Source organism: Haliotis cracherodii, unplaced genomic scaffold (assembly GCF_022045235.1).
Source record: "Haliotis cracherodii isolate W230 unplaced genomic scaffold, xgHalCrac1.p SCAF_21, whole genome shotgun sequence".
NCBI classification, from domain to species: domain Eukaryota; kingdom Metazoa; phylum Mollusca; class Gastropoda; order Lepetellida; family Haliotidae; genus Haliotis; species Haliotis cracherodii.
In genome coordinates, this window is record NW_027266277.1 from 14,808,263 (window position 1) to 14,880,351 (window position 72,089).

At 42.3% G+C, this 72,089-nt stretch overlaps 4 protein-coding genes across 4 annotated transcripts; 3 read left to right on the forward strand and 1 right to left on the reverse strand.

The window, feature by feature from the left end:
- Nucleotides 1-20,728: 20,728 nt before the first annotated feature.
- Nucleotides 20,729-21,364, forward strand: LOC139470791 (ras-related protein Rap-2a-like). Its single transcript, XM_071253082.1, has one exon. The coding sequence runs from the start codon at nucleotides 20,729-20,731 to the stop codon at nucleotides 21,362-21,364; it is 636 nt and encodes a 211-aa protein (XP_071109183.1).
- Nucleotides 21,365-33,188: 11,824 nt separating this feature from the next.
- LOC139470792 (ras-related protein Rap-2a-like) lies at nucleotides 33,189-34,281 on the forward strand. The gene is made up of 2 exons (XM_071253083.1): nucleotides 33,189-33,548; nucleotides 33,982-34,281. Exons 1-2 carry the CDS (start codon nucleotides 33,189-33,191, stop codon nucleotides 34,279-34,281), a joined length of 660 nt encoding a protein of 219 aa, XP_071109184.1.
- A 26,122-nt stretch (nucleotides 34,282-60,403) lies between these two features.
- LOC139470793 (ras-related protein Rap-2a-like) lies at nucleotides 60,404-61,039 on the forward strand. Its single transcript, XM_071253084.1, has one exon. The coding sequence runs from the start codon at nucleotides 60,404-60,406 to the stop codon at nucleotides 61,037-61,039; it is 636 nt and encodes a 211-aa protein (XP_071109185.1).
- A 5,293-nt stretch (nucleotides 61,040-66,332) lies between these two features.
- On the reverse strand, nucleotides 66,333-67,208 carry LOC139470795 (uncharacterized protein F54H12.2-like). The gene has a single exon (XM_071253085.1). The coding sequence runs from the start codon at nucleotides 67,206-67,208 to the stop codon at nucleotides 66,333-66,335; it is 876 nt and encodes a 291-aa protein (XP_071109186.1).
- Nucleotides 67,209-72,089: the final 4,881 nt, after the last annotated feature.

A 72,089-nucleotide genomic window follows, 5' to 3' on the forward strand; every position in this document is an offset into this window, starting at 1 on the left:
CACCCACTCACTCATTCCACTTTTGTATAAACTGACCCTGAAATCTCTGCTCGACCTTTGAGACCAGCCAATTTGTAGAGCATTTTTATGGTTTATGAAATATTTTAGTTAGTCTAACATCATTTAGTATCTTTTGAACTCTCACATTCCATGGTAACTTATTTTTATATTCCGCTGGCTTTGAGAAAATGTTGCGGTGCAAAAAATGTGATATTAGTTATTTATGCTATTTGGGCAGTTTAGTTTGTGCCGGTACGTTTAAACAGTTTGATATAAATTGGTCCCCTGTCAAGTCCCCATATACCATATAATTTGGCGTTGATTTTCTTAAACCGGCTGAACGAGTCAATGATCGTAAGTGTATTGTTACTATTACGTCTAACTTTTCAAACCCCCATACATCTAAACTATATAAAATGATCGGAGCAACCATAATATCAAATTCAGTTAGATGACAATTGAGTGTTAGGTTTACATTTCTAGCTCTTTTTAATAAACAGTACATCGCTTTCGTTTCACTTCCATCAGAGCTTCTGTTTGGAATTGTATTCGTAGATATGTATGTCATCTACTATTTCCAGGGGCCTTTTTTTTAAAGAAAATACATTTTTGGATGATTTATGTGGTCCACCTCCAAAAACTAAAACTTTTTATGTTAAGATATAGTTACGTTTTGCTTTCACCTTAAACAAAATGTTGGAAACACATCGAGTGAGTTTTGTAGACCTTGGGGACAGCACTTAGGAGTAATATCAAATGTATCCAAACCCGGGTCTCATTCTCCGTTAAGCAGTCGATATTTAATCCTTCACATTCGTTGTCGATTAAAAAGGTTCCAGATCATTAAGAAAGATAGAAAACAAATAGAGTGACAGATTTTTTCCCTGGTTGTACAGACCCATGAAGATCCGGGGTAGAATAGGTCCTCCGATCAGCAACCACTTCTTTCCGTAAAAGGCGACTATGCTTGTCGTAAAAGGCCACCAACGGGATCAGGTGGTCAGGTTCGCTGACTTGGTTGATGCATGTCATCAATTTCAAGTGCGTGGATCGATGCTCATGATGTCAATCACTGGATTGTCTGGTCCAGACTCGATTATTTACGGACAGCCGTCATACGTCAAACAACCATCCAACCATCCAACCTGGTTGTACACCTGATTCACGTGGGAAATACTCAGATAATGTATTATTTGATTTTACCAATGAAAGATTTTGTTATTCATATGTACATATTTTTAACCCAATTAAAAAATCTTCCCTTTATACCTGTTTTTAACATTTTGGTCTAAAGACCAGTTCTACAGTTTTTTCTTTTGAGTTTAAAAAATTGTGTTAACATATGAATAACAAATACATTATCTGTCGATGAAAAGTTGTTTCTAAAGCCAGCTTGCGCTGATATAGTTGGGTAGGAAGAAGGGGGTATTGTGCACCCCCCGGAAATCAATTTCTAATTGGTGTTTCCAAACTGGAAAAATGTCATAGAAAACGATTTGCTATGTTAAAAAGTTGTCAAAATGTGCCACGTACCATTTTTATGCAAATTAGTCGCCATTACTGGAAAATGCATATTTCGTCATATCTCAGCCCATAGTGCAGATAGCTCAATACTTAAGGTATCTAAACCCATGTTTTGAGGGTCTAAGAGCGTTATAAAACTATTCTTGAAATGATCAGATGTGTTATTATGCAAATTATTGCAGCCATTAGTGAAAACTCTATTTTTCGCCATATCTTGGCCAATATCAATGATAACTGCAGACATAGAGCGTATGGACCTATGTTCTGAAGGTCAAGGAATATAAAAACATAAATACATGTATATATATTTTAAAACAAATTTATTTTCTGATGGTTCAAGAACACAATAACACTATAACACAATAACACTATAAGTGTCCTAGTACATGTAGAATGTATGCTAGCATGTCCAAGCATGCTAAGTATGCAACAGAACAGCTAGGACTGGGCCATACAATTCTGTAAGTTACAGTCAAATTCTTTACTCATCACTCATCATCACTTTCATCTAAACTGTCAAACTCATCATTTTCATCGTCATCTTCATCAACAACATGTTCATCTCCTTCCCGATCACCAGCATCCAGGAGATCAACCAGCGAGGTTGGTAGGACAGGACCATTTGACCACATTGGTTCCAGGACTCCTTGGTCAGTTCTCATCCACCCCTGCTGCTCCTCGTAAGGCTTGGGTTTCTCCACAAAAGGTTGGTCAGCTCGCTTGTACAAAGCAACCCGATGGTTCACACGCTGAATGTGTGGCTCCAAAGCAGGTTGGCATGGGGGAAGGCGAGCTAGGTCGACCTTAGACTTGGAAGTGAGTTTCTTGTCCTCTCCCACCATTTTGCGGAGCAGCTTGACACGGACGGCGTTCACAGAAGACTCACGACACTGTCCGTACATCAGACATGTGAACTGCTCTAGCTGCTTCATCACCTGAGGCTTGACGTTCCAGTCGTCACCCAGTTGCCTGAAGGCCTTGTGGAACCTAGGATTCTTTTCCAGCTTTTTCAGTGGCCCAACCTTTCCCTTGCCTTTAAAGGAACTTGTGCAATCCTCTCCACTGAAGACATAGTAGGCAAGGAGAGTTGCACAGTAGTCTTCTCCTAGAGACTCAGCAAGGTCAGATACGTTGACAAGCTGTCTGTGCTTCCCCGATCCTGTGTCCAGGTACACAGTCAACTTGATTGAATGGGCATGATGCAGTAGAATCACAAAGATGTCTGTATCTGGGGTTCTGACCACAGCGTCTTTGTATCCTAGTGCAGCGGCATGATGAAGGTACAATACCACCCTTGTATCGGTCTCTTCCTGGTTGCTGTAGATTGAGGGGAGGTCCCGCACCTCCACCTGGAACAAAGAGGCACTGTATTTAATTATTTTGATAGGAACACTTAAATTGACTTGACGTTTACAAAATATTACGGAAGTAGACTAGTAATTGAATACCATCTTACCTCGCCATCCGTTATAACAAGTTGATGGGCTCTACCTTCCACAATGAGGACTGCCATCTTTGTTCTCTCCAGTCTAGAAGCGGCCTGTTTATCACTCCATACGCGCAACAAGAGCTGACATAGTTGCTTCTTCTTGTCGTCGTTTGCAAGGAAGCTCTTGAAGTCGTATGGCTTTCTGGTCGCTGGTCCAGCTAGAATGATCTTTTCTGAGCTGCCGCGCCTCAGCCTCTCTTGGGCTTTGATAGATCCGGGATGATAACTGTCAGTCGAGAAAAAAAAGTGCTTCTTGGCTACCATCTGATCGAGGATTTGTAGGCATATCTCACCACAGGTTGGGGGAAGGTTGGTAATGGTATGGAGCAGTGCCATGCCATCCTGTATGAACAGAGCGTCCTTGGGGTAGGGCAGATCTTCTGGGATGGCGCCTTCAACTTGTTATAACGGATGGCGAGGTAAGATGGTATTCAATTACTAGTCTACTTCCGTAATATTTTGTAAACGTCAAGTCAATTTAAGTGTTCCTTTCCGGGGGGTGCACAATACCCCCTTCTTCCTACCCAACTAATATTGAAGATCATTTTCTTCTAAAACGAATTTCAATCGGTCATTTAGGACACTTGCAAATAACCTACCGAAGCAATGTTATCTGTCTATATGAATATGGGTCAGATGGATCACATCTATGTTTGTGAATTGGTTTTATTTTTCCGATTTACCATGATTGAGGGATAATACCAGAGGCGAATACCAATAACTATTTAAAGGAGCTAATAAATCGACACTGTCAATGATATAGTCGTTTTCTACATTACCGAGACAAGCTGCTTTGTTCCGTTTAAGATCCTTTGCTGTCTCTATTATTTCGGTAGTGATATCATCATTCAAAATACTGCAAAGATGTACATTTCATTTAAAATGTAATCATTGAAATCATCTTAGTCTTGTTTGGGGTTCTTGTTTATTTTTTTTAACAGTCAAAGAAGCGTGCAATGTCATAAGCAAATGTTATATGTTGTTTGTTTCATATTCTCCACAATATTTTTTGCGAAACGCTTCGGTCAGTTGGTTATTATATTTTCATATGCTGTCTGTAGACACTTTAATTTCTTTCTGTATTATTTTTCTTAAAACTACGTTTGGCTTTGTTACACATAATTTGTCTTGCCTTTTTACATTCATTTCCGAACCATGGTTTATCTGTTTTACTACTTTACACAGCTTTGCCACTGCAGCTTCTAAAATGCTGCATGCGCAGCGCCAGTTAGCACGTGCGCTATGCTGTCTCCAAGTGCGTATCTAAAAATAGACAAGCGAGTTAACTGACTTTAAAAGTCCAGTTTCCACCCTTGCCAAACTTGGCTGGAATTCCTGGACTCGATCGTAGCCCCACCAGTGGTTATTCCGAGTTGTGTCCCTTCTAAGCCTCTCCTGTGGACCAATCAGATTCCATCACTTGCATTTGTTTCAAACAAAACGGTGGCGCCCAGTCAAGACGATCTGATTGATAATCAAGATTTATGTTGTGATAAATCGGGTCTTACATCAAATCACGCGAGCACCTTTATTAAAAACACAAAAATGTTTGGAAAATATCTGTTGACAACGAGTTGGCGGTGCACATGCTTTGCAAATCCTGCAATCGACCGAAATCTGCGTGACAGTTTACGAACCGGATTTCGATTTCGGTGCCCGATTTTGATTGGACAATACATAGACTCGTTAGTCCAGCCAAAATGTTACTCCATAATACCATCCTAGTTCGGCAAGGGTGGAAACTGGACTTTTATGGTCAGTTAACTCTCTTGCCTCAGGAAGATGAAATGCTGCATGCGCAGCGCCAGTTGGCACGTGCACTATGCTGTCTCCAAGATTGTTGACGGAAAATGGGCCAGATTATTGGAAACGCGCCGCGTGGGCTGACTGGGACAGTATTTATTTGTTCGACATCAATACTTTGGCGGAATAAGTCAGTTTTGTTGCTTTCACTTCTTCATTTCCTCATGTATGCTGGTTGGTTGGGTGGGGTCCGGGTTTTCTAAGTTAGGTTTTGTCACAGTGAACGTGTGTGGAAATGTACATCTAAGAATGTCGGGGAGAACTCCTATTTATCAAATGTTATGAAAAGGGGTAGGCACATAGGAGATGCAATGACATAATCAATTACAGGTTGGTCCTTTCATGTTGTTTTTCCACTTAGTCTATCTAGTCAATTTAGTCACTGGCCACTGGCGTTCCCATTTTGCTGATTCTTAGCGAGCTTTGAATAGTATATTTGTCTTTATCACCTCCCCAATGACGTTAATCACACGTTGAGGCCCATCCTATTCGACATTCGAGACCCGTGAAGATCCAGGCTCGCTGACGTAGTTGATGGAGGTCATCGTATCCCAATTGCGTAGATCGATGCTCATAACACTCACTGGGTTGTCTGGTCAGACTCGATTCTTTACAGACCGCCGCCATAGAGCTGGAATATTGCTGAGTGCGGCGTCAAACATCAAAGAACAACCGCCTTAAGAGAACCTAAACGATATTGAAGGAACCGTATTTGTCCAAAAACTGTAAACATACTTTGAGACATTAAAAGGATGAAACTTGGCAAAACTGATCATCAAGGTTGAAATTAAAGTGTCAAATGTTCTTAAAATGAAACACAACACCAGTCTCTGAGAAAATGGCAGAGTCCGCATGTGCATTGATGACTGCCGTGCAACGTCGATACATGGAATGGATGAGGCGGTTGATGAACGAATAGGCACATGAGCCTACACTCTGAGGAACGGCTGACGCAGTTCACCTGCAGTTGTCGGCCTTGGTCGGACGCCATTAAGTCGTCTTTGAATCTCTTCCCACAGGTGCTCAATGGGATTTCAATCGGGACTGAGGGTAGGCCACTGCATGATTCTGATGCCATTCTGCTGGAGGAAGTCTCTTGTTGCTCTCGCAGTGTGGGCACGGGCGTTATCATGCTGAAACTCGTGGTTGCGACGACGTGCCAAATGAGGTATGGCGTGTGATATCAAGATTTGCTCAATGTATCGAGCGAGACTCTCTCTCTCTGTCATCTGCTTTTGAGATACAGTAACGGCTCATACGGTAAGAGGACTCATTTCCACTGCTGGTGACGCCAATGCTGGTGCTGTGTTGCCCACTGAAGACGGTCCCGGCGATGACGTGGTGTCAAAATGGGTCCTTGGTGTGGCCTGTGACAGTGGAAGCGATCTTGAAGATGATGTCGCACAATCTGACGATCCTGACGTCAGGTGGCGACCTTGTTCTTCCACTACGTGGTCGGCCATTTGTAGTGTTGGTGGTCTGGAGCCGGTATATGGTCCTTACGTGGACTTGAAATACATTGGCTTCTTGTCAGGCGGTTTGTCTAGCTTGCAATCGTCCAAGGGCTTGGTGTCGCTGATTTCGTGTCAATTTTGGCATGTGGTAGCAATTTAATAACGAATGAATGTTATCTGATCCGGGGGGATTTGTAAAGGGTGAGAAATGGAGGAACGCATGCGCATTTCAATTTGCACGGAACTCACGTGCATCAGGTAAACCATGGCCGTTGCCGTGATGCGTTTGGGCGATCAGTTTTATTGTCATTTGCTTTGTTTTTTTATCATCAAATTTCATTTTCCTGGACAATGTAATGTTAAATTTTAGAAACCGATCAACATTACCCAGATATTTAACTGACAACTTTTCATGCAATGTTACTTGGGGTGACGTTTCTTTTGCGGTTCAGTAGATTTTAAACCACAGATAGTTAGAACAATAGCAACAGTCTGTAAAAATGTTTGTCCTTTTTTTAAACGGGCAAAAAGCATTTTTTCTAGCATTTCTGTATATATTTTCGACATGGGGGTCCTCATTCAAAGTTCCCCCATGGCTTCTTGTTGTTTAGGAATTGGGGGCGGTCGGGTAGCCTAGTGGTTAAAGTGTTCGCTCGTCACGCCATAGACCCGGGTTCGATTCCTGACATGGGTACAATGTGTGAATCCCATTTCTGGGTTCGGGTGGCCCAGTCGTCTAAGGCGCCGCAATTACCTGGGCAGAGTTGCAGACCTTAGGCACGCAAGAAACTTTTGATTGTGGGTTCGAATCCCGGTTCACCCCAATTATGTTTCAAGTTTTTATCAGCACCATACCGTGGTCGTGGGTTTCACCGAAGTGGTAAACACCTTAGACCTGCATCACTTCCATTCTTGCTCCAATGATGTTGTGCTCGTGATATGCTGGATCATCTTCCCGAGACAAGGGAGTTAACAGGCTATATTAGTCCAGTTACACTCTACTACTATACTATGACACACAACCTCAATTCTCAACTCTATGGCAATTCCTTAGACACCACAAAGGCTAATCCAAGAATCTTGACATTCGTTCATAATTATATGAAATAGGCAAAACTATTGATAATTGATTAGTAAACAAGATTTATAATGTATTACTCGGACCAACACATATTCGTCATATCTACAAGTTATTGCTACCTTGAACGTATACCCAACTGCTAAAGAAACGCATAACTGAAAGAGATGCAAAATTAATGTTTAATACTTTAGCATGATCAATTTTGATGGTTACTAATAGATTTGTTATATTCAACAATTTAGCTTCAATCACCAACAAACAATATCTTTCTAGCTCATATAGTCTCCAAGATATAACCCTTCCAACTTATCCGGCACGTGCGTTTCTTTTTTAGTTGAGTATATTTGCATTTGTGATGTAGCGGTATTTATAATCGTACGGCTTGTTAACCAATCTAAACCAGCATAATTGACTGAAATCAAAATATGTTTAACCATATCTGTCCTTGTTTGTTGATGTGAAAACTTAATTAGGGCCTTTGCACAAGCAATGAATGAGGCAGGATGGCCTCAGGTTTTCGCGAACACCCGGTATTTGACAGTTATTTCATTAACAAGTGATTATGATACAGTGGGAATCATACAATGGAGATCTGATTTCTTCTGATTGATGCGACTGTAGTGTACATATATAAAAAGGGTATATACAATTTGTTAATACTCTTCATGAAAGGGGCATAGGCGGCCATCTTGTTGAATCTGAAACGCGTAACCTGTATATCTTTTCGATCTGGAGTCCCCATTCAAAGCTCACTTTGGATGAAATAAAGTTTTAGATTTGCTTGTTGGGGGACTCTTTGTTATGATCCCTTGATGTTGTTTACAAATTTATTTGAACTCTGTAGGAGGGTGACTGAAGAGATGCTAAAAACACGCAATGCCCAAGATGGAACTTCATCGGGAAAGGTTGTAACAAACACCAACATCTCCTGCGTGTATTGGTATCGATGGTAGCTGGTAGCTATGGGATAAGCTAGAGTGATGACAAGATATTTCATCTTGACAGAAACAAACAACTCCATAAAAATTGAAAAAGAGCCCCGGTGAGATGGGAGATTCATTACCTGTGGAAAATCTGGGATATTCCTTAAGCTGATTTACTTTGTTTAAGCTACAGCTTTAAGTAAGGTCTGGGTTGAATGGAAAATAATATGGTTCAGGGACTGTAAGACTGACTATGATTTGCCACTGTGCCGGCATTAAACAGAATAGGTGCCGGGCCTCCAATACAATGAGTGAATGAGTTGGGTTTAACGCCGCTTTTAACATTATTCCAGTTATATTGAGGCGTTTCAGCTTAATGTGGGAGGAAAGCCCAATATGGTGCAGGTCTTAGACGTTTACTACTTTGGTGAAGCCCACGAGCACGGGTATGCTGCTGACAAACCTTGAAACATTATTGGGGTGAACCAGGATTCGAACCAACAACATTGGTTTCTGGCGTGCCCAAGGGATGCAACTCTGCACAGCGAATAGTGGCGCCTTTGACTACTTGGCCACCCGTGCCCCCTGGCCCCAGAAGAATAAACATGACAATAAAAATATGTTTTAATACCCGACTGAACAACTGTTCACAGTCAAACACCGTTGTGTCGAAGTAAAAGCTTGGTCCCTGCGTATTTCTTCTTTATTCATCATTAGTGGTTGTGTGGAACCTCGGATAGATAGATATATAAGGAACCTTATTTGTCCAAACACTGCAAACATACTTTGAGACATATTAAAAAGATGAAACTTGGCAAAACTGATCATCAAGGTTAAAATTAAAGTGTCAAATGTTCTTAAAATGAAACACCACACCAGTCTCTGAGAAAATGGCATCACAAGTCAGTATCTCGTGTGTCTGCCATGTGCATTGATGACTGCCGTGCAACGTCGATACATGGAATGGATGAGGCGGTTGGTGAAGGCCATGGGCACTTGAGCCCACACTCTGAGGAACGGCTGACGCAATTCAGCTTTAGTGTCGGCCTTGGTCGGACGCCATTCAGCCGTCTTTGAATCTCTTCCCACAGGTGCTCAATGGGATTTCAATCGGGACTGAGGGCAGGCCACTGCATGGTTCTGATGCCATTCTGCTGGAGGAAGTCTCTTGTTGCTCTCGCAGTGTGGGCACGGGCGTTATCATGCTGAAATTCTTGGTTGCGGCGACGTGCCAAATGAGGTACGGCGTGTGCTCTCAAGACTTGACCGGTTCTGGAAGACCACAGGGCCGACCCTCTGTGCAAGACCAATTCCACCGCACACCATGATGCTCGGACAACCCTAGTCCCGCACCATGACCGTGAAATGTATTTATTTTATGGAAAACAAATTTTAGGAGTCAAGTAGGATATTGTGTAATATAAGATTCCACTAAATGTTAGTGTGGGACCACCCCACCTTTCAACAACACAAGCATCCGAATGACGTTCCCCACGACGTCGCCAGACTCTCTCTCTGCCATCTGCTTGTGAGATACAGTAACGGCTCTCGTCTGAGAAGAGGACTCTTCTCCACTGCTGGTGACGCAAATGCTGGTGCTGTGTTGCCCACTGAAGACGGTCCCGGCGATGACGTGGTGTCAGAATGGGTCCTCGGTTTTGGCCTGTGACAGTGGAGATGTCTGCTCGTCAATCGTTGACGCACGGTGTCCGCACTAATGTGTCCCCATGGTCTGTCGAGCAGTTTCTGCAGCAGTAACAAAGCGATCTTGAAGATGCTGTCGGCCAATCTGACGATCCTGACGTCAGGTGGTGACCTTGTTCTTCTACTACGTGGTCGGCCATCTGTAGTGTTGGTGGTCTGGAGCCTGCATATGGTCCTTACGTGGACTTGAAATGCATTGGCTACTTGCCTGGTGGTTAGTCCAGCTTGCAATCGTCCAAGTGCTGATTTCGTGTCAATCTTGGCATGTGGTAGCAATTTAATAACGAATGAATGTTATCCGATCTGGCTGGATTTGTATAGGGCGAGAAATGGAGGAACGCATCCGCATTTGAATTTGCTCGGAATCACGTGCATAGGGTTACCATGGCCGTTGCCGTGATGCGTTTAGGCGATCAGTTTTATTGTCATTTGCTTTGTTTTTTTATCATCAAATTTCATTCCCCCGGACAATGTAATGTTGAATTTTAGAAACTTTGATAAAAGTACCCAGATATTTAACTGACAACTTTTCATATAGTGTTACTTGGGATGACGTTTCTTTTGCGGTTCAGTGTATTTTATACCACAAATAGTTAGATCAATAGCAACAGTCTGCAAAAATGTTTGTCCTTTTCCTTTAACGGGCAAAACGCAATTTTCCTAGCATTTCTGTTTTTATTTTCGACATAGGGTCCTCATTCAAAGTTCACCCATGGCTCCTTGTTATTTAGGAATTCGTTTGAACTCTGTTGGATGGTAATTGAAGAGGTGCTGAAACTTGCAATGCACAAAATGGAAATTTTTCGGGATCGGTTGAAGTAAACATCACCTCCCCCTTCGTTTGTTTGTATCGATGGTAGCTGGTTGCCATGCCACACGTGGAGAAAATTAGAAGGGAGTGACCAACTGGTTGCGCACGGACTGTCTCAAGCGTTGCCCATTGGTGGAGAAAGAACGTCAGCACAGTGGGAGGTGTGAAAAATACACAATTTTATAAACGTTCTATTTCAATCCTCTACGACGTCTTTAACGCTTAAAATATTTATTAGGCATTACGAACAGTGGGGTTTGCCCAAAATAGATATGAAACAGTCTCCCACTGTCAAAGCTCCCTATAAAAGCCCAGACACTCTGATAAAAGAATCACGGGGCAAACTGGTGCTGAACTTTTTGCTAAGAAAGAATGGAAAACCAAGTACGTTGAGGCTTGTGGCAAGGACCACAGCAGTGTCACACGGGTGTTTCAGAAGCTGCTCAAACTGGCAAAGATTAAGGTGGAACTAAGCTCCCATGAAGAAGGGGAAACGCGAAGGTTTACCTTCCCTGGACGCGTGAAACGAAAACTTAGGGCCATTGGTGAGAGACGAAGTTCTGTTGCATAGTTATTTCATATGTTTAATAAATTGCTATTTTGGTGCATAATTAAATAATTAATGCTGTAAGACCTGATAATCAACTTAATAAATCTCTTACTATCATTTCTTTGTCTCTTTTCAGTACATGCGATATCGTGTGACTGGATTTCTATTCCATCACCTGATTATCTGATTATTTTATATTCAGCTGTCGCTTAGGAGGAGATGGGCTGTGTGACGTGAGGCAGCAAACGCATACATTATTTCTGCAATTGTGGTGGGTGCTACTGATAGGTCAGGACATGCTTACCATATTCCCGAAAACCGCCTCCGTGGTCTAGTGGTAGAGCGGAAGGTCCGGGGTTCGATCCCCGGCCGCGTCATACGAAAAAGAGTTATAAGAAGGTACTTGTTGTGATCCTGTCTGGCGCTCGGCATTAAGGGGCTAAAACAAGGACTGGTCGGCTCTGAGTCAGTATACTGTGTCTGAGTGGGGTATTCATGTTAATCTGCGGCATGGTATTTCAGTGAGCTTGCACTATACATCGGCATACAAGCAGCCACACACATACACACACATGCATGCACGTCGCTATATAAGTGCAACAATCTTGGACGCGACGTTAAACCCAATGTCACCTCACCTCACCGTATTCCCGAAAACTTTGTGTCATCACTGATTTTTCAGTACGCCTTTTAAGATAAATGGAATCTGTTTTAGCGGATAGTCGCGATCCGTTCATCTCTAGATCGATGTGTCTGCTGATGGACTGAAGTCCCTGAGTTTCAGCTTGAGCTTCACATCACATCAAATCACTCCACCTTCGCCATCCCTATGTTTTTTTATGTTTAGCAGCACAATACCCATGTTCACGGATTTTGCCCAGGTGGTTAAGGCATAAACTTGCATCACCTTCCTGATGTTTTATGAATACTCGATCGCTTGTTTAACGCCGCACTCAGCAATATTCAAGCTATATGACAGCGGTCTGTAAATAATCGAGTCTGGACCAGACAATCCAGTGATTGACATCATGAGCATCGATCAACGCAGTAGGGATACGATGACATGCATCAACCAAGAAATTGACCAAGAAAACCACCCGATCCCATTAGTCACCTCTTACGACAAGCATGGTCAACGTGGTAGTGAGTGAGTATTGTTTTACGCCGCTTTTAGCAATATTCAAGCAATATCACGGCAGGGGACACAAGAAATGGGCTTTACACATTGAACTCATGTCGGGAATCGAACCAGGCTAACACTTCAACCACTAGGCTACCCGACCACTCCTCCACCCTGGGAAAAAAACATGTAACAACAGAGATGTTATTTACTGAACACATTTATCAAAGAGTCTGTATACGCGATTCGTGCTTCGTACACGGAAACCGTTTCGGTACATATTCAGATAGAATCAAACAACCCAACGGCAGCATACTTGGAATAAGGTAAATATACGTACAAGCTTCGCCCTGCTATACCTTTGTATTGTAGTGTATACAGCGTCTGCCTGGGGAGCTAAACGTTGGTGGATCGATGCCCGACCGTGTCGAATCAAAAGACGTTAAAAGATGATACTTGTTGTTTCCCTGCTTGGCACTCAACATTAAAGGGATATGATAATGACTCGTCGTATCCGAACCAGTACCCTGTGTCTGAGTGGGGTATCCATTTTTAACTGCGACATGGTATCTCAATAGGCTAACGCTATAAAATCATCACTAGTCCTGACTAGTACAAGCATGCGTGCATGGACGGGTGCAGGGTGAGGTGAGGTGACATGGGGTTTAACGTCGCGTCCAAGATTATTGCACTTATAAAGCGGCGTGCATGCACGTGTATGTGTGTGTGTGGCTGCTTGTACTAGTCCGGACTGATGCCGATTTATAGTGCTAGCACACTGAGATACCATGCCGCAGTTTAACATGAATACCCCACTCAGACACAGTATACTGACTCCGAGCCGACCAGTCCTTGTTTTAGCCCCTTAATGCCGAGTGCCAGACAGGGTAACAACAAGTACCATCTTTTAACGTCTTTTGGTATGACGCGGCTGGGGACTGAACCCCATATCATCGACGAATAATAGGAGAAACAGTTGTACTCTATCAGGATGTAATTGTATACCAGGTGCAGATGCCGACTCAACTTCGTAGGCTATTTATCAATAAAAAGTGAAAATAGTAAAGGGCTAAGCACACATCCTTGCCTTAGGACAAGTGGGCTGTTGAATAAGTCTGAGTCAATTATTGTCTCTAACACGACGTTGGATTTGAGTGCATTCAACATTATGGGGGAAATGTCCTTACGCTTTAACATAAACCATAATAGACTGATCCAGTCCGATAAGCCCCGCCCACATGCTGCCGTCCTCGTTTTAGGCGTTAGGGGGGGACAACCACTGGCTGTTCACTTGAATGGGCGGGCGATGAATTTGGCTCAGGATGCTTTGTTACCAGTCGTGTGTCAAAAATATCTAAAGAGAGTTATACATGATCTGTTTTGGGTTCTATTTTAGTTGTCAAATGGGAAGTGAGAATGAGTCATATGTCCGATGTAATGGTGTATCGGTCAATGAGGAAGTCACCAAGGCTGAAAGGTAGAAGCGTGTGCTACTTCGAAGCACTAATGTCAGGCAGAGCATACTATATTGTCAATTTACAGCATGTCAATAATATATTATTCATCCAAGGACGGATTAACTAGAGTTTGTTTTCACTTTCCATCGTAAGTGTATGGAAAGTACTTGAAACCGTAAACACAAGCACAAGTTACAAATCATGTGGACATCTATAAATAGATTGTCAACAGTTACATTGCCCACGTTTTTTGTCTGGTGCTCTAAGTAAAACCATTATAACCTGAAAGGCACAGAGTTAGCGGGTCCTTTTAATGAATAAACATAACATAATAGTTGATAAAATTAAAACAGTACATTATTTCCCCCCACTGCTACATTGGTTTTATTATGTAATAAATGAATCATAACATATATTTTATTTGGGCATCTGGAACATGGGGTCGGGCATGTCGCCAGGGATAAATCTAGACCTGCTCAGGGGCTGATATTCAGCCCCAAATTTGCAGCAGATGTCAGTAAACTGTCCCTCTTTAAAAGTTTTAACATATCTATGCCATCCTAAAAAATGCAGAATGTAAGGAAATTATACCTTATTAGTTTTTACCCCAATCTTTTTGCATAGGGCACTTAGTTTGGACTTCTAAATTTAGATAAAAATGCCTGGTCAAACTTCCAGAATACTGGACTTAATAAACAGCCAGTAATTAGGTACATGTATGTGAGAACAGTGGAAAACATTGATAGGATCCAAGATAAAATGAGCACCTGTAACTGCCATGGTTATGGCAAATCATCCATGTTCCAGAAAAGGGAAAGCTGCGATGGCAGAACCTTCCATCAATTAACTTTCATTGATAAAATATACAACAAATTAAAATTCATATATGATCTTTTATTCTAAAGACTTGTCATGAATCCAAGAATGATTACTGTTAACAACTAAACATGTAAATTAAGTACAACAAATATCTCATAAGGAAGAAAATTTATGGATGTCAACTGTAATTATGAGCAACACCACCATCTTTAATTTCTCTTCCTTATGCGTATCTCTTCTAAATGCCATCCAAAGACTAAAATATGTCATAAGTTCAAACCTTTAATTCAGACCATTCCTTTTCTAGCATACTGACTGATTGTCATCCATAATGTCCTAAAGTTGTTCTAAAATTTTGTAAATTCATATCAAAAGATAAAAACCCAACTTGAAAATATCCTGAAGCCAGCAAAATCACTGTGAAGTAAATATGAAGCTCATTCTCAACATAATCATAACAAAAAAATTAAAAATATGTAAATAACCATCATCCTTAATAAACACTAGTTCTTGCTCAATTCTCAAATATTGACAATCTCCTCAAATCATGGTAAAGAATTACATTTTGGGTTAAATACATTTCAATATTCATCACAGTTATATATGAAATGTATTAAGAATTATATAATATATTCTGTATCAGAATTGATCAGACATTCTGGATAATGCCTGATCAGGGCGTGACAAAGCGATAGTGTCTTTGTTTTTACAAATTCTGTGTATCTTGAAATAAGTATCATGCATTATAATACTGGTAATCACTTTCAACACTATCTTTTTTAACAATATATTATTTAAAAAGAAATTATTATGTCCTATACAAAGAGCCAACAAGCTAAGTTTTATACCAGGTGGATGTTGTACCATCAAACATTTAGTGTTTGTTAGTAAGTGCAATAACATCATATTAATCTGACTTTTAAACGGCATCAATTAAATAACTGGTTGGAATAATTATTAATTATTTGATATGATTATAATCTATATCATTACTTGACCATGTTACTCTGAGTTCATAAACAATCTTACTATTATTTCCAGTAAATTAATTAAAATGACTTGACACTTATAACCTTTTTTAACAGTTATATTGTTTCACTAAAACGTATATCAGTAATTTAAGCTTCCACTACCAGTGAATCATATGTGTTGCAAACAATTCTATACCAATAATTTTCTTATATCAACTAAGATGGTTTGCTTTATTTAAAAATATTTATGGCAAACTATTTCAGTAATTCACTTCCTTCTCATGAAATTTTCCTCTCCTTTCTAACCTTGAAGGGATGATTCCATTTCACTTTACTGCATGGGTCCTGTCTCTTCATAGAAATGCTGAAATAGTGAAAGAATTATTTAATGGGAACTTATATGAAATAAATTGAAAGACTTTATGGAACGAAAACCATTGACAATGATTATATTTCTATGTTTAAAGAATTATTACTGCTGGAGTAATTGGCAATATTATGTTCGAGTAATTTGCAATATTAACAGATAGGCTTATTGTGTTATTTTGTGATTTTGAAACTAAATCATGTCTTAAAATCTGTAACAAAATAAATCATATCTAAGAGAAAGGAATACAAGTTCCACCAGATCGTACTTCAATGTAAATAATAGTAGAATTAATTCTGCACTAACCGAGATCAGATCACTTTCATATTTGTTTACAGTGTGTCACGGCCGTCTCGCGTGTCACATTTCAGCAATATGACCTGCTAACTCAATGCCCGATGTTGCCAAAATACATATTTCGAAAACGATTTTGTAGTTACAAGCATTATCCTTGTTTATAACATGCGTAAAATCATAACTTGCTACGGGTTGTCATTTACCCGATTTGAGTTTGCATATGTGGAAAAGTGCGGAAATTCGTGCAAATACTCACCTTCGAGCAGACGGAGGTCCCGTGGAGGATGGTGGCGACGATGGTGAGGACAACCGCACATCTTGATCAGCCTCAAACATTTTTCTCCCGACCCTGTGGGTGTGGGTAAAGGTATACATCTAATCCCAGCGATACGTAATGGATACCGCGAGTGAAAATAGCACAAACCGTAGCCATGTCGCTTCTCAGGTGTCGTTTGACTCCGGAAGTAAGTCTGACAAATCCGCGAGGCGCGCCCGGCCTGATTCCGAATGACGCATGCGCCAATTTTGATCGACAGACTGGATCATATTTCAGGCACATATTTCATACAGTTTATCCCACTTCTTGACAGGAAGCATTGAATTAGAGACTTTATCATCCAAAACTGGCTCCCACGGGAGATATCGCTTGAGTGAGATCAAGCGATATCTACATTGGAGATATCGCTGCAATGAAATTGGATCAGAATGCTTTGCAGACCATTGTGACGTCATTGGTTACCACGACGTCACAATCAAATGATATTATTAATGGCTCTGCTACTGAAGCTGTTAGCAGTACATTTTAAACTTAAGACAATGCTGAAAAGGTTGGAAGAATAATATCGGATGATAAATAAAATCTCATCCTCGTGTTTTTTTATATCAAACATTTAAACACTCGTCGATAAATGCTGAAAAAAACTCATCGGCAAGTATCGGAGTTTTTCCACTTTTATCGACTGGTGATATATTTGATATCACTTGACACTCGGGAGAGATTCTCTATATAATATAAACATGTTATCGATTGTGCTACAACCGTTCCTTAAACTAGGGGGGGGCGGTTGGGTAGCCTAGTGGATAAATCGTTCGATCGTCACGCCGAATACTCGGGTTCGATTCCTGACATGGCTACTATGTATAAAGCCCATTTCATGTGCCCCCCCGTCGTGATATTGCTGGTATATTGCTAAAAGCGGCGTAACACCATACTCACTAACTCCTAAAACAAATAGGGGACGTGTGGCCCAGTGGTCTAAGGCGCCGCGATTCGCTGTCCAGAGTTGCGTCCCTTGGGCACGCCAGAAACCTATGATTGTTGGTTGAATCCCGGTTCGCCCCGATTATGTTTCTAGGTTTGTCAGCACCATACCCGTGCTGGTGAGTTGTAAACGTCTGAGACCTGCATCCCTTCTGGCTTTCCTACCACATTAAGCTGTCACGCTGCGAATTAACTGGAATACTGTACTGTTAAAAGCGGCGTAAAACCCAACCCACTCACTCACTCAAAACATAATTTTCAGCCTATCTCTGGTGTAATTCTAGCAAAGCCTGCGTTGATCAACCCTTTGACATGTGTGAATTTGAATGATGCTTTATGTCTTTGCCATGAACCCTTCACAGTTAGGATAAATAGGGTTGAGCCCACATCGTCCGACTGGCGTACGTAAGACAACTTGACCGCGTTGTGCCCCAAGGACAACTGACTTATACTTTACTGGTTTCTTATTCAGGCGAATTTTCTCCATGAGTTGAACTTTCGTTTCAGATGGTCTGAAGTGGACATTGCAAGACGTCAGATATTCCTGCATGGTCTTCAGACTACTCATGGTTGGCACGACAGTATCTGGTTGTCGGAGGTTATGATCACTGGGGGTATCCATGACAGTGACACCGGGGTTGTTTGGACTGGGCAGTAGGTGGTGTTCCAACCAGTCTATGAACACTATTCATTTCCATATGATAATAAAGTCCCGGGTGTGTCTTTGGACAACCCCTACATTTTTTGTTATATTTATCAAACAGTAGACTTGTTGGTATGAAAGTCCAACCATGGCCATGGCTATGTCTATGCAAGTGTAATGCAAAATGCATTCATGGGAAATTATGATGATGATGATGATGATGATGGTCGTGATGATGATGATGATGTACAGATTAAAATACAGAAATGCAGCAAGGAGGGTTTGGGTGAACAGTAACCAGGTCAGGCTGGTTAGGCTCATCAACTAAGGGCCTTTGCCCCCCTCTACACGCAGCCAAGACTTCTTCCAGGAAGCGCTGCCTGGTCAAACCCACCCAGACCTTTTCGGAGAATGTGAATACTCCCCAAGACTGCAGCCTGCTGCATTACCCAGATTGTCAGAATGGATGTGTGCCTGGTAGCAAAGCCGGGGACTCTCCCAATACCAGTCAACAGACTGGGAGGTACTAAAACTAAGGTACCGAGAACAATGAGTATTATTATTATGGAGTCACATGCGCATATTTCTATAGTCCGTTTCAAACTTCCCTCACTGTTCTAAATCTGAACTTTCGTTCGATTTTTTCTAATGTAAATTTGTCGATTGGACTTCCTGTGACTAGAATATTCTGAACCGCAAAAGAAACGTCACCATGGATAGATATATAAGAAACCTTATTTGTCCAAACACTGTAAACATACTTTGAGACATATTAAAAAGATGAAACTTGGCAAAACTGATCATCAAGGTTAAAATTAAAGTGTCAAATGTTCTTAAAATGAAACACAACACAAGTCTCTGAGAAAATGGCAGAATCTCTTGAGTCCTCATGTGCATCGATGCCTGCTGTGCAACGTCGATACATGGAATAGATGAGGCGATTGATGGAGGCCATGGGCACTTGTGCCCACACTCTGAGGAACGCCTGACGCAGTCCACCTGCATTTGGCGGCCTTGGTCGGACGCCATTCAGTCGTCTTTGAATCTCTTTTGAGACAAGTAACGGCTCTCGTCTGAGAAGGGGACTCTTCTCCAATGCTGGCGACGCCAATGCTGGTGCTGTGTTGCCCACTGAAGACGGTCCCGGCGATGACGTGGTGTCAGAATGGGTCCTCGGTGAGGCCTGTGACAGTGGAAGCGATCTTGAAGATGATGTCGCACAATGTCAGGTGGTGACCTTGTTCTTCCACTACGTGGTCGGTCATCTGTAGTGTTGGTGGTCTGGAGCCTGAATATGGTCCTTACGTGGACTTGAAATGCATTGGCTACTTGCCGGGCGGTTTGTCCAGCTTGCAATCGTCCAAGGGCTTGGTGTCGATGATGTTGTGTCTTGGTCAATTTAATAACGAATGAAAGTTATCCGATCTGGCTGGATTTGTATAGGGCGAGAAATGGAGGAACACATGCGCATTTCAATTTGCTCGGAACTCACGTGCATCGGGTTACCATGGCCGTTGCCGTGATGCGTTTGGGCGACCAGTTTTATTGTCATTTGCTTTGTTTTTTATCATCAAATTTCATTTTCCAGGAGAAGGTAATGTTAAATTTTAGAAACTTTGATAAAAATTACCCAGATATTTAACTGACAACTTTTCATGCAATGTTACTTGGGGTGACGTTTCTTTTGCAGTTCAGTATATTTTAAACCACAGATAGTTAGATCAAAAGCAACAGTCTGTAAAAACGTTTGTCCTTTTTTTAAACGTGCAAAAAGCATTTTTTCTAGCATTTCCCTTTATATTTTCGACATGGGGGTCCTCATTTAAAGTTCACCAATGGCTCCTTGTTATTTAGGAATTTGTTTGAACTCTATTGAATGGTAATTGAAGAGGTGCTGAAACAAGCAATGCACTAGATGGAAATTTTTCGGGATAGGTTGAAGTAAACATCACCTTCCCACTCGTGTTTTTGTATCAATGGCAGCTGTTTGCCAGTCTGTCTGTTTTTCTGTCTGTCTGGTTGCCATGGGATCAACCAGACATTACACTGATCTCAGACAGGACAACACCGCGGACACAAATGGCGGACACACGTGGCAAAAATTAGAAGGGAGTGACCAACTAATTGCGCACGGACTGTCTCAAGCGTTGCCCATCGGTGGGGAAAGAACGTCATCACAGTTGGAGGTGTGAAAAAAACACAATTATATAAACGTTGTATTTTAATCCTTTCCGACGTCTCTCACGCTTAAAATATATATTAGGCATTATTAGGCCCAAAATAGATATGAAACAGTCTCCCACTGTAAAAGCTCCCTATAAAAGCCCAGAACACTCTATGCAACGATATCTCTGTAGATGCATCGATTCGATTAGTTTGGTTCCATGACTCAGAACAGAAGCTCCTGGTAGTTCTATAATAGTACAAGAACGGTTTGTAGCTATAGTCTCGGCAATGGCAGCTGCTCATTCCAACCAAACCTTCAAGATCGTTGTCCTGGGTGCTCCTAGAGTTGGGAAGAGCACCATCATCTCCCAGTTCCTGCACCAGAAGTTTATTGAGTTACACTGGTTCACCATCGAGCTGGAACAAGAGACAACTTTGATCGGTAAGGAAGGACGACAAGTCTCCCTCGAGATCGTGGACACTCCGGGTGGATACTGCTTTGGGGCAAGAAGAAGGTTTGCAATTGAGTCGGGTGATGCATTTATTCTTGTATTCTCTTTGGAAGATGAATGCTCGTTTGAGACAGTAGCCATGATCAGGGAGGATATCCTTCGTATCAAGAGGAAGAATAAAGTTCCGATCCTTTTGGTAGGAAACAAGACTGACATTGAGGATGATAGAAAAATCACGGGAAAAACTGGTGCTGAACTTTTTGCCAAGAAAGAATGGAAAACCAAATACGTTGAGGCTTGTGGCAAGGACCACAGCAGTGTCACACGGGTGTTTCAGAAGCTGCTCAAACTGGCAAAGATTAAGGTCGAACTAAGCTCCCATGAACAAGGGGAAACGCGAAGGTTTACCTTCCCTGGAAGCGTGAAGCGAAAACTTAGGGCCATTGGTGAGAGACGAAGTTCTGTTGCATAGTTATTTCATATGTTGAATAAATTGATATTTGGGTGTATAATTAAATAATTATGATGCTGTAAGACTTGATAAACGACTTAATAAATCTATTACTATCATTCTGTTGTCTCTTTTCAGTACATGCGATATCATGTGACTGGATTTCTGGTCCATCACCTAATTATCTGATTATTTTATATGCAGCTGTCGCTTGGCAGGAGAAGGGCTGTGCGGCGTGAGGCAGCAAACGCATACATTATTTCTGCAATTGTGATGGTTGCTACTGTTAGGTCAGGACATGCTTACCATATACCCGAAGACCGCCTCCGTGGTCGTGGTAGAGCGTTCGCCCGTAGAGCGGAAGGTCCGGGGTTTGATCCCCGGCCGCGTCATACCAAAAGACGTTAAAAGAAGGTTCTTGTTGTGACCCTGTCATGCGTTCGGCATTAAGGGGCTAAAACAAGGACTGGTCGGCTCGGAGTCAGTATACTGTGTCTGAATGGGGTATTCATGTTAAACCGCGGCATGGTATCTCAGTGAGCTTGCACTATAAATCGGCATACAAGCAGCCACACACATACACACACGTACATGCACGTGCAACAATCTTGGACGCGACGTTAAATCCCATTTCACTTCACCGCATTCCCGAAATTTTTGTGTCATCAATGATTTTTCAGTACGCCTTTTACGACAAATGGAATCTGTTTTAGCGGATAGTCGCGACCCGTTCATCTCTGGATCGATGTATCTGCTGATGGCCTGAAGTCCCCGAGTTTCAGCTTGAGCTTTGTGGTATTTTATCATTGATACTGAGTCAGCTACAAATGATGCAAGAATGCCTTCCTAAATTGACTTAGGTTTGTACTATATTTGCTGTTTGAAAACAACGACGACATGCATAGCTTAACGTTGCACTCAGCAATATTCCAGCTGCATAACGGTGGCCTGAAGATATTAAGTCGGAACAAGGCAATCCAGTGATTGATATTGTGAGCAATGATCTACGTAACCGGGTACGATGACAGACAATAGTCTGGTGGTTAAAGCGTTCGCTCGTCACGCCGAAGGCCTGGGCTCGATTCCCCGCATGGGTACAATGTGTGAAGCCCATTTCTGATATATTACGAAAAGCTGTGTAAAACTGTAGTCAGTCACTCTCGTGGATGGCGCCTGTCAGGATCTGAACGTCTGGTGTCTGATCCCCGACCACGTCATCCCAAAAGACAAAGTGTAGATTCCTAAAATAAGTCTGTCGGACAACACCATAGACTGAAAAATGTCTGAATAGCAAACTAGCCCCAAAGTCTGTTGCTTTGAGTGGTGACCCGTGAAGATTCCGGAGTAGAATTGGTCTTCAGCAATCCATGCTTGCCATAAAAGGTGACTATGCTTGTCGTAAAAGGCGACTAGCGGGATCGGGTGGTCCGGCTCGCTGACTTGGTTGATGCATGTCATCGATCCCAATTGGGTGGATCGATGCTCATGATATTAATCACTGGATTGTCTGGTCCAGACTCAATTATTTACAGACAGCCGTCATATAGCTTGAATATTGCTGAGTGCGGCGTTAAACAACAAACCAACCAACTAACCAGCGATTTTTCAGCTGGAGAATAAAATTCTCGGGTCACCAATTCTCAATGAACGTGAAGGTCTGGACAACAAACGACCGTCGGACTTTGCCGAATGGTGACGGAAGCCGGACGATAAAGGGGGAGGGAAGCGGTGCCGTCACTGGACCGTGATTAGTCAAGTTTCATGTCCCGATGACACTGGGTCGGTCAAAATAAACTTTCATGCGTACAACTGCTAGATTTCAGTTTAGACATACAATATATCGGGACACATTTCTTAAATCTTTTAAACTTTTGGGTGAAACAGTTCTGTAGAGTTTAAAAATATTTAGCCACAAGTAGTAGTTTTTTGTTTGTTTGGAATATACATAATTCTTTGTTGAAGAGGGGGGCGGTCGGTTAGCCTAGTGGTTAAAGCGTTCGTTCGTCACGCTGAAGACCCGGGTTGGATTCCCGACATGGGTACAATGTGTGAAGCCAATTTCTTGTGTCCCCCGCCGTGATATTGCTTGAATATTGCTGAAGGGGCGTAGAACCATACTCACTGTTGGAGAAGAGCTCCGCATCTGAAAAGATCATCTACAGATTAGTGAATCACAGAGCTGACTTTCTTGTCTTCGTATATTCTTTCATCGGCCTGTCTCAGAGGGCAAACTAGGATTTGAAGTACATGAGTGAGGTGGGTTTAACGCCGTTCTTCACCCGAACGCGCCACCTTTGACGGCGCTCGTGTGGTGACAAAAAAATGGTGAAACAGGTTTCCTGCCTATGGCATAAACTGCGCGTGCATGTTAGCTGTATAAATGCGTTCGTCTGCAGGGTATAACCACACGTGATGAAAGCACACAAAAGAAATGCCATGACTGTCACAGAAGCAGAGAGAGAGAGCCATCGGTATGGCCGAAATGGGGGCAACACAGGTCCAAATTGCCAGAAGGTTTGGTTGTACACCATTAACAGCAGCCAGGCTGATTCAACGGTACAGGCAGACAGGGAGGACACAGGACAGGCCTAGAATCGGACGACCCCGGGTGACAACACCTCTGGAAGACCGTCAGATACGGCTCATTCACCTGCGAAACAGATTCGTAACGGGGATGGCGACGGCAGCAACAGCTTTGGGACATCCCATTAGCCAACATACAGTACTATGACGACTTCGTGCTGCTGGAATCCGAGCGTATTGTCCTTCCCGAGGAATGGTACTGACTGTTCAACATCGACGCCTGAGACTGCGATGGGTGAGGCAGGTTCGACGCTGGCAAGTGAGAAATTGGTGTTGAGTGCCGTTTACTGATGAAAGTCGGTTTAACTTGTTTCGAAATGACGAAAGAGAACGAGGGGACCATCTTGACAGACAGATCAGAGCACGCCATCAGCCTCCCGTCAACAAACAAGAATTGCAGCAGGCCCTGAGAAACGAGTGGCAACGGATTCCTGTCCACGTCATCAGAAGACTGACATCATCGATGAGGCGGCGTATCAAAGCATGCATTGAGGCAGCTGGAGGTCATACACGCTATTGAAGGCAACTGTGCCGAGAATGAACTTATAGTGTGTTTGACAATTTTTTGGTGACATTTCAGACAACTTTTGAAAATGAAATTTCTTACCCAACCATTGTTTACCTTGAGCTTACATTACCTGTGATTGCACAATTTCATTCAAACTGTGGTTTATCAATCATTTGCTACCCCTACCTAGATTATATTATAATTCACAACAAAACCTCTTCTTGTTATTTTTTTATTGATGATGGAACTCGACCTATACTTTCTTTTGCCGCCAGGTGTATTACTTTTCAAACCACCATACATCTGAACTATACTCAACAACAAAAGTTCCTGTGACACCAATATTTTAGTGTATTTTGGTTTGGTTTTCAATATTGTAGTACTTGTATGGGATCAAGTCACAAAAACGTAACTACTACAGAAAAGCATGCATTCCATGCAAAAGTTGACTTTTATGCAAGCCCCATGCATTTCACTACCCAAGAATGGGTATAAAAACATGTGCGTTAATGGGATTCAATATGCATTGTTTAGCATCGTGCTAACAACAACCACTCAGAAAAACAACAAAATTACGCAATTATTCAACATTATGAAATGCCACGCCTGTACTAAAATGAGCGTCTGCGAGCCATTGGTATGCTTGAAGCAGGATCGAGTCAACGTGATGTTGCAAGACAATTTAACGTCCACAGAAACACCATTTGGTGTTTATGGCAACGTTGGTAACAGATGAATGCAGTCAGAGACCATCCTCGGAGTGGCAGGCCACGCGTAACCAATAATCGACAAGACAACTGGATTCGAACAACACACCTACGAAATCGATTCCAGCCAGCAACAGTGACTGCAAGAAGCATCCCTGGCCTTCGACGAATATCGACACAAACTGTACGTCGTCGCCTGAGGTGTGCAGGGATTGTCGCCAGAAGACCCGCCAGACGTCCCATTTTGACAGGAAACCACCGTCAAGCATGTCTACAGTGGTGCAGACAGCGTCTACGCTGGACCGTCATGCAGCTGGGACAAGTTCTATTCACTGACGAGTCTCGTTTTCACCTCAGCCACAGCGATGGACGGATTCGAGTGTACCGACGTCGAGGTGAACGTTACGTCAATCATTGTGTCATGGAAGATGATCGGTTCGGGGGCGGCAGCGTTATGGTATGGGTGGGCTTACATCAAGACAGGGGACCCGTTTTATAGTAGTAGAGGGAAATCTCAATGGACAGGGCTACCGCGATGAAATCATCGGCCCTGTTGTTCTACCGTTTTTGCGTCGTCACGGCCCAGGCATTACCTTTCAACATGACAACGCCCGGCCTAATATTGCTCGACTTGTTCAGGATTCTCTTCAACAAAACAACGTGAATGTCATCCCCTGGCCGGCTCGCTCCCCTGATCTCTCACCAATCGAGCACATGTGGGATGAGATGGATCGGCGCCTTCGACGTCAACAACGTGTTCTACAGACACTCCATGAACTTTGAAACATGCTCCAGCAGATATGGTTGGTTTGTTGTTTGACGCCGTACTCAGCACTATTCCAGCTATATGACGACGGTCTGTAAATAATCGAGTCTTGACAAGACAATCCAGTGATTAATATCATGAGCATCGATCCACGCATTTGGGATCGATGACATGCATCAACCGAGTCTGACCACCCGATCCCGTTAGTCGCCTTTTACTCTAGCAGATAAGGACAGATATCCCACAGGACTTTGTGCGACGCCTGGTTCATTCCATCAGACGAAGATGTGTTGCTTGCATCGCAACCAGAGGTGGACACACACGCTATTGATTTGTAAATTGACATTTTGACATGATCATGTTCTTTTTGAAATCACGCATTTTCTGAAGTCAGTATGGCAAATTAAACCATTTGAACACTTACAGGAGTCTTTTATCTGTTGCAAACCGAAATTGTTTCAGATTTGGTAAAAAACATAACTTTGCATTAAATCTTATTCAATGTCACAGGAACTTTTGTTGTTCAGTATATATTTTCACACGCAAAAGAAACGCAAGTGGTTTTAAGCAAATAGGTAACAAACACGGAACCATAAATTGATACGAGTTTTAGCCTGATGGTGTTCTCAATATTTTTGATTGCATTTTTGAAGCCCCGTGTGCAAACGCAACATAAAAGCGGTCGTCCTAGGGTTACCACACCTTGCCAGATTACCCGTCAACACCAGCGACCTTCCGTTCCTAAATGCAAGTGAAAGTTCTCAACAGACCATGGGAACACATAATCGATACATTAGCCGGAACACTGTGATCCGACGTCTCCGTTCCAACAACCTCAGATGTCGCCGACCAGCACGTCGTCCTGTTCTCCAACCACGGCATCGACAAGCACGACTTCAGTGGGCACAGTGTCATCACAATTGGCGTCATCGTGAGTGGAGGCGTGTCATCTTCTCTGATGAAAGTCGCTTTTGTGTCTCCCATGCAGACGGAAGAGTCAGAATTTGGCGGCGTCGAGGTGATCGTTTCGCTGACAGAAACATTGTGGAAAGGGATCCATGGGGTGGGCCTATCGTCATGATATGGGCAGGGATTGGACTTAATGCGAGACTTGGACCGATGTGCTTTCTGAATGTTGGTCAAGGTCGGGGACACGGCGTCACTGCTCAGCGGTATATCGACCAAGTGATCAGACCCCACGTTGTTCCATTTTTTGCACAACATCAACACATTTTCCAGCAGGACAACGCTCGTCCCCATGTTGCCAGAGCTACCATGCCCTTTCAGCAACACAACATCCGTGTTCTACCGTGGCCAGCCCTCAGCCCTGATCTGAACCCCATCGAACACTTGTTGGATGATATGTCATCGATTATTTACAGACAGCCGTGATATAGCTGGAATATTGCAGAGTCCAGCGTCAACCAACCAACCAACCAACCAACCAACCTGGTTTTACACCTGATTCACGTGGAAAATACTCGGATAATGCATTATTTGATTTTACCAAATATTTTGTTATTCATATGTACATATTTTAAACCCAATTAAAAAATCTTCCCTTTATACCTGTTTTTAACATTTTGGTCCAAAGACCAGTTCTTCAGTTTTTTCTTTTGAGTTTAAAAAATTGTGTTAACATAAGAATAACAAATACATTATCTGTCGATGAAAAGTTGTTTCTAAAGCCAGCTTGTGTGATATTAGATATAATTTTCTTCTAAAACGAATTTCTATCGGTCATTTAGGATACTTGCAAATAACCTACTGAATCAATATTATCGGTCTCTATGAATTTGGGTCAGATGGATCATCTCTGTGTTTGTGAATTGGTTTTATTTTTCCGATTTACCATGATTTATGGATAATACCAGAGGCGAATACCAGATTAAAAATTCACTATTTAAAGGAGCTAATAAATCAACACTGTCAATGATATAGTCGTTTTCTACATTATCGAGACAAGCTGCTTTGTTCCGTTTAAGATCCTTTGCTGCCTTTATTACTTCGTCGGTAGTGATATCATCATTCAAAATACTGCAAAGATGTACATTTCATTTAAAATGTAATCATTTAAATTATCTTCGTCTTGTATGGGGGTTCTCATTTATTTTTTTGAACAGTCAAAGAAGCTCGCAATGTCATACGCAATGTTATGCGTTGTTTGTTTCATATTCTCCACAATATTTTTTGCAAAACGCTTCGGTCAGTTGGTTATTATATTTTCATATGCTGTCGGTAGACACTTTAATTTCTTTCTGTATTATTTTTCTTAAAACGACGTTTGGCTTTGTTACACATAATTTTTAGTGCCTTTTTACATTCATCTCCGAACCATGTTTTATCAGTTTTACTACTGTACACAGCTTTGACTCTGCAGCTTCTAAAATGCTGCATGCGCAGCGCCAGTAAACATGTGCGCTATGCTGTCTCCAAGATTGTTTACCGAAAATGGGCCAGAATTTTGGAAACGCGCCGCGTGGGCTGACTGGGTTACTTATTTATTTGTTCGACATCAATACTTTGGCGGAATAAGTCAGTTTTGTTGCTTTCACTTCTCCATTTCCTTATGTATGCTGGTTGGTTGGGTGGGGTCCGGGTTTTCTAAGTTAGGTTTTGTCACAAAGAACGTGAGTGGAAATGTACATGTGAGAATGTCGGGGAGAACTCCTCTTTATCAACTGTTATGAAAAGGGGTAGGCACATAGGAGATGCAATGACATAATCAATTACAGGTTGGTCCTTACATGATATTTTTCCACTTAGTCTATCTAGTCAATTTAGTCACTGGCCACTGGCGTTCCCATTTTGCTGATTCTTAGTGAGCTTTGATTAGTATATTTGTCTTTATCACCTCCCCAATGACATTAAACTGCAAATCACACGTTGAGGCCCATCCTATTCGACATGGTAATATATGACTCGAGACCCGTGAAGATCCAGGCTCGCTGACGTAGTTGATGGAGGTCATCGAATCCCAATTGCGTACATTGATTCGCTTTAAGAAAACCAGTCTAAGTAAAAGATTTGCTTATGCTCAAGATATGAAATTGCTTCCTGAAAACAACAAACAAACAACATAACATAGCGACGGGTAGCAATGAAGACCCTACTTTGACATATTCAGATCATTAAGAAATAGCTACAGCATCGTTCTGTAAAGTCAAGAATGTTTTTTCTTCTTCTAAAATTGATGATCAAATCTATAATAACCGAAGTGAGTGAGTATGGTTTTACGCCGCTTTTAGCAATATTCCTGCAATATTGACTCGAATCTGCGTCTTTGTCGTGACGAACGAAAGCTTTAACCCCGAGGCTACCCCACAGCCCCAATTACTGAAGTAGTGAAACGTGGTGGCGTCTACTGAGAAAAAACCACTATTTAAACAGCTAAAATGGAGCTAAGATGTTTCTTTCCATATTAATAATAGCCATAATATTTATGCCGATAACAAATCCCTCACAGATGGGATGAATGGATGAACGATACGGTTCCCTGCCCATGAACGCCAAACAGAAAGAGGCAACCAGGCATACCTAAACGATATTGTCCTTGCCAGATACCATGCGATGAAGTCAAGGAGCTGTTGTACCCGTGTATCAGCAATAAGGTTCTGCGCATCACCATTGTGTTATTCACTTACACACTTTTAAAATAAGTATGTTGTTTCATAGAATCCCTGACATATCGAAAGAGGCCTCCTTCACAAAAAGAACAGCAATAGTGCATTTGAATTACTTCAGAGATAACAACACGCTTCGAAACTTACAGGGGCACGGGTGGCCCAGTCGTCTAAGACGCCGCGATTCGCTGTGCAGCGTTGGGTACCTTTTGGCACGCCAAAAAACCTATGATTGTGGGTTCGAATCCCGGTTCACCCCGATTATGTTTGTAGGTTTGTCATCACCATACCCGTGCTCGTGGGTTTAACCGAAGTGGTAAAAGTCTTAGACCTGCATCACTTCGGGCTTTCCTCCCCGTTATGAAGTTAACGATGATGACACATGTGATATGGTAGTCATATTCCATTCTTGCTCCAATGCTGTTGTGCTCGTGATATGCTGGATCATTTTCCCGAGACAAGGGAGTTAACAGGCTATATTAGTCCAGTTACACTCTACTACTATACTATGACACACAACCTCAATTCTCAACTCTATGGAAATTCCTTAGACACCACAAAGGCTATTCCAAGAATCTTGACATTTGTTCATAATTATATGAAATAGGCAAAACTATTGATAATTGATCAGTAAACAAGATTTATAATTTATTATTCGGACCAACACACATTCGTCATCTAAGTTATTGCTACCTTGAATGTATACCCAACTGCTAAAGAAACGCATAACTCAAAGAAACGCAAAATTAATATTTAATACTGTAGTATGATCAATTTTGGTCGTTACTAATAGATTTGTTATATTCAACATTTTAGCTTCAATCACCTACAAACAATATCTTTCTAGCTCATATAGTTTCCAAGATATGACCCTTCCAACTTATCCGGCATTTGCGTTTCTTTTTTAGTTGAGTATATTTGCATTTGTGATGTAGCGGTATTTATAGTCGTACGGCTTGTTAACCAATCTAAACCAGCATAATTGACTGAAATCAAAATATGTTTAACCATATCTGTACTTGTTTGTTGATGTGAAAACTTAATTAGGGCCTTTGCACAAGCAATGAATGAGGCAGGATGGCCTCAGGTTTTTGCGAACACCCGGTATTTGACAGTTATTTCATTAACAAGTGATTATGATACAGTGGGAATCATACAGTGGAGATCTGATTTCTTCTGATTGATGCAACTGTAGTGTACATATATAAAATGTTTATATACAATTTGTTAATACTCTTCATGAAATGGGCATAGGCGGCCATCTTGTTGAATCTAAAACGCGTAACCTGTATATCTTTTCGATCTGGAGTCTCCATTCAAAGCTCACTTTGGATGAAATAAAGTTTAAAATTTGCTTGTTGGGGAACTCTTTGTTATGATTTCTTGATGTTGTTTACAAATTCATTTGAACTCTGTAGGAGGGTGGCTGAAGAGATGCTAAAAATCGGGAAAGGTTGTAACAAACACCATCTCCTGCGTGTATTGGTATCGATGGTAGCTGGTTGCTATGGGATAAGCTAGAGTGATGACAAGATATGTCATCTTGTCAGAAACAAACAACTCCATAAAAATTGAAAAAGAGCCCCGGTGAGATGGGAGATTCATTACCTGTGGAAAATCTGGGATATTCCTTAAGCTGATTTACTTTGTTTAAGCTACAGCTTTAAGTAAGGTCTGGGTTGAATGGAAAACAATATGGTTCAGGGACTGTAAGACCGACTATGATTGGCCACTGTGCCAGCATTAAACAAAATAGGCGCCGGGCCTCCAATACAGTGAGTGAATGAGTTGGGTTTAACGCCGCTTTTAACATTATTCCAGTTATATTGAGGCGTTTCAGCTTAATGTGGGAGGAAAGCCCAATATGGTGCAGGTCTTAGACGTTTACTACTTTGGTGAAGCCCACGAGCACGGGTATGCTGCTGACAAACCTTGAAACATTATTGGGGTGAACCAGGATTCGAACCAACAACATAGGTTTCTGGCGTGCCCAAGGGATGCAACTCTGCACAGCGAATAGTGGCGCCTTAGACGACTGGGCCACCCGTGCTCCCTGGCTCCAGAAGAATATACATGACATAAAAATATGTTTTAATACCCGACTGAACAACTGTTCACAGGCAAACACCGTTGTGTCGAAGTAAAAGCATGGTCCCTGCGTTTTCCTTCTTTATTCATCATTAGTTGTTGTGTCGAACCTCGGAGAGCTCGAAGTATTTATGTAGGTCCTTTCAAGCAACGTTTGCCTGTATATGAAGGTTTATTTCAACCGACCCAGCTATGTGAGATAAGAAAATGGAAAAAGGAAACGAATGAAAAAAATAAATTACTATAAACCCCAAAAGAGAATTCGAAGAAAAAAACAGCCCAGAAAGCTGAATTCTAATCAGGTCTTCAGCAACCCATGCTTGCCGTAAAATGCGACTATACTTGTCGTGAGAGGCGACTAACGGGATTGGGGCACTGTACCACAAAGGGATCTTAGCGCTACGACGACCGTCAGTCAGTGTTAAAGTATGGGAGTTACGATCACCTTAGCGCTAAAATGGCTTTATGGAACGGTGCCTGGGTGGTCAGGCTCGTTGACTAGGTTGATGCATGTCATCGTATCCCAATTGCGTGGATCGAATCTCATGATGTCACTCACTGGATTGTCTGGTCCAGACTCGATTATTTACAGACCACGGTCATATAGATGGAATATTGCTGAGTGCGGCGTCAAACATCAAAGAACAACAGGTTTAAGAAAACCACTCTTAGTAAAAGATTTGCTCATGCTCAAAATAAGAAATTGCTTCCTGAAAACAACAAATAAACAACATAGCATGGCAAAAAGTGGCAACAAAGACTATGCTTTGACATATTCAGACTATTAAGAAATAGTTATAGCCTCGTTCCGGAAAGTGAAGAAAGTTTATTTTTTCTTAAATTGATGATCAAATCTATAATAACCGAAGTGAGTGAGCGCTTTTAGCAATATTCCACCCGGACAATGTAATGTTAAATTTTAGAAACTTTGATAAAAGTACCCAGATATTCAACTGACAACTTTTCATATAGTGTTACTTGGGATGACGTTTCTTTTGCGGTTCAGTATATTTTATACCACAGATAGTTAGATCAATAGCAACAGTCTGCAAAAATGTTTTTCCGTTCATATTTTCGACATAGGGTCCTCATTCAAAGTTCACCCATGGCTCCTTGTTATTTAGGAATTCGTTTGAACTCTGTTGGATGGTAATTGAAGAGGTGCTGAAACGTGCAATGCACAAGATGGAAATTTTTCAGGATCGGTTGAAGTAAACATCACCTTCCCCTTCGTGTTTTTGTATCGATGGTAGCTGGTTGCCATGCCACACGTGGCGAAAGTTAGAAGGGAGGTGTGAAAAATACACAATTTTATAAACGATCTATTTCAATCCTCTCCGACGTCTTCCACGCTTCAAATATTTTTTAGGCATTACGAACTGTGGGGTTTGCCCCAAATAGATATGAAACAGTCTCCCACTGTAAAAGCTCCCTATAAAAGCCCAGACACTCTATGCAACGTTATTTCTGTAGAAGCATCCATTCGATTAGTTTGGTTCCTGGACTCGGAACAGAAGCTCCTGGTAGTTCTATAATAGTACAAGAACGCTTTGTAGCTATAGTCTCGGCCATGACAGCTGCTCATTCCAACCAAACCTTCAAGATCGTTGTCCTTGGTGCTCCTGGAGTTGGGAAGAGCACCATCATCTCCCAGTTCCTGCACCGGAAGTTCCTTGAGTTACACTGGTTCACCATCGAGCTGGAACAACAGACAACTTTGATCGGTAAGGAAGGACGACAAGTCTCCCTCGAGATCGTGGACACTCCAGGTGGATACTGCTTTGGGGCAAGAAGAAGGTTTGCAATTGAGTCGGGTGATGCATTTATTCTTGTATTCTCTTTGGAAGATGAATGCTCGTTTGAGACAGTAGCCATGATCAGGGAGGATATCCTTCGTATCAAGAGGAAGAATAAAGTTCCGATCCTTTTGGTAGGAAACAAGACTGACATTGAGGATGATAAAAGATAATCAGGTCTTCAGCAACCCATGCTTGCCGTAAAATGCGACTATACTTGTCGTGAGAGGCGACTAACGGGATCGGGGCACCGTACCACAAAGGGATCTTAGCGCTACGACGACCGTCAGTCAGTGTTAAAGTGTGGGAGTTACGATCACCTTAGCGCTAAAATGGCTATATGGAACGGTGCCTGGGTGGTCAGGCTCGTTGACTAGGTTGATGCATGTCATCGTATCCCAATTGCGTGGATCGATGCTCATGATGTCACTCACTGGATTGTCTGGTCCAGACTCGATTATTTACACGCCAGGTGGATACTGCTTTGGGGCAAGAAGAAGGTTTGCAATTGAGTCGGGTGATGCATTTATTCTTGTATTCTCTTTGGAAGATGAATGCTCGTTTGAGACAGTAGCCATGATCAGGGAGGATATCCTTCGTATCAAGAGGAAGAATAAAGTTCCGATCCTTTTGGTAGGAAACAAGACTGACATTGAGGATGATAAAAGAATCACGGGAAAAACTGGTGCTGAACTTTTTGCCAAGAAAGAATGGAAAACCAAGTACGTTGAGGCTTGTGGCAAGGACCACAGCAGTGTCACACGGGTGTTTCAGAAGCTGCTCAAACTGGCAAAGATTAAGGTCGAACTAAGCTCCCATGAACAAGGGGAAACGCGAAGGTTTACCTTCCCTGGAAGCGTGAAGTGAAAACTTAGGACCATTGGTGAGAGACGAAGTTCTGTTGCATAGTTATTTCATATGTTGAATAAATTGGTATTTGGGTGCATAATTAAAAAAATATGATGCTGTAAGACTTGATAAACGACTTAATAAATCTACTTCTATCATTTTGTTGTCTCTTTTCAGTACATGTGATATCGTGTGACTGGATTTCTGGTCCATCACCTGATTGTCTGATTATTTTATATGCAGCTGTCGCTTAGCAGGAGAAGGGCTGTGCGGCGTGAGGCAGCAAACGGATACAATATTTCTGCAATTGAGGGAGCGGTGGGGGCTACCGATAGGTCAGGACATGCTTACCATATCCCCGAAGACCGCCTCCGTGGTCTAGTGGTAGAGCGTCCGCCCGTAGAGCGGGAGGTCCGAGGTTCAATCCCCGGCCGCGTCATACCAAAAGACGTTAAAAGAAGGTTCTTGTTGTGACCCTGTCTGGTGCTCGGCACTAAGGGGCTAAAACAAGGACTGGTCGGCTCTGAGTCAGTGTACTGTGTCTGAATGGGGTATTCATGTTAAACTGCGGCATGGTATCTCAGAGAGCTTGCACTATAAATCGGCATACATCATCACTGATTTTTCAGTACGCCTTTTAAGACAAATGGAATCTGTTTTAGCCGATAATCGCGACCCGTTCATCTCTGGATCGATTTATCTGCTGATGGATTGAAGTCCCCGAGTTTCAGCTTGAGCTTTGTGGTATTTTATCATTTATACTAAGTCAGCTTCCTAAATTGACTTAGGTGTGTACTATGTTTGCTGTTTGAAAACATCGACGACATGCATAGCTTTACGTTGCACTCAGCAATATTCCAGCTGCATAAAGGTGGCCTGAAGATATTAAGTCGGAACAAGGCAATCCAGTGATTGATATTGTGAGCAATGATCTACGTAACCGGGTACGATGACAGGCAATAGTCTGGTGGTTAAAGCGTTCGCTCGTCACGCCGAAGGTGTAGGTTCGATTCACCACATGGGTACAATGTGTGAAGCCCATTTCTGCTATATTACGAAAAGCTGTGTAAAACCGTAGTCAGTCACTCTCGTGGATGGAGCCTGTCCGGATCTGAACGTCTGGTGCCTGATCCCCGACCGTGTCATCCCAAAGACAAAGTGCAAATTCCTAAAATAAGTCTGTCGGACAACAAAATAGACTGAAGAATGCCTGAATAACAAACTAGCCTTATAGACCAAAGTCTGTCACTTTGACCGGCCGAGGAAATCCTGAATTACCGTATTCGACGTAATAAGCGCCCCGCTCTAAAAAGCACCCACGGCGATAATTGCTAACATATTGACTAGTGAACAATCCCAATTAGCACCCCTTCCGATGGATCAATGTACACAAGACTTATTTATTCGCGTATAATACGCACTCGTGTGTTATATACATCCTTAATTATGGGCAATGAAATTCTGGAAAAATATATCTGTCGTACATAAACATTTCAGGCTGTCAGCATAAACCTATAACTTATCTTTCCACCAAAATAATATTCTAATAAGAGCCCCCTATATCTAATTTTGAGAGCACCCTGGGCGCTTATTACGTCGAATACGGTACTCAAGATTTACAACCAGATTTGTACTATTGAGGTGGCAAAAATGAAAAAATACATGAGAAATATCAAAGTATAAGAAAATCGTGCGGTAGCGCGAAATTCAATCGTACTAAAACATTTCCATAATTAATGAGATAGCAAACATATGATATAACATATTTCAAATCAATACATGATAAAAGTATGCGATTTTTCAGCTGGAGAATAAAATTCTCGGGTCACCAATTCTCAATGAACGTGAAGGTCTGGACAACAAACGACCGTCGGACTTTGCCGAATGGTGACTGAAGCCGGACGATTAAGGGGGAGGGAAGCGGTGCCGTCACTGGACCGTGATTAGACATGTTTCATGTCCCGATGACACTGGGTCGGTCAAAATAAACTTTCATGCGTACAACTGTTAAGTAGGGAATTAACATGTTTAATGTCTTTTTTATCCCTCTAGAAGCTGTTTCGGGTGTGGTCGTGGGATCTACAAACCAAAAACTAAAGAGTCGCCCAAGTGCTATAGTCAGGAGCGAACATGATGCCCCCTGATAGTATACGCCTCAAAGTTTACAAATGAGCACCACTTTGATATGTATTACGTGCGTCTTTTGAAATAGCCAAAGACAATATTGTGTGAACAAAAATCCGTTGTCATGCGCCACACGGTGCCAACAAGCACGTGACCATTTATCAGTCAGCATACCCTCCTCATAATGAGGGTATCTGACCAAACTGAAACATGAAAAACCCACGAAAACAAATTCATTGTACCCCCGAAAAAAACAACAACCCAACAATAAACCACCAAACAAAACAACAAAAAACACCCCCCCCCAAAAAAAACACAAAAAAACACAGAAAAAACAACAGAAAACAAACAACAACAACAAAACGACAAACAACCAGAACAAAAAACAACTAAAAACACTCAGTAGCGTATGTGATCCACTTGGCGATCACAGAATGGCACCCTCGTCTCGTGCTCCCAATAAGTGTCTCGGTGGTTGTCAATGGAAGATTATCCAACCCTTCAGTAAGAGCATTGCCGAGTTCCTGTAGAGTACGTGTGTTCGATAGGGTTTGGTCTGGTGACACTCTGGTTCTCTAAGAAGGCATTACGACTTTGGCACGATGATGTGCTTTGTCAGCCATGAGGTTGAATCCCCTCTGATTGCACCAGCATACGGTCTGTCCAGAATGTCATCTCTGTAGCGCACACACGCCTGCCAATATACCCCGCCCTAGATTTCAGTTTAGACATACAATATATCTGGACACATTTCTTAAATCTTTTAAACTTTGGGTGAAACAGTTCTGTAGAGTTTAAAAATGTTTAACCACAAGTAGTTTTATTTTTTTTGGAATATACAGAATTCTTTGTTGAAGAGGGGGCGGTCTGGTAGTCTAGTGGTTAACGCGTCACGCCGAAGACCAAGGTTCGATTCCCGACATGGGTACAATGTGTGAAGCCCATTTCTGGTGTCCCCCACTGTGATATTGCTGGAATATTGCTAAAAGGGGCGTAGAACCCTACTCACTGTTGGAGAAGAGCTCCGCATCTGAAAAGATAGTGAAACTCATCTACTGAAAGTGAATCACAGAGCTGACAAAGTCTTTCTTGTCTTCATATATTCTGTCATCAGCCAGTCTCAGCGGGCAAACTAGGATTTGAAGAACATGAATGAGTTGGGTTTAACGCCGCTTTTAACAGTATTCCAGTTATATCGCGGCGTGTCAGGGAGAAAAGCCCGAAATGATGCATGCATGTCTCAGACGTTTACCATTTCGGCGAAACCCACAAGCAAGGGTATGGTGCTAACAAACCTAGAAATATAATCTCACTCACCCACTCACTCAATCCACTTTGTATAAACTGACCCTGAAATCTCTGCTCGACCTTTGAGACCAGGAAATTTGTAGGGCATATGTATGGTTTATGAAATATTTCAGTTAGTCTAACATCATTTAGTATCTTTTGAACTCTCACATTCCATGGTAAATTATTTTTATATTCCGCTGGCTTTGAGAAAATGTTGCGGTACAAAGAATGTGATATTAGTTATTTATGCTATTTGGGCAATTTAGTTTGTGCCATTACGTTTTAACAGTTTGATATAAATTGGTCCCCTGTCAAACCAAATATACCATATACCATATAATTTGGCGTTGATTTTCTTAAACCGGCTGAACGAGTCAATGATCGTAAGTGTATTGTTACTATTACGTCTAACTTTTCAAACCCCCATACATCTGAACTATATAAAATGATCGGAGCAACCATAATATCAAATTCAGTTAGATGACAATTGAGTGTTAGGTTTACATTTCTAGCTCTTTTTAATAAACAGTACATCGCTTTCGTTTCACTTCCATCAGAGCTTCTGTTTCTATGGAATTGTATTCGTAGATATGTATGTCATCTACTATTTCCAGGGGCCTTTTTTTTAAAGAAAATACATTTTTGGATGATTTATGTGGTCACCCTCCAAAACACTAAAACTTTTTATGTTAAGATGTAGTTACGTTTAGCTTTCACCTTAAACAATATGTTTGAAACACATCTTGTGAGTTTTGTAGACTTTGGGGACAGCACTTAGGAGTAATATCAAATGTATCCAAACGCGGGTCTCATTCTCCGTTAAGCAGTCGATATTTAATCCTTCGCATTCGTTGTCGATTAAAAAGGTTCCAGATCATTAAGAAAGATAGAAAACAAATAGAGTGACAGATTTTTCCCTGGTTGTACAGACCCGTGAAGATCCGGGGTAGAATAGGTCCTCCGATCAGCAACCGCTGCTTTCCGTAAAAGGCGACTATGCTTGTCGTAAAAGGCCACCAACGGGAACAGGTGGTCAGGCTCTCGTCTGAGAAGAGGACTCTTCTCCACTGCTGGTGACGCCAATGCTGGTGCTGTGTTGCACACTGAAGACGGTCCCAGCGATGACGTGGTGTCAGAATGGGTCCTTGGTGTGGCCTGTGACAGTGGAAGCGATCTTGAAGATGCTGTCGCACAATCTGACGATCCTGAGGTCAGGTGGCGACCTTGTTCTTCCACTACGTGGTCGGCCATCTGTAGTGTTGGTGGTCTGGAGCCTGTATATGGTCCTTACGTGGACTTGAAATGCCTTGGCTACTTGCCGGGCGGTTTGTCCAGCTTGCAATCGTCCAAGGGCTTGGTGACGCTGATTTCGTGTCAATTTTGGCATGTGGTAGCAATTTAATAACGAATGAATGTTATCCGATCCGGGGGGATTTGTATAGGGCGAGAAATGGAGGAACGCATGCATATTTCAATTTGCACGGAACTCACGTGCATCAGGTTACCGTGGCCGTTGCCATGATGCGTTTAGGCGATCAGTTTATTTATTATTGTCATTTGCTTTGTTTTTTTATCATCAAATTTCATTTTCCTGGACAATGTAATGTTAAATTTTAGAAACCGATAAATATTACCCAGTTATTAGTTTCTTTTGCGGTTCAGTATATTTTAAACCACAGATAGTTAGAACAATAGCAACAGTCTGTAAAAATGTTTGTCCTTTTTTTAAACGGGCAAAAAGCATTTTTTCTAGCATTTCCGTTTATATTTTCGACATGGGGGTCCTCATTCAAAGTTCATCCATGGCTCCTTGTTGTTTAGGAATTGGGGGCGGTCGGGTAGCCCAGTGGTTAAAGTGTTCGCTCGTCACGCCATAGACCCGGGTTCGATTCCCGACATTGGTACAATGTGTGAATCCCATTTCTGGGCCCGGGTGGCCCAGTCGTCTAAGGCGCCGTGATTACCGGGGCAGAGTTGCGGACCTTAGGCACGCAAGAAATCTATGATTGTGGGTTCGAATCCCGGTTCGCCCCAATTATGTTTCAAGTTTTTATCAGCACCATACCCGTGGTCGTGGGTTTCACCGAAGTGGTAAACACCTTAGACCTGCATCACTTCCACTCTTGCTCCAATGATGTTGTGCTCGTGATATGCTGGATCATCTTCCCGAGACAAGGGAGTTAACAGGCTATATTAGTCCAGTTACACTCTACTACTATACTATGACACACAACCTCAATTCTCAACTCTATGGAAATTCCTTAGACACCACAAAGGCTAATCCAAGAATCTTGACATTCGTTCATTATTATATGAAATAGGCAAAACTATTGATAATTGATCAGTAAACAAGATTTATAATTTATTACTCGGACCAACACACATTCGTCATATCTACAAGTTATTGCTACCTTGAATGTATACCCAACTGCTAAAGAAATGCCACTGGACAAAATATCATCCATTCCAAAAAATCCAAAACTTGGAAATACCACCATTCCAATTGGAAATATGACCATTCCAATATTTGGAAAGGTCATATTTCCAAGCTTGGATTTGTTTGGATTTGTTTGGAAATGTTTGGAAATGTTTGGATACAACATGTCATAATCATATCTGTTAAAAGTTGTACAACTTTTGACCTTATGTGAGATTAGTAATGACATGAAAGTAAATAATTAAGAGTATTTTGGCACTATGTACCACGAAAAGACCAAATCATGAGCAAATGTAACTAAAAGAAATTCTGTCATTTAAAGTGGCTACTCTTTATATTTAATTTCTTATCTTCCTTGTCTATAATCATACGACATTGACTTTGAACTTTGAACAATTAAACATATATTTTGTTTTCCCATACCGCCTTACGGTTGTCGTAGAACAGAGACCGTTTCGAGAATATAGGGGGCCTCATTATTATAATTTGAACTAATATACATATGTACATAATAGTACTAGGTATAAATGAATTTTGATAAGTGTTCGTACAAGAATATGAACTTCGAATGATCTCGGAATTATGCGCAACACATAGGGCTGAAAATTTTATAATTGTTCTGGAACTATCTGACGGTAATTCAAAACAGGGAACAAGATTTCGTCAAATGAATCATCTAGCCAGGAATGCAACGATTTAAATGCTGACAAAATGAATAAACATATCTGGAACAGAGTAGACTGTTCATGTGGAAAATTATATGCTACATCTATTGCCAATGAAGTTTATCACCCCATGTTATAGCATTTGTTTCATATAAAAGATAGAAACCAAATAAATGGGACAATTAGTTGTTATGAATTAGCTTTACCTCTGTGACATATCACACAACTAAATGTGAATATGTTTATCAAATAATCAATTACAGTAATTAACCTAGTGTCCTTATTTATACACAATTTAATTACGTATTGGGGTACAATATATAATACATATATACACGGAATGATTTCATATTTTGTCAATTTAATCATAACCCAAATCATACAAATCAAAGTGTGAAAGTAGTGACTAACTTTATGACTAACTTTTGGCGCCAGTCTAGACTGTCCAATCAACGTGAATATACAAACCATGATGTTACTTGACCAGTTGATGACACCTGTCAAACACAAAGTGCCCCTGGTCCTCCACCCACCATGCGTAATACTTTAACGTACTTGATTGTTTAATTTGCAGTTATATCACTGTTAGGCTGAGTGATGAGAGAATACATTTTGTTCTTTTTGTTAACGATCGTTTCCATTTTCAACGTGGTAACCTTATAAGTGACTAACTTTTTTATCATGATGAAATGAAACATATGAAAATAATCAGAGGGACTGACGATCGCATTTTTCGCATAAATGTCATGTTCGCATTAATTTAATGATTTACTGAAGATAATTTGAACATTTCTGAGCAACGATCATGTTTGGGTAAGGGAAGTAATCTTGTCTCCGCTTGCAATTGGATTCAGTTCCGAGATCGCAGCTTGACTGTTCGGTACGGCTGAAAGGCTGCATCCATGTTGTTCACGTTCCGCTGATCACGGGGCCTCATTTGTCTGCATTCTGCTTATGAGCCGGGATGCGCATGAAACACGGGTGTCAAAATGAATATATTTACCAATTATACGCACGGTCAATTAGCCAGTCCAAGAGACAATACCCTCGTTCTACCACCTTTAGGTGTAATTACGTCGCATGCCCCTGGTTCACGTTTCGTCTGATCTCCCGTCATAAAACCACGATGTTTATTTACCTGGAGCCTCCGACAGCGCCGACTTCCTGTGTACATGTACGTACATGGCAATAAATGGTTTGACAGTTGTTTGACGGAATCAATCAATAATTATTGACACGGTGATGTAATTAAAATTTGTCACTATTCACAACTCCTATTTTTATTTTTCTATTGTTCAGCTGTATTTTCGACCAGTTTTATATGTATAAAAAATCTTCTTTTGTATTTATAAACCAAACCTAAAAACATAATATAAGAACAATTGTGTTTTTAAACCGTAAGTTTTCTATTAAAACAACTATGCAAGTAAGATTTCAGCCGTAATATTACTTTAGTCACTCCACAGATTACACATCTTATATGCTGCAAACGCAGCGAATGTAATGCTACTACGTCACAGCTGCCTCGGTAATTAAGGGCCGGAATGTTTTTGTGAAGGCAGTTAGAGCAGTCGAATTTCCCCCCTCGCTGTATAAGGCGGTCGCTAACCATATTTGTGTATTTTTTACTGTTTTTGGCTTGATTTGATTGTCCTTTGTGAAAACAAATGTTCAATTGTGAAAGCAAACCCTTCTCCCCTGAACGTTAAAAGACAGCTGACTTTGTTTTTGTCTGAAATATCAACGTTTGGAGTCGTTTGTATATTCGGAAATCCATATTATGGTTAATATCTATAATATAATATGGACAATGGTAAAATTCATTATCACAGTTTAAGTGCTATTCACAAATGTATGTAAATCTACTTCGTGATGAATGAAGCATGGCAATAAATGTAGGCATCTGATTCTTCATTTGTTCTGTATTCTTTGAAGAGAATGAGTTTCGTTAATGATGATCACTCTCACAGATTTTTTGATAAGAGGATAGGACTTTAACTGGAGAATAGTTATGAAAAATATATATATAAGTATAAGCGGTCTGTGCACATGTGGTGAAACTGATACCTCATTGATTTGCTAATCGGGACTTGGAAATCATAGTCTGTCATTAAATTGATTTTAAAATATATGGTTTTGACTGTAGTACGTCCTGACATCATAATATTATGTTGTAAACAACTTATCTTATCTTATGTTAAGTAAATCAATTATTGATAACTTCCTGAGTTCCAATTGTTCAATGAACAGAATTATTCACAGCTCTGGCGTGAGACAACAATAAATTAGATGTTACCAAAGATTGTCCATTTTATGATCTTAGGTACATGTCGGCGCACTTACATGTGAGCCGTCTAGACGACTGTCTGTTTTGTAATTAAATGGCAGCTGCCATCCAGCCGAATACTTAATCTTGAGACCTATTAGTTGTCTCATAATTAACCAAAACATAAGCCCAAGAAACCAAACTCTAGCTCGGAAACACCCGTTACTCACCCCAATATCCCAAAGAATAACTAACTACCTCAATGAACACCAAACTCAAAATCTTAAACAAAACTGCAAAAAATCAAATATCTTCACCCCTAAACTCAAAATACCCAAAACAGACACAACGCTAGCTAACCAAATAAATAAACAAACCTACCCAAACATAGCTAAAACCACCACACTTGCTTATATACACGAAAATTGGCCAAATGGGTGTCACATATACACTGACGGATCTTCAGACCCGATCTCCAACCACACAGGCTTCGGAGTCCATACCACACAACCAGTTACAACACAATCTTACCGACTCCCTAACAACCAATCTATATTCACGGCCGAACTTATGGGCATGGCCTCAGCCCTGCATAACCAACAATCTAAAAACAACAATAAAATCCTAATTCTCACCGACTCCCTCAGTGGACTACAAGCCCTCCAAAACAAAAATACCAAAAAACGACCTAAATTAATAAACCAAATACTTAAAAGCTCCAACGACCTAACAAAAGCAGGCAAACAAATAACTTTCTTGTAGATCCCCGCCTAAGTAGGAATTTACGGCAACGAAAGCGCCGATAAAGCAGCTAAATTATCTCTTAAAATACCAGAAATAAGCCGAAACCTACCCATCTCAAAATCAGAAATTAAAAGTGTAAACAAACAAAAAATAACCAAAAAATGGCATAATCAGTATCAAAACTAAAATAGCCAAATCAAAAAAGTGCTCAGAAAACCACTAGCCAAACCTAAAATCCTACACCCCTCTAAAAAAATTGACAGATTAATTACAAAACTACAAACAGGACACACGAACCTAAATAACCACCTAAAAAAACTTAAAAGACACACCACAGGCAACTGCCCCCACTGCAAACAACCCGAAACCACAGAACACGCACTCATCCACTGCACCCACTACCAAACACACAGAACCACTCTACAAACCTCCCTCAATCTAAATAAGGTTCCTATTCTAGATGAAATACTAAACCCTCAAAATAAACTAGAAAACTTCAAGGCCCTAGGCGTATTCCTAATCAAAACAGACCTAATTAAGCGCATCTAAAAACTAATTAATCTACCAATCCAAAATCCAATAAACATACAAACACCCACCTCACCCGGCTCCCTTAGTTCCCTCCTCCACCCACCTCGGCATTTATTCCAAATTTAAAAATCTCAAAAATTCAATATAAGCAACCCCTAAAAGCCCCCTCTTGGGTTGCACACACCACTTTCACCCTTTTCGGAATACACTAAATGGTCCGGCCAGGCCCGTGTGCGATATACGCTGCAGTCGGAAAGCGCACGTTAAATCTTCTATATCAGTCAGTAGTTGTCTCAGCACTACACAATCAGCAATCTAAAAAACAAAAACAAAATCCTCATCCTAACAGACTCCCTCAGTGGACTACAAGCCCTCAAAAATAACAAAACACTAAAAACCACCCTAAACTAATAAATCAAATACTCAATAGCTCAAACAACTTAACTAGGGCAGGTAAACAAATAGAGTTCATTTGGACCCCCGCCCACGTAGGAATCTTTGGAAATGAAAAGGCAGATAAAGCAGCAAAATTATCCCTTTAACTCCCAGAAATAAGCTTAAACTTACCCAGCTCAAAATCAGAAATCAAAAGTCTCTCTAAACAAAAAATCAACAAAAAATGGCAAAATATATACCAAAACTTAAATAGCCAAATCAGGAATGTACTCAAAAAAACCTAAATAAACCAAAAATACTACACCCATCCAAAAAAATCGACAGAATAATTACTCAACTACAAACAGGCCGCACACAACAGGAAACTGCCCACATTGCAAACAACAAGAAACACCAGAACACGTACTCATTCACTGCACACACTACCAAACACACCGAACAACACTACAGACCACCCTAAATCTTAAAACCGGACTTACACAAGAATCAATCCTAAATCCATAAAATAAATTAGAAAAATTCAAAGCCTTAGGTTTATACCTAATTAAAACAGGACTAATTAGTCGCATTTAAACCCCAAAATAAAATAATAAAACTAAAACTGCCTTATCTAACAACCACCCAACACACACAGCTCCCTTAGTTCGTACCCCACCCACTCTTGGCATTTTTTTCCAAATCTCAAAATTTCAAAATTACTATATAAGCAACCCCTAAAGCCCCTAATTCATAGTCTTTTTATTGTTCAAATTACTGATATTACTGACATATTTTAACTTGTTCCTTCTAACCATATTTCCAAACAATTCCAAACCATTCCAAACCATTCCAAACATTTCCAGTGTTGTAAATATGTTTGGAAATGTTGCCATTCCAATTTTGGATTTTTTGGAAAGATCGATTTGGAAAGTTTGGAATGAGCAATCTTTCCAAAGCATTCCAACGTTTATTCCAAATTGGAATGGACGCTATTTGGTCTTGTGTGCATAACTGAAAGAAAGGCAAAATTAATGTTTAATACTTTAGCATGATCAATTTTGGTCGTTACTAATAGATTTGTTATATTCAACATTTTAGCTTCAATCACCAACAAACAATATCTTTCTAGCTCATATAGTTTCCAAGATATAACCCTTCAAACTAAGCGGGCATGTGCGTTTCTTTTTTAGTTGAGTATATTTGCATTTGTGATGTAGCGGTATTCATAGTCGTACGGCTTGTTAACCAATCTAAACCAGCATAATTGACTGAAATCAAAATATGTATAACCATATCTGTCCTTGTTTGTTGATGTGAAAACTTAATTAGGGCCTTTGCACAAGCAATGAATGAGGCAGGATGGCCTCAGGTTTTCGCGAACACCCGGTATTTGACAGTTATTTCATTAACAAGTGATTATGATACAGTGGGAATTATACAGTGGAGATCTGATTTCTTCTGATTGATGCGACTGTAGTGTACATATATAAAATGGGTATATACAATTTGTTAATACTCTTCATGAAATGGGCATAGGCGGCCATCTTGTTGAATCTGAAACGCGTAACCTGTATATCTTTTCGATCTGGAGTCCCCATTCAAAGCTCACTTTGGATGAAATAAAGTTTAAGATTTGCTTGTTGGGGGACTCTTTGTTATGATCCCTTGATGTTGTTTACAAATTTATTTGAACTCTGTAGGAGGGTGGCTGAAGAGATGCTAAAAGGTTGTAACAAACACCAACATCTCCTGCGTGTATTGGTATCGATGGTAGCTGGTTGCTATGGGAAAAGCTAGAGTGATAACAAGATATTTTATTTTGACAGAAACAAACAACTCCATAAAAATTGAAAAAGAGCCCTAGTGAGATGGGAGATTCATTACCTGTGGAAAATCTGGGATATTCCTTAAGCTGACTTACTTTGTTAAAGGTACAGCTTTAAGTAAGGTCTGGGTTGAATGGAAAATAATATGGTTCAGGGACTGTAAGACCGACTACCACTGTGCCAGCATTAAACAGAATAGGTGCCGGGCCTCCAATACAATGAGTGAGTGAGTTGGGTTTAACGCCGCTTTTAACATTATTCCAGTTATATTGAGGCGTGTCAGCTTAATGTGGGAGGAAAGCCCAATATGGTGCAGGTCTTAGACGTTTACTACTTTGGTGAAGCCCACGAGCACGGGTATGCTGCTGACAAACCTTGAAACATTATTGGGGTGAACCAGGATTCGAACCCACAAAAGAGGTTTCTGGTGTGCCCAAGGGACGCAACTCTGCACAGCGAATAGTTGCGCCCTTGACGACTGGGCCACCCGTGCCCACTGGCTCCAGAAGAATATACATGACAATAAAAAATATGTTTTAATACCCGACTGAACAACTGTTCACGGTCAAACACCGTTGTGTCGAAGTAAAAGCTTGGTCCCTGCGTATTTCTTCCTTTATTCATCATTAGTGGTTGTGTGGAACCTCGGATAGCTCGAAGTATTTACGTAGGTCCTTTCAATTTCGAAGCAATGTTTGCCTGTATATGAAGGTTTATTTCAACCGACCCAGCTATGTGAGATAAGAAAATGGAAAAACGAAACGATTTGAAAAAAATAAATTACATGGACACCAAAAGAGAATTTGAAGAAAAAAACGCCCAGAAACCTAAATATTAATTAGGTCTTCAGAAACATATGCTTACCGTAAAAGTCGACTATGCTTGTCGTAAGAGGCGACTAACGGGATCGGGGCACCGTTCCACAAAGCAATCTTAGTGCTACGACTACCGTAAGTCAGTGTTAAAGTATGGGAGTTACGATCACCTTAGCGCTAAAATGGCTTTATGGAACAGGGCCCTGATGGTTAAGCTCGCTGACTTGGTTGATGCATGTCATCGTATCCAAATTGCGTGGATCGATGATTATTTACAGACCGCCGCCATAGAGCTGGAATATTGCTGAGTGCGGCGTCAAACATCAAAGAACAACAGGTTTAAGAAAATCAGTCTTAGTAAAAGATTTCACTCATGCTCAAAATAAGAGATTGCTTCCTGAAAACAACAAACAAACAAACAACATTATATTGCGAAGGGTAGCAAAGAAGACTGTGCTTTGACATATTCAGACTATTAAGAAATAGTTATAGCATCGTGTCTGAAAGCAAAGAAAGTTTTTTTTCTTTCTAAAATTGATGATCAAATCTATAATAACCGAAGTGAGTGAGTATGGTTTGATACCGCTTTTAGCAATATTCCAGCAATATCGACACTGGATTGTCTGGTCCAGACTCGATTATTTACAGACAGCCCTCATATAGCTGGAATATTGCTGAGTCCGGCGTCAAACAACCAGCCAACCAACCAACCAAATACTCGGATAATGTATTATTATAAAATATATCCATCTATGTGTAAGTCATCCATCATCTGTTTTCATGCAGGTTATTAATTCTTTACATTCCAATCGTCTCTTAAGTCCACACACATTTTTGTGTGATAATATCAGTTCTGATTTTAAGGTCATCAAAATCATCACTATCTACAAAATCCCATTCCCTTTCTGGAATACAATTCTCAGTAATGTACAGCATTATCATTGGCCCTATTTTTTGTCTGTTTGTTTATGCAGTCCATTGTATTGGGGTGATCAAAAGGAGCCTCAGATAAATGAAGGAGATTTTGCTAAAAATACATTACTTTGCCAAAGTAGACACAATTGATGGATAACAACTTATTTGATTACTGTAAAGTTGACATGTCGGTATAGATCCTTATACCTTTGTCAATGAAGCAGGGAAGTTGTCAAGTTATACCTATCAAAGAACTTAGTATATTACTGTGGATGAGAGTAACTAAGGGTTGATGTAATTGGGTCAATTTTCAACACTTCATCATGAGCACATTCGACAACAGACGGGCAGTCCTGAGGAAGATTTGAAACATCAATAGTGAGTGAATGAGTGAGTTGGGTTTAACGCCGCTTTAAACGGTATTCCAGTTATATCGCGGCGTGTCAGCTTCATGTGGGAGGAAAGCCCTAAGTGATGCAGGTCTCAGACGTTTACCACTTCGGTGAAACCCACAAGCACGGGTATGGTGCTGACAAACCTAGAAGAAGCAGTTGAGTTATCACATTGTTTTGAAAGATTAGTCTTGTCGCTATCTCTAGATTGTTTACCCCCACAGGCTATAGTCCATACAAACACGTAGTGTGAAAGACACTAGGTTAGTCACAATATATAGGCTTGTTACCACACACACACACACATATATATATCAACGGAAAGACAGCAAAATGACCACTCCCGCATTCATCTATGTGTTTACTTACATTTATACAAGTACAATTGGATCTCGAATTTGTTGTCTGTGTACAGTCTTTTAGTTGCATACCAGTTTCTCCAATGTAATGCTCACATAAACTACCGGGCAAAAGAAAGTTTTCACCGACTTCACTTGACCAAACACCTAAAACAAAGGCATATGTGAGATTTATGATGATAAATTTATAAACAGAAATCATTTTCCATGAATTAGAATGAAAATGCATTGTAATGCCGATATTGCATTCTCCGCAATACACAAAGAAAGAGTCAAGGGACGCAAATAAAAAATTTCACAAATCAGAGTTCATTGAAAAAGTGCATGAAGAGTCCATTAATGACACAGTAGTCAGGTAACACGTCATCAATAGCGAGTGTGACCACCCTGGGCATCCATGCACGCCTACACACACCTCCTCATTGACGTCGTCAGTCGGCGGATAACGTCAACAGAAATCCTGTTCCATAAGTTCAATAGAGTCTGTTCAAGTTCCTGTCGGTTCGCTGGAGGCGGTACATGTTGTCTCAGCTGATGATCAAGATGATCACAGAGATGTTTTAATGGGGTTCATGTCTGGAGAACAAGGTGGCCAGGTCAATACGTTGACGTTAACGTTGTTCAGGTAGTCTTGAACAATTCGGGCGGTGTGAGGCCTTGCGTTGTCTTGTTGCAAAATTAATCCTCTTGGCTGATGTTGAATAAAGGGCAGCACAAGAGGTCTCAACACTTCATCCCTGTATCGCTGAACATTCAGGTTTCCTCGGATGATAACCAGCCGTGTTGTAATCTGGCCACAAATGCCACCTCATACCATGACGCCTCCACCTCCACCTCCAAACGGGTGAACTTCTCTAATGCAGTTTGGCGCCAGTCGCTCTCCCCTTCGTCGAAAAACTCAAACTCTGCCATCATTCCTGAACAGACAGAACCGACTTTCATCTGTAAAGAGCACTTTCGCCCAGTCACGTAGCTGCCACCGACGTACAGTTCGTGCCTATTGCAGTCTGCGTTGACGGTGTAGACGGATCAAGGCCATTCCACGGAAGGGTCGGTAGGCTCGTATACCAGCCGTACGAAGTCGTCGAAGGACTGTTCGTCTGCTGATGGCATGCCCTAGTTCTGTTGTAAATCACGGTCTTCCCGATCTTGGCCGGTCTTGAGTCTGTCCTGTCTGTTGGTAGCGGATTATCAACTTGCTGATGGTGGTCTGGGAGCAGTTGAAGGTTCTGGCTATCTGACGTTGAGTAGCCCCCATATTGCCCATACCGATCGCTCTGTCTCGTTGCGATTGTGTAAGTCTGGGCATATTCTTGGTGGTTTTTTGCTTACTGAATGCCTGCTCTGTCCAACGTCGGTATTAATGCCACAATCACGCACGTGCATTTGGACCAATGTCTCAAAATCACGTTTTGCACGTTTTCAACAATGCATGATGTTGAAAGCTGCGTTCGTAAATCTGCGTTGTGGTTGTGGTCATGTTGCATTTGGGCGAATGTTTTCTGCGGGGGTTCAAACCTGTACCAGCTTTATTGCTTTTTATACAACTATTTTTAAAGTGAAAACTTTCTTTTGGCCGGTAGTCTATCAAATTCAGTTAGATGACAATGGAACAAACAATATGTTTGAAACACATCGAGTGAATTTGTAGATCTTGGAGACAGCATTTAGAAGTAATATCAAATGTATCCAAACCCGGGTCTCATTCTCCGTTAAGCAGTCGATATGTAATCCTTCGCATTCGTTGTCGATTAAAAGGATTCCAGATCATTAAGTAAGATTGAAAACAAATGGGGTGACAGATATTTCCCTGGTTGTACAGACCCGTGAAGATCCGGGGTAGAATAGTTCTTCAGCAACCACTGCTTTCCGTAAAAGGCGACTATGCTTGTCGTAAAAGGCCACCAACGGGATCAGGTGGTCAGGTTCGCTGACTTGGTTGATGCATGTCATCAATTCCAAGTGCGTGGATCGATGCTCATGATGTCAATCACTGGATTGTCTGGTCCAGATTCGATCATTTACGGACAGCCCTCATATGTCAAACAACCAGCCAAACAACCAACCTGGTTGTACACCTGATTCACGTGGGAAATACTCAGATAATGTATTATTTGATTTTACCAATGAAAGATTTTGTTACTCATATGTACATACTTTTAACCCAATTAAAAAATCTTCCCTTTATACCTGTTTTTAACATTTTGGTCTAAAGACCAGTTCTTTAGTTTTTTCTTTTGAGTTTAAAAAATTGTGTTAACATATGAATAACAAATACATTATCTGTCGATGAACGGTTGTTTCTAAAGCCAGCTTGCGCTGATATTAAAGATAATTTTCTTCTAAAAAACAAATTTCAATCGGTCATTTAGGATACTTGCTAATAACCTACCAAAGCAATGTTATCGGTCTATATGAATTAGGGTCAGATGGATCACCTCTATGTTTGTGAATTGGTTTTATTTCTCCGATTGACCATGATTGAGGGATAATACCAGAGGCGAATACCAGATTAAAAGATTCACTATTTAAAGGAGCTAATAAATCGACACTGTCAATTAAATAGTCGTTTTCTACATTACCGAGACAAGCTGCTTTGTTCCGTTCCTTTGCTGCCTTTATTACTTCGTCGGTAGTGATATCATCATTCAAAATACTGCAAAAAGATTTACATTTCATGTAAAATGTAATCATTGAAATCATCTTCGTCTTGTATGGGGGTTCTCGTTTATTTTTATGAAAAGTCCAAGAAGCTCGCAATGTCTTAAGCAAATGTTATACGTTGTTTGTTTCATATTCTCCACAATATTTTTTTGCGAAACGCTTCGGTCAGTTGGTTATTATATTTTCATATGCTGTCGGTAGACACTTTAATTTCTTTCTGTATTATTTTTCTTAAAACGACGTTTGGCTTTGTTACACATAATTTTTCTTGCCTTTTTACATTCATCTCCGAACCATGTTTTATCAGTTTTACTACTGTACACAGCTTTGACTCTGCAGCTTCTAAAATGGTGCATGCGCAGCGCCAGTTAACACGTGCGATTTGCTGTCTCCAAGATTGTTTACGGAAAATGGGCCAGAATTTTTGAAACGCTCCGCGTGGGCTGACTGGGTGAGTTATTTATTTGTTCGACATCTATACCTTAGCGGAATAAGTCAGTTTTGTTGCTATCACTTCTCCATTTCCTTATGTATGCTGGTTGGTTGGGTGGGGTCCGGGTTTTCTAAGTTAGGTTTTGTCACAGTGAACGTGAGTGGAAATGTACATCTGAGAATGTCGGGGAGAACTGCTTTTTATCAAATGTTATGAAAAGGGGTAGGCACATAGGAGATGCAATGACATAATGAATTACAGGTTGGTCCTTACATGATGTTTTTCCACTAGTCAGTTTAGTCTCTGGCCACTGGCGTTCCCATTTTGCTGATTCTTAGCGAGCTTTGATTAGTATATTTGTCTTTATCACCTCCCCAATGACATTAAACTGCAAATCACACGTTGAGGCCCATCCTTTTCGACATGGTTATATATGACTCGAGACCCGTGGCTCGCTGATGTAGTTGATGGAGGTCATCATATCCTAATTGCGTACATTGATTCTCATGATGACAATCACTGGGTTGTCTGGTCAGACTGGATTCTTTACAGACCGCCGCTAAAGAGCTGGAATATTGCTGAGTAGGGCGTCAAACATCAAAGAACAACCGTTTTAAGAAAACCAGTCTAAGTAAAAGATTTGCTTATGCTCAAAATAAGAAATTGCTTCCTGAAAACAACAAACAAACAACATATCATAGCGATGGGTAGCAACGAAGACCCTGCTTTGACATATTCAGACTATTAAGAAATAGTTACAGCATCGTTCCGGAAAGTAAAGAAAGTTTGTTTTTTGTAAAATTGATGATCAAATCTATAACAACCGAAGTGAGTGAGTATGGTTTAATGCCGCTTTTATCAATATTCTTGCAATATTGCCTCGAATCTGCGTCTTTGTCGTGACGAACGAAAGCTTTAACCACGAGGCTACCCCACAGCACCAATTTCTGAAGTAGTGAAACGTGGTGGCGTCTACTGAGAAAAACACACTATTTAAACAGCTAAAATGGAGCTAAGATGTTTCTTTCCATATTAATAATAGCCATAATATTTATGCCGATAACAAATCCCTCGCAGATGGGATGAATGGATGAATGATACGGTTCCCTGCCCAAGAATGCCAAACAGAAAGAGGCAACCAGGTATACCTAAACGATATTGTCCTTGTCAAATACCATGCGATGAAGTCAAGGAGCTGTTGTCCCCGTGTATCAGCAATAAGGTTCTGCACATCACCATTGTGTTATTCACTTACACACTTTTAAAATAAGTATGTTGTTTCATAGAAACCCTGATATATCCAAAGAGGCCTCCTTCATTCCTATTCACAAAAAGAACAGTAATAGTGCATTTGAATTACTTCAGAGATAACAACACGCTTCGAAACTTACGGGGGCACGGGTGGCCCGGTCGTCTAAGACTCCGCGATTCGCTGTGCAGTGTTGGGTACATTTGGCCACGCCAGAAACCTATGATTGTGTGTTCGAATCCCGGTTCACCCCGAATATGTTTCTAGGTTTGTCATCACCATACCCGTGCTCGTGGGTTTAACCGAAGTGGTAAAAGTCCGAGACCTGCATCACTTCGGGCTTTCCTCCCAGTTAAGAAGTTAACGATGAAGACACATGTGATATGGTAGTCATATTCCATTCTTGCTCCAATGATGTTGTGCTCGTGATATGCTGGATCATCTTCCCGAGACAAGGGAGTTAACAGGCTATATTAGTCCAGTTACACTCTACTACTATACTATGACACACAACCTCAATTCTCAACTCTATGGCAATTCCTTAGACACCACAAAGGTTAATCCAAGAATCTTGACATTTGTTCATATGTATATGAAATAGGCAAAACTATTGATAATTGATCAGTAAACAAGATTTATAATTTATTACTCGGACCAACACACATTCGTCATATCTACAAGTTATTGCTACCTTGAATGTATACCCAACTGCTAAAGAAACGCATAACTGAAAGAGAGGCAAAATTAATATTTAATACTTTAGCATGATCAATTTTGGTCGTTACTAATAGATTTGTTATATTCAACATTTTAGCTTCAATCACCTACAAACAATATCTTTCTAGCTCATATAGTTTCCAAGATATAACGCTTCCAACTTATCCGGCATGTGCGTTTCTTTTTTAGTTGAGTATATTTGCATTTGTGATGTAGCGGTATTTATAGTCGTACAGCTTGTTAACCAATCTTAACCAGCATAATTGACTGAAATCAAAATATGTTTAACCATATCTGTCCTTGTTTGTTGATGTGAAAACTTAATTAGTGCCTTTGCACAAGCAATGAATGAGGCATCAGGTTTTTGCGAACACCAGGTATTTGACAGTTATTTCATTAACAAGTGATTATGATACAGTGGGAATCATACAATGGAGATCTGATTTCTTCTGATTGATGCGACTGTAGTGTACATATATAAAATGTTTATATACAATTTGTTAATACTCTTCATGAAATGGGCATAGGCGGCCATCTTGTTGAATCTGAAACGCGTAACCTGTATATCTTTTCGATCTGGAGTCCCCATTCAAAGCTCACTTTAGATGAAATAAAGTTTACGATTTGCTTGTTGGGGGACTCTTTGTTATGATCCCTTGATGTTGTTGACAATTGTTTTTTAACTCTGTAGGAGGGTGGCTGAAGAGATGCTAAAAACACGCAATGCCCAAGATGGAACTTCATCGGGAAAGGTTGTAACAAACACCAACATCTCCTGCGTGTATTGGTATCGATGGTGGCTTGTTGCTATGGGAAAAGCTAGAGTGATGATAAGATAAATGATCTTGACAGAAACAAACAACTCGATAAAAATTGAAAAAGAGCCCCAGTGAGATGGGAGATTCATTACCTGTGGAAAATCTGGGATATTCCTTAAGCTGACTTACTTTGTTTAGGCTACAGCTTTAATGATTGGCCACTGTGCCAGCATTAAACAGAATAGGCGCCGGGCCTCCAATACAGTGAGTGAGTTAGTTGTGTTTAACGCCGCTTTTAATATTATTCCAGTTATATTGAGGCGTTTCAGCTTAATGTGGGAGAAAAGTCCGAAATGATGCAGGTCTTAGACGTTTACTACTTTGGTGAAGCCCAAGAGCACGGGTATGTTGCTGACAAACCTTGAAACATAATCGGGGCGAACCGGGATTCGAACCCACAATAGAGGTTTCTGGTGTGCCCAAGGGACGCAACTATGCACAGCGAATCGTGGCGCCTTAGACGACTGGGCCACCCGTGCTCCCTGGTTCCAGAAGAATATACATGACAATAAAAATATGCTTTAATACCCGACTGAAAAACTGTTCACAGTCAAACACCGTTGTGTCGAAGTAAAAGCTTGGTCCCTGCGTTTTCCTTCTTTATTCATCATTGGTTATTGTGTCGAACCTCGGATAGCTCGAAGTATTTACGTAGGTCCTTTCAATTTCGAAGCAACATTTGCCTGTATATGAAGGTTTATTTCAACCGACCCAGCTATGTGAGATAAGAAAATGGAAAAAGGAAACGAATGAAAAAAATAAATTACGATAAACCCCAAAAGAGAATTCGAAGAAAAAAAACAGCCCAGAAAGCTAAATACTAAGGTATGGGTCTTCAGCAACCCATGCTTGCCGTAAAATGCGACTATACTTGTCGTGAGAGGCGACAAGCGGGATCGGGGCACCGTTCCACAAAGGGATCTTAGCGCTACGACGATCGTCAGTCAGTGTTAAAGTATGGGAGTTATGATCACCTTAGCGCTAAAAGGGCTTTATGAACCGGGGCCCGGGTGGTCGGCCTTGTTGACTTGGTTGATGCATGTCATCGTATCCCAATTGCGTGGATCGATGCTCATGATGTCACTCACTGGATTGTCTGGTCAAACATCAAAGAACAACAGGTTTAAGAAAACCAGTCTGAGTCAAAGATTTGCTCATGCTCAAAATAAGAAATTGCTTCCTGAAAACAACAAACAAACAACATAACATAGCAAAAAGTGGCAACAAAGACTCTGCTTTGACATATTCAGACTATTAAGAAATAGTTATAGTCTCGTTCTGGAAAGTTAAGAAAGTTTATTTCTTAAAACTGATGATCAAATCTATAATAACCGAAGTGAGTGAGTGCGTATAGTTTTACGCCGCTTTTAGCAATATTCCAGGAATATCGAATAGAATCTGCGTCTTTGGTGTGACGAACGAAAGCTTCAACCGCGAGGCTACCCCGATTACTGTAGGAGTGAAACGTAGAAGCGTCGACTGAAAAAAACCCTATTTAAACACCTAAAACGGAGCTAAGCTATTCCTTCAATATTGATAATAACCGTAATATTTATGACGATAACAAATCCCTCGCAGATGGGATGAATGGATGAACATAGGGTTCCCTGCCCAAGAACGCCAAACAGAAAGAGGCAACCAGGTATACCTAAACGATATTGTCCTTGTCAAATACCATGTGATGAAGTCAAGGAGTTGTTGCACCCGTGTATCAGCAATAGGGTTCTGCACATCACCATTGTGTTATTCACTTACACACTTTTAAAATAAATATGTTGTTTCATAGAATCCCTGACATATTGAAAGAGGCTTCAGAGATAACAACACGCTTCGAAACTTACGGCGGCACGGGTGGCCCAGTCATCTAAGATGCTGCGATTCGCTGTGCAGCGTTGCGTCCCTTGGGCACACCAGAAACCTATAAATGTGTGTTCGAATCCCGGTTCGCCCCGATTATGTTTCTAGAGTTGTCAGCACCATACCCGTGCTCGTGGGTTTCACCGATGTAGTAAACATCTGAGACCTGCATCCCTTCTGGCTTTTCTCCCACATGAAGCTGACACGCCACGATATAACTGGAATACTGTTAAAAGCGGCGTTAAACCCAACTCACTCACTCACTCAAAACGTGATTTTCAGCCTATCGCTGGTGTAATTCTAGCAAAGCCTGCGTTGATCAACCCTTTGACATGTAGGAGTTTGAATGCCGTTTATGTCTTAGCAGTGAACCCTTCACAGTTTACCCAGATGGGATAAATAGGGTTGAGCCCACAACGTCTGACTGGCGTACGTAAGACAACTTGTCCGTGTTGTGCCTCAAGGACAACTGTTTTATACTTTACTGGTTTCTTATTCAGGCGAATTTTCTCCATGAGTTGAACTTTCGTTTCAGATGGTCTGAAGTGGACATTGCAAGACGTCATATATCCCTGCATTGTCTTCAGACTACTCATGGTTGGCACGACAGTATCTGGTTCTCGGAGGTTATGATCACTGGGGGTATCCATGACAGTGACACCGGGGTTGTTCGGACTGGGCAGTAGCTGTTGTTCCAACCAGTCTATGAAAACTATTCATTTCCATATGATAATAAAGTCCCGGGTGTGTCTTTGGACAACCCCTACATTCTTGGTTATATTTATCAAACAGTAGACTTGTTGGTATGAAAGTCCGGGTAATTCGGTTCGGTAGCCCGGTGATACATCCTATCTAAACTACTAAATAGTTACTCTCTCAAGTGTGAAGGACTTGTATACATTTCCTACTACAGACTCAGTGTCGTGTACCATGGCCTTGTCTATGCAAGTGTAATGCAAAATGCATCATGGGAAATTATGATGATGATGATGATGATGGTCATGATGATGATGTACAGATTAAAATACAGAAATGCAGCAAAGGGGGGTTTGGGTGATCAGTAACCAGGTCAGGTTGGTTAGGCTCATCATCAGCTCAGGGCCCTTGCCCCCTCCACACACAGCCCAGACAGCGAATGGGACTTCTCCCGGGAAGCGCTGCCTGGTCAAACCCACCAAAACCTTTTCGGAGAATGTGAATACTCCCCAACACTGCAGCCTTCTGTATTACTCAGATTGTCAGAATGGCTGTATCCCTGGTAGCAAACCCGGGAACTCTCCCAATGCCAGTTAACAGACTGGGAGGTACCAAACCTAAGGTACCGAGAACAATGAGTATTATTATTATGGAGTCACATGCGCATATTTCTATAGTCCGTTTCAAACTTTCCTCACTGTTCTAAATCTGAACTCGCTGTTTTCGTTCGATTTCTTCTAATGTAAATTTGTCGATTGGACTTCCTGTGACTAAAATATTCTGAACCGCAAAAGAAATGTCACCATGGGTAGATATATAAGAAACCTTATTTGTCCAAACACTGTAAACCTATTTTGAGACATATTAAAAAGATGAAACTTGGCAAAACTGATAATCAAGGTTGAAATTAAAGTGTCAAATGTTCTTAAAATGAAAAACAACACCAGTCTCTGAGAAAATGGCATCACAAGTCAGTATCTCGTGTGTCCGCCATGTGCATTGATGACTGCCGTGCAACGTCGATATATGGAATGGGTGAGGCGGTTGATGAAGGCCATGGGCACTTGAGCCCACACTCTGAGGAACGGCAGACGCAATTCAGCTGCAGTTGTCGGCCTTGGTCGGACGCCATTCAGTCGTCTTTGAATCTCGTCCCACAGGTGCTCAATGGAATTTCAATCGGGACTGAGGGCAGACCACTGCATGGTTCTGATGCCATTCTGCTAAAGGAAGTCTCTTGTTGCTCTCGCAGTCTGGGCACGGGCGTTATCATGCTGAAATTCGTGGTTGCGGCGACGTGCCAAATGAGGTACGGCGTGTGGTCTCAAGACTTGACCGGTTCTGGAAGACCACAGGGCCGACTCTCTGTGCAAGACCAATTCCGTCCCACAACATGATGCTCGGACCACCCTAGTCCTGCACCATGACCGTGGAATATATTTATTTTATGAAAAACAAATTTTAGGAGTCAAGGAGGATATTGTGTAATATAAGATTTCAGAGACTAAATGTTAGTCTAGGACCACCCCACGAGTCTCTTTCAACAACACAAGCATCCGAATGACGTTCCCCACGACGTCGCCAGACTTTCTCTCTCTCTGCCATCTGCTTGTGAGATACAGTAACGGCTCTCGTCTGAGAAGAGGACTCTTCTCCACTGCTGGTGACGCAAATGCTGGTGCTGTGTTGCCCACTGAAGACGGTCCCGGCGATGACGTGTCAGAATGGGACCTCGGTGAGGCTTGTGACAATCGTCGACGCACGGTGTCCGCACTAATGTGTCGCTGGTGTCCCCATGGTCTGTCGATCCTGACGTCAGATGGTGACCTTGTTCTCCCACTACGTGGTCCGCCATCTGTAGTGTTGGTGGTCTGGAGCCTGTATATGGTCCTTACGTGGACTTGAAATGCATTGGCTACTTGCCGGGCGGTTTGTCCAGCTTGCAATCGTCCAAGGGCTGATTTCGTATCAATCTTGGCATGTGGTAGCAATTTAATAACGAATGAATGTTATCCGATCTGGCTGGATTTGTATAGGGCGAGAAATGGAGGAACGCATGTGCATTTCAATTTGCACGGCACTCACGTGCATAGGGTTACCATGGCCGTTGCCGTGATGCGTTGTGGGCGATCAGTTTTATTGTCATTTGCTTTGTTTTTTTAATCATCAAATATCATTTCCCCGGACAATGTAACGTTAATTTTTAGAAACTTTGATAAAAGTACCAAGATATTTAACTGACAACTTTTCATATAGTGTTACTTGGGATGACGTTTCTTTTGCGGTTCAGTATATTTTATACCACAGATAGTTAGATCAATAGCAACAGTCTGCAATATGTTTGTCCTTTTTCTTTAACGGGCAAAACGCTTTTTTCTAGCATTTCCGTTTATATTTTCGACATGGGGGTCCTCATTCTAAGTTCACCCATGGCTCCTTGTTATTTAGGAATTCGTTTGAACTCTGTTGGATGGTAATTGAAGAGGTGCTGAAACTTGCAATGCACAAGATGGAAATTTTTCGGGATCGGTTGAAGTAAACATCACCTTCCCCTTCGTGTTTTTGTATCGATGGTAGCTGGTTGCCATGCCACACGTGGCGAAAATTAGAAGGGAGTGACCAACAAGTTGCGCACGGACTGTCTCAAGCGTTGCCCATTGGTGGAGAAAGAACGTCAAGACAGTGGGAGGTGTGAAAAATACACAATTTTATAAACGTTCTATTTCAATCCTCTCCGACGTCTTCCATGCTTCAAATATTTATTAGGCATTACGAACAGTGGGGTTTGCCCCAAATAGATATGAAACAGTCTCCCACTGTAAAAGCTCCCTATAAAAGCCCAGACACTCTATGCAACGTTATTTCTGTAGAAGCATCCATTCGATTAGTTTGGTTCCTGGACTCGGAACAGAAGCTCCTGGTAGTTCTATAATAGTACAAGAACGCTTTGTAGCTATAGTCTCGGCCATGGCAGCTGCTCTTTCCAACCAAACCTTCAAGATCGTTGTCCTTGGTGCTCCTGGAGTTGGGAAGAGCACCATCATCTCCCAGTTCCTGCATCGGAAGTTCCTTGAGTTACACTGGTTCACCATCGAGCTGGAACAACAGACAACTTTGATCGGTAAGGAAGGACGACAAGTCTCCCTCGAGATCGTGGACACTCCGGGTGGATACTGCTTTGGGGCAAGAAGAAGGTTTGCAATTGAGTCGGGTGATGCATTTATTCTTGTATTCTCTTTGGAAGATGAATGCTCGTTTGAGACAGTAGCCATGATCAGGGAGGATATCCTTCGTATCAAGAAGAAGAATAAAGTTCCGATCCTTTTGGTAGGAAACAAGACTGACATTGAGGATGATAAAAGAATCACGGGGCAAACTGGTGCTGAACTTTTTGCTAAGAAAGAATGGAAAACCAAGTACGTTGAGGCTTGTGGCAAGGACCACAGCAGTGTCACACGGGTGTTTCAGAAGCTGCTCAAACTGGCAAAGATTAAGGTCAAACTAAGCTCCCATGAACAAGGGGAAACGCGAAGGTTTACCTTCCCTGGAAGCGTGAAGCGAAAACTTAGAGCGATTGGTAAGAGACGAAATTCTGTTGCATAGTTATTTCATATGTTGAATAAATTGGTATTTTGGTGCATAATCAAATAATAATGATGCTGTAAGACTTGACAAACGGCTTAATAAATCTATTTCTATCATTTTGTTGTCTCTTTTCAGTACATGTGATATCGTGTGACTGGATTTCTGGTCCATCACCTGATTATCTGTTTATTTTATATGCAGCTGTCGCTTAGCAGGAGAAGGGCTGTGCGGGGTGAGGCAGCAAACGGATACAATATTTCTGCAATTGAGGGAGTGGTGGGTGCTACCGATTGGTCAGGACATGCTTACCATATTCCCGAAGACCGCCTCCGTGGTCTAGTGGTAGAGCGTCCGCCCGTAGAGCGGAAGGTCCGGGGTTCGATCCCCGGCCGCGTCATACAAAAAAGACGTTAAAAGAAGGTTCTTGTTGTGACCCTGTCTGGCGCTCGGTATTAAGGGGCTAAAACAAGGACTGGTCGGCTCGGAGTCAGTATACTGTGTCTGAATGGGGTATTCATATCAAACTGCGGCATGGTATCTCAGAGAGCTTGCACTATAAATCGGCATACAAGCAGCCACACACATACACACACCTACATGCACGTCGCTATATAAATGCAACAATCTTGGACGCGACGTTAAATCCCATTTCACCTCACCATATTCCCTAAATGTTTGTGTCATCACTGATTTTTCAGTACGCCTTTTAAGACAAATGGAATCTGTTTTAGCGGATAATCGCGACCCGTTCATCTCTGGATCGATGTATCTGCTGATGGACTGATGTCCCCGAGTTTCAGCTTGAGCTTTGTGGTATTTCAACATTTATACTGAGTCAGCTACAAGTGAGTGAGTGAGTGAGTATGATTTTACGCCGCTTTTAGCAATATTCCAGCAATATCACGGCGGGGGACACCAGAAATGGGCTTCACACATTGTACCCATGTCGGGAATCGAACCCGGGTCTTCGGCGTGAGTGACGAGCGAACGCTTTAACCACTAGGCTACCCGACCGCCCCAGCTACAAGTGATGCAAGAATGCGTTCCTAAATTGACTTAGGTTTGTACTATGTTTGCTGTTTGAAAACAACGACGACATGCATAGCTTAACGTTGCACTCAGCAATATTCCAGCTGCATAACGGTGGCCTGAAGATATTAAGTCGGAACAAGGCAATCCAGTGATTGATATTGTGAGCAATGATCTACGTAACCGTGTACGATGACAGGCAATAGTCTGGTGGTTAAAGCGTTCGCTCGTCACGCCGAAGGCCTAGGTTCGATTCCCCACATGGGTACAGTGTGTGAAGCCCATTTCTGGTATATTACAAAAAGCTGTGTAAAACCGTAGTCAGTCACTCTCGTGGATGGAGCCTGTCAGGATCTGAACGTCTGGTGTCTGATCCCCGACCGCGTCATCCCAAAGACAAAGTGCAGATTCCTAAAATAAGTCTGTCGAACAACAAAATAGACTGAAGATTGCCTGAATAGCAAACTAGCCCTTATAGACTAAAGTCTGTCACTTTGAGTGGCGACCCGTGAAGATTCCGGGGTAGAATTGGTCTTCAGCAACCCATGCTTGCCGTAAAAGGTGACCATGCTTGTCGTAAAAGGCGACTAACCGGATCGGGTGGTCAGGCTCGCTGACTTTGTTGATGCATGTCATCGATCCCAATTGCGTGGATCGATGCTCATGATATTAATCACTGGATTGTCTGGTCCAGACTCAATTATTTACAGACCGCCGTCATATAGCTGGAATATTGCTGAGTGCGGCGTTAAACAACAAACCAACCAACTAACCAACTTTGACTGGCCAAGGAAATCCTGAATTACGAAAGATTTACAACCAGATTTGTACAATTGAGGTGGCAAAGATGAAAAAAATGAGAAATATCAAAGTATAAGAAATTCGCGCGGTAGCGCGAAAATCAATCGTACTAAAACATTTCCATACTTAATGAGATAGCAAACATATAACAGATTTCAAATCAATACATGATAAAAGTATGCGATTTTTCAGCTGGAGAATAAAATTCTCCAGTCACCAATTCTCAATGAACGTGACGGTCTGGACAACAAACGACCGTCGGACTTTGCCGAATGGTGACGGAAGCCGGACGATTAAGGGGGAGGGAAGCGGTGCCGTCACTGGACCGTGACTAGACATGTTTCATGTCCCGATGACACTGGGTCGGTCAAAATAAACTTTCATGCGCACAACTGTTAAATTGGGAATTACCACTTTAATATGTATTACGTGCGTCTTTTGAAATAGCCAAAGACAATATTGTGTGAACAAAACTCCGTTGTCATGCGCCACACGGTGCCAACAAGCATGTGACCATTTATCAGTCAGCATACCCTCCTCATAATGAGAGTATCTGCCCAAAACTGAAACGTGAAAAACTCAGGAAAACAAATTCTTGGTACCCCCATAAAAAACAAAAAACAAAAAACAAAACAAACTAAATTCTCGGGTCACCAATTCTCAATGAACGTGAAGGTCTGGACAACAAACGACCGTCGGACTTTGCCGAATAGTGACGGAAGCCGGACGATTAGGGAGGAGGGAAGCGGTGCTGTCACTGGACCGTGATTAGACATGTTTCATGTCCCGATGACACTGGGTCGGTCAAACTAAACTTTCATGCGTACAACTGTTAAGTAGAGTAACTGTTATTCCTCTAGAAGCTGTTTCGGGTGTGGTCGTGGGATCTGCAAACCAAAAACTAAAGAGTCGCCCAAGTGCTATAGTCAGGAGCGAACATGATGCCCCCTGATAGTATACGCCTCAAAGTTTACAAATGAGCACCACTTTGATATGTATTACGTGCGTCTTTTGAAATAGCCAAAGAAAATATTGTGTGAACAAAAATCCGTTGTCATGCGCCACACGGTGCCAACAAGCATGTGACCATTTATCAGTCAGCATACCCTCCTCATAATGAGGGTATCTGACCAAAACTGAAACATGAAAAACACGCGAAAACCAATTCATTGTACCCCCCCAAAAAAAACAACAACCCAACAACAAACCACCAAACAAAACAACAACAAAAAACACAGAAAACAACAACAAAAAAACACACCCCAAAACCCCCAACAACAACAAACAATAACAACAACAAAACGACAAACAACCAGAACAAAAAACAACAAAAAAAGTCAGTAGCGTATGTGATCCACTTGGCGATCACAGAATGGCACCCTCGTCTCGTGCTCCCAATAAGTGTCTCGGTGGTTGTCAATGGAAGATTGTCCAACTCTTCAGTAAGAGCATTGCCGAGTTCCTGTAGAGCAGCCGGAAGGACGGCGTTGTGAAAGGGCGATCTGCAGCTCGTTCCACGTGTGTTCGATAGGGTTTAGGTCTGGTGACACTCTGGTGCTCTAAGAAGGCATCACGATCATGTGCTTTGTCGAAAGGAATGAATGGATGGATGAATCCCCTCTGATTGCACCAGCATACGGTCTGTCCAGAATGTCATCTCTGTAGTGCACGCACACACCTGCCAACATGCCCCGCCCTAGATTTCAGTTTAGACATACAATATATCTGGACACATTTCTGAAATCTTTTAAACTTTTTGGGTGAAACAGTTATGTAGAGTTTAAAAATATTTAGCCACAAGCAGTAGTTTTTATTTTTTTGGGAATATACAGAATTCTTTGTTGAAGAGGGGGGGCGGCGGTCAGTTAGCCTAGTGGTTAAAACGTTCGCTCATCACGCCGAAGACCCGGGCTCGATTCCCGACATGGGTACAGTGTGTGAAGCCAATTTCTGGTGTCCCCCGCCGTGATATTGCTGGAATATTGCTGAAGGGGCGTAGAACCACTGTTGGAGAAGAGCTCCAGTAGTTGTGTACATCGGTGTAGAACCACTCAGGATTATGGAACCAAGATGGCGGCACATCCGTTTCCGGTCACGTGACCTGCACAGTGCATGATGGGTCCTGCGTGCGCCTCCAAGATGGCGTCACTTCCGTTTCCGGTGGCGTGCGCCTCAAAGATGGCGGCGCTTCCGTTTCCGGTGGCGTTCGCATCCAAGAGGGCGGTACTTCCGTTTCCGGTGGCGCACGCCTCCAAGAGGGCGTTGCCTCCGTTTCCGGGGAGAAGGAGGGGGAAACCCGGAGAAGCGCCCGTAAAAGGTGAACGGGATCGACATTGAAAGAAGTGCGTCAAAAATCGTTTGCTGTTGTTGTTGTTGTTGTTCTAAACATAGACGGGGTGGCGGTGGTGAAGGGAGGGAGGGAGGCCGGTGGTGGTGGTGAAGGGAGGGAGGGAGGAGACGGGTTCATGGTGTGGGTTGGAGGGTCGTCAAAGCAAAGGAGGAAAGTTGTCTTTTGGGTGAGATGGCGATCCTGTTTTGTTTTTCTTCATCCTACAGACAACACAACACGACTATGGGTTCAACTCTTTTTTAATCCCCCGCTCACATGAACCAACACAACAAAACAAAAGTCACAGGATTAGGGGCGTCCCTGTGACTTTTGTGAACATGAACGTATGTACACGTATGTGAACGTATGTGAACGTATGTACAGTTTGAAAAAAAAAGAACTTTTGCCACTTTGATAGTGAACGTATGTACATTCCTAAAACGCAGTGAACGTATGTACACTCCTCAATCAGGAATGTTGACAGTCAGGTGATCGTAGGTTCAGTGAACAAGTGTCAGGTCAATAAGGGCAGAAAGGTTGGTTCTTTTGATGTAGGGTACGCGTCTGGGCACTCAGTCGAAAGGCAGGCATCTCATCCACAGGAACGGAGGTAGACACTTTGGTATGAAACCATGCTAATACCGTGGCATCATTCTTGGTGGTGTCCTTCCAGTCCAACGTATCTAACACTTGATTAAAAGTCCACCCACGCACGCGATAGGTCAGCATGTAGAGACAGTACACCCCACACAACGTGCTGTATCCATGTTGTAAGGGGCGTGTATTCCATCGTTGTTGAATCTGACCCATGCGATTCAAAGTCTCTTTAAACAGGGGTAATGAATACAGTCCATAGCTATCCATCATTTCCACGGATCCAGGAGCTGGACGATAGATGCTCACCCAGTGTGTGCCAGGTTGATCGCTTAAATCCGTGTTGATCACGTAGGCTTTGGGGTAAAAAGGGGTCATCCTGTTGCCATCCCAGTCTGGCAAAGTCATCTCTGGCCAGGGTGCCCCGGTAGATGGCATGAAGTGGTTCGTCATCAGCCTGGAGGGCTTCTAAATCCAAGGTGCTCAACCCGAGTGGTTCATCCATGGTTCCTTGTAGGAGGAGAAAAAGTGTGGCATGACCATCTGTCGCTGCTCTTTTTATACCATCATCGCATTCCGGAAACGATCTATTTCCAGAACATGTTCGTATTCCTCATAGCAGATGAGGGTGACTGGGTCCTCGAGAGCTTGTCCAAACTGGATTTCCAAAGCCAGCTTGCCAGTGTGTCGAGGGTAGTTGATGCCTTCATCAGCGCCAAGGTCTGGGGTGAGATCCACCACCCACAAGGTGTAACCTTGAGTAAAGGCCTTGGGAGTCAGTTCGCAGGTCTCAGGTCGCCATAGCTGCCCCGTATTTCGGAACAGATTCATGTAGACTTGTTTCAAATTGGCGCTGTTGTTGCTGAAGTCGCTTTTCATTTCCGTGCCATGGACTTCCTGGCCGTTGACTTTGAGCTTCATCATGGTGACATGATTGTGTTTGAAGTTGTACGGATTCTTCTCTTTGTTTCCTTCGTAGGCACTATTGTCCACCAGTCCCAGGACCACGCGTTTTGGTAATTGGCCACTGATGAGGTGATCCTTGTGAAAGTCCCTACCGCCTGTCGGGATGTCATGGGCAGTCACATGCACACGTGAAAGGGGATACTTGGCAGTCACCCCAGCGTTCAGACTGGACACGTGTGTTTCTCGGACAGCAGGATCGATGTTGAGCTGACGGACATAGAATTCGGCTTTGGTCAGCGCTAGTTTGTAGACGTCATCAGCAGCACACATGAAGAAGAACTCATCGGGACTTCGTAGCAATTCCAGTTTCATAGGGACACCATCCAGCAGATAACGGTCTTGAAGAAACAGGTCACAGTGTAGACGGCCTGTAAGTTCCACTTCTTTGGTGGGTACGATAAGATCGCGTCGCGTTCTGACACCTGTGTTTCTTGTGTTCGCATCTGCATCAGGATTGAAGACGTCCATTTTACCAGCATCATCGGTGAACCATCCAGGACATCAAAGGTGAGATGTTTTGGCTCCTGTACCATAACTCAGAAGGGTTTCCAAGTAGGCTCTGTAAGGGTAAGTGCCCATGGAGGGTGTGATCTCCAACTGATTGTGTCCTACTTGCAGCCGCACTTCGCGAAACAGGGAATGCATCACATTGTTGACTGTCGATACGGGGTTATCCGCTAGAATGGTATCCGTGCCATCATCTTTCGTCACGCGTAGACATACTCTCAGGTAGCACTGTTTCAAATCAATGTAAGCGTTCACGGGATTGGAAATGTTAAACTGGAGTGGTCCTGCTACAGAGGGTGGTGCCAAGGGACTATAGCGAATCCACTGACCCTCTTGCACAGAGGTGGACACAGGGGGTACAGGAAAGAGATCCAACTGGGCCTTTGAACATTCGCAAGCATCTCGGCGCATCATGATGATGGATGTTTCACCCTTTTCTCTGCCTTGAAGGACGTCTGGTCAGGTTGAAAGTCTGATGAGGACTGACTTTTAAACCGTTTTTCTTTTTCTTTTACGCTGTTTGTGGTGGGTGGTGGTGGTGGTGGTTGGGACGACTTTACGGCTTTTAGGGGGTCTCGGCTCCTCACGTTCCTCCAAGACATCCATCAGGGCTGCTGTGCCGCGATGTTTCAAACTGTCTGACCATTTGCGTTTGCCTCCAACCACATCACTCAAAAACCCAGGCAGGATCTTTTTACCCATCTTGAGCACCGATGTTCTGGCAGATTTAAGGAAAGGCAACGCCATCTTCAAGATACCTCCAAGACCACTGCCACGTTGATGATAACGTCCTTTGTATACTTTGATACCACTCCCACGTTGGCCAAACTGTCCTCGATTCATCTGGTGTGCCATTGCGTGTCCCAACATGTTGTTTTCTGCGTTAGTAGCGGCGTCTGAAGTGAAGTGTCACGATGGCTTTCCCCATTTGAAATGGCACGGGTCGCCCTGTGTCGTCCATGATATAGAGTTTAATACCGTCAAAGGAACCATGACGCAACCCAAGGTAGTGAATGTGCTGAGGGCTTTTAATCACCACACTGTCTTGCATCATCTTCTTTGACACAGGCACGTAGATCAGCAAGGGAGCCATCATATTGCCCACAATTTGATCTTCGACCAGGTTGGTGTAAATGTACACAGTATCAAATCCTGACAGACGATGTGCTTTTGTGTCACCTGTGATTTCCACATAGCCACCGGTCATGGGAGTAGCCCCCACTTCTCGAGAGTGGACTTGGCATGATCACTTCCGTGGAATAGAGTGGTCCATCAGTATTTTCCATGAGAGGATGATTGATTGCTACTTCTTGAGGGGCTTGCAATCGCACCTTTCCATCTCCAAGCATGTCAAATCGAAGACTATCTGCGGGATACTTGACATCAATGACAAACCGTCTTCCATCACTTTGGACGCTGTCTGAGGGCTGTTCTTTCAAGACATCCGTAATATGTTCCTGAATCAAACGGATGAGGGTTTTCACCAAATCTTCAGATGAATAGACGCCTTTCTCGATAGGAATCTTCTTGCTTTCATAATGGACGACACCATACTGTGGCTGTGGTATAGCGCTCCCCGCGCTTTCATACACAAGGGTGTCTTTTTTCAGTTTGAGGTTCAGTGCAAACCAGTCAAAGGGTGGGGCGACGTTGTACCATGTCATCGGAAAGTGAGCTTCGCTGACGCCCACCTCCCACTGTTGACGGTCCAGATGCAGAGGATAAGGCAACTTGATTTCATACGCATTGACGGTGTTGTTTGGATAGATGTCCATGGAGGCATCACTGGGCAGGGTCATGTAAAAGTATTGTTTCGAAAAAAAGGTGGCAGCCTTGATGACGTGAGTTAGGGTAGAAAACTCTGGGTGGATGAGGTATCAAGTTGAAGTCTTCTGGTGGACGGGGTGTATGCCTGGTGAGGCGGCCAAGGTGAGTGGTGGAAGTATGTATCCCAAACAACTGGAGAGCAGGGCTGTCCACAACTGTTTCTCTCCGTGATCCAAGGCCAACTGTACCATGCTCATGATGATCACGCCATATATCACAATGATCTGAGCAAAAAACACGACTTCACTGCGTGGTAACGTCATGCCAAAACAACACCAAGGTGAGTGTCGGCGCTGGTGATGACGAGGTGCAGCAGCAAGGGGTGGTTCATCGGTACCCACGGATGCTGAGAGGCTTCTCTGCAGAGGTGATGACGGTGGTGGTGGTGGTGGCGGTTCTGTCATCGCGTGTGTCCACCCTCTGAATGAGTCTGAGAGACAGCATGCTCCTTATTTTATCTGTAAATGATCTGCAGGGATCCACGAATTAAAACTGGCAGGGTAACCAGTCCATTTCACCAAGACCTCTTCTTGACCCTGTTTTGGTCCTGGACGTCTTTTTAGCACGCGATCCACGGCATACACATCATCTGTTTTCAAGATGGGATGTATTTCTTCAGGGTAAAAAGTTCCTTGGAGGACTTCACCATGATCATCTTTGATCCGATACACAGGTGGTGTTCTCCCTGTCACCAACCGGTCCACCGTAAACAGTTCGGTGGTCCAATTGGAGAGATAACCTTTCTCAAAGGTGCCTTTGGTTTTGTTCAGACGTACACGGGTGCCCGGCAGTAAAAGAGAGGGGGATCTTGTCTTGGGGGACGACAGTCTTTGAGCTGTTATTTTCTTTTTTGCGCTGAAGCTGTTGTTGTTGTTGTTTTTCCTCCATGTAGTCTAACACCCGAATTTCTGACAGGGGATCTCCTGGGAGGACGTCCACAGGTCGCTGGCCAATGGTCCGATGCACACGACGGTTGTACGACTTGATCAACTGGGGTAAGACTTTCAAATAGTGCCTGGTCCCATGCTGTGTAAAGTATCGCCACATTTTATTTTTCAGAGTCCTTTGAAACCGTTCCACCACGGCTGCTTTCGTTTCAGGATTTTGACTGGGGTAGAAATGAATGCCATGCTTCGTCATGAGAGCCTGGAAAGGACGGTTGACAAATTCTCTGCCTTTGTCTGTTTGCAATTGAGCAGGGAGTCGATCTTTGGCTTGTTGCATCAGCAAGGTTTGAAAACCTTCTGTCAAAGCAGAACTGCTCTTGGCCTTCAGGGGTTGCACCCATGCCATCTTTGAAAACACATCGATCACACACAGCAGATATTTGGATCCTTCGTTGTCGTCTTGAAAGGCAATCATGTCACTCAAGTCTGCTTGCCACAGTTCATCGACCCCTCCCACACGATAGTGGTCTCTGGGAAAGGAGCGTCTGGCTGGTTTGTGCAAGGTGTAGGTACTTTTGGTTTGCAACCAACGCATGATTTGACTTTGCGATGGCTTGGTTTTCTTCTTGCTTTTACTGGTTCTTGCATCTTGAGCGTGGATGCGTGCTGCTTTCCACAAAGGTCGCCAGCCTCCAAAACTTGCAGGATGTTCAGGATGAAAGTAGGTTTTTTCCAACCGGGCCGTCCAAAGGGAAGTAGGAAATCCTTTGTTTTGTTTCCCTGCAGCAGCAGCAGAGGGAAGAATGCTCTGTCGCGTCTTGGTCTGTCGCTTCATTTCTCTCAGACTGATGCCACTTCCTACATGAATGGCCTTTTTATAGAGAAGGGGAGAGATTTATTTTTTTCTTAGGTGGTGCTAAAGGGTATCCATGAACCTCGCCTGTTGATGACTCTGTCCTGTTTGGTATCAGATGGAGGTGGAGTCATCAACCATGGGGTTGACATCACATCTTTTTCTGCCTCCACTGGTGGATCCAGTTGCCACGAAGGAGGTGGGGGTGGCATCTCATCTTCTTCTTCTTCTTCTTCTTCCGCTTGTGGATCCAGCTGCCGCCTCCTTCTTCTTCTTCTTCTCTCTTTGTGACTTTGCGGGGAGAACGTGGGGAGGGAGAACTGGGTTATGGGTGTTTCTGGTGTGGCATGAGGATGGTGTTGCTGCTGCTGCTTCTGCATCCATTGCCATCGTTGAGGATTTCCAATTATTTCATGAGGGACATGACTGTTGGCCAAATGGTGACTCAAAAATGGTCCAACCTGCAGGTCCCTCTTTGGTTTTCCGGTGACGCGCTAAATCGTTGATCAAGTCCACCATGTGTGTGCCAGGGACAGGTTTCCCTTCCACGGTCAGGGTTCCCTCTGGAGTCCAACTCAAGTCGGGATTGTTTTTATCCTTGTCATCAAATTCATGGCTTTACTGGACATGGCTTTAGGAACACTCATGACCACTTCGTCTATCACTTGTTGAGGAGGGGCAGGTCTACCTGTGGTGTCCATTGTTGATGGTGATGACGGTGGTAGTGGTGGTGTCACTTTTGGTTGTAGTGGTTTGATGGTGTTGTTGTTGCTGTTGTGGTTGCTGTTGTGCTGTTGGCGCTGCAACTCTAGCATGTGTTGCAACAGTTGGTTGTATTCTTGTTCCCGCATGTGAAAAGGCTGCTGTGACCTCTGCATCAATGCGTCCATCTCTTCCAAATTTTGGAGACGTTTCTTTTCCAAGAGAGGGGTATGAAGTGTCTGATGATGACGTTGTTTGGTGGCTTGTAGACTTTGCCATGTGTCTTCAGACACCAACACCATCTTGCGTGCGTACTTCATGGTGGCACACCACACACTGATCCCAACCTTCCTGGTGTCAGACCATTTATTACTTTCCTCCAAACAAAGAGGCTAGGGCAGAACCAATAAGAGAAATGAGTCCTCCTAATAATCCTCCCCCATGTTGAAGAAGTTTACGTTTCTTGCTTAGAGGTACATGTTTTTTCATGAGCGTATTCAAGACTTTACCGTGTCGTTGCAAGTTTTGACGTTGCGTCGTGGTCATGGGAATATTGCCTGCATACAAGTTCAC

Excerpts from the sequence above, each read along its gene's own strand:
- LOC139470795 (XM_071253085.1), bottom strand. The coding sequence starts at position 67,208 with ATGGACGTCTTCAATCCTGATGCAGATGCGAACACAAGAAACACAGGT.
- LOC139470793 (XM_071253084.1), top strand. The coding sequence starts at position 60,404 with ATGGCAGCTGCTCTTTCCAACCAAACCTTCAAGATCGTTGTCCTTGGT.
- LOC139470792 (XM_071253083.1), top strand. The coding sequence starts at position 33,189 with ATGACAGCTGCTCATTCCAACCAAACCTTCAAGATCGTTGTCCTTGGT. Across the intron at positions 33,549-33,981 it reads ATAAAGTTCCGATCCTTTTG|ACAGTAGCCATGATCAGGGA; the intron begins GTAGGAAACAAG and ends TGCTCGTTTGAG.
- LOC139470791 (XM_071253082.1), top strand. The coding sequence starts at position 20,729 with ATGGCAGCTGCTCATTCCAACCAAACCTTCAAGATCGTTGTCCTGGGT.